Source organism: Tamandua tetradactyla, chromosome 5, assembly GCF_023851605.1.
Source record: "Tamandua tetradactyla isolate mTamTet1 chromosome 5, mTamTet1.pri, whole genome shotgun sequence".
Lineage (NCBI taxonomy): Eukaryota > Metazoa > Chordata > Mammalia > Pilosa > Myrmecophagidae > Tamandua > Tamandua tetradactyla.
Genome location: NC_135331.1, coordinates 146,307,167 through 146,368,698, shown reverse-complemented (window position 1 = coordinate 146,368,698; position 61,532 = coordinate 146,307,167). Strand labels below are relative to the sequence as shown.

The 61,532-nt window shown below is 37.3% G+C and overlaps 1 protein-coding gene across 2 annotated transcripts; it reads left to right on the top strand.

Moving 5' to 3' along the window:
* The first annotated feature begins 11,646 nt into the window (after nt 1-11,646).
* On the top strand, nt 11,647-57,228 carry UBE2J1 (ubiquitin conjugating enzyme E2 J1). 2 transcript variants are annotated; one of them, XM_077162403.1, is made up of 8 exons: nt 11,647-11,914; nt 32,385-32,458; nt 33,880-34,011; nt 38,174-38,258; nt 40,199-40,304; nt 49,792-49,921; nt 51,196-51,315; nt 56,730-57,228. In XM_077162403.1, the coding sequence occupies exons 1-8, from the start codon at nt 11,884-11,886 to the stop codon at nt 57,006-57,008; spliced, it is 957 nt and encodes a 318-aa protein (XP_077018518.1). In that variant the 5' UTR covers nt 11,647-11,883; the 3' UTR covers nt 57,009-57,228. The 2 variants fall into 2 exon arrangements, with proteins under 2 accessions (XP_077018518.1, XP_077018517.1); XM_077162402.1 differs by lacking the exon at nt 11,647-11,914 and adding an exon at nt 20,766-20,823.
* Nucleotides 57,229-61,532: the final 4,304 nt, after the last annotated feature.

Here is a 61,532-nt window from a genome sequence, read left to right as displayed (position 1 = left end):
TAGAATGAGCTGGGACTCAGCATCAGGGATTGAGAAAACCTTCTCAACCAAAAGGGGGAAGAGCAAAAAGAGACAAAGTATCAGTGGCTGAGAGATTCCAAACAGAGTTGAGAGGTTATCCTGAAGGTTATTCTTTTTTTTTTTTTATTAATTAAAAAAAAGAAGAGAAATTAACACAACATTTAGAAATCATTCCATTCTACATATGCACTCAGTAATTCTTAGTATCATCACATAGATGTATGATCATCATTTCTTAGTACATTTGCATCGATTTAGGAAAAGAACTAGCAAAACAGCAGAAAAAGATATAGAATGTTAATATAGAGAAGAAAATTAAAATAATAATAATAAAATATATATATATAAAGGAAAAAGAAAAAAAACAGAAACAAAAGATACAAACAAACAAAAAACTATAGTTCAGGTGCAGCTTCATTCAGTGTTTTAACATAGTTACATTACAATTAGGTATTATTGTGCTGTCCATTTTTGAGTTTTTGTATCTAGTCCTGTTGCACAGTCTGTATCCCTTTAGCTCCAATTACCCATTATCTTACCCTGTTTCTAACTCCTGCTGGTCTCTGTTACCAATGATATATTCCAAGTTGATTCTCGAATGTCGGTTCACATCAGTGGGACCATACAGTATTTGTCCTTTAGTTTTTGGCTAGGCTCACTCAACATAATGTTCTCTAGGTCCATCCATGTTATTACATGCTTCATAAGTTTAGTCTGTCTTAAAGCTGCATAATATTCCATCATAGGTATACACCACAGTTTGTTTAGCCACTCATCTGTTGATGGACATTTTGGCTGTTTCCATCTCTTTGCAATTGTAAATAATGCTGCTCTAAACACTGATGTGCAAATGTCCATCTGTGTCTTTGCCCTTAAGTCCTTTGAGTAGATACCTAGCAGTGGTATTGCTGGGTTGTAATCCATTCTGCCAGTCTATGTCTTTTGATTGGGGAATTCAGTCCATTAACTTTTAGTGTTATTGCTGTTTGGATAATATTTTCCTCTACCATTTTGCCTTTTGTATTATATATATCATACCTGATTTTTCTTCTTTCTACACTCTACTCCATACCTGTCTCTTTTGTCTTTTCGTATCTGACTCTAGTGCTCCCTTTAGCATTTCTTGCAGAGCTGGTCTCTTGGTCACAAATTCTCTCAGTGACTTTTTGTCTATAAATGTTTTAATTTCTCCTTCATTTTTGAAGGACAATTTTGCTGGATATAGAAGTCTTGGTTGGCAGTTTTTCTCTTTTAGTAATTTAAATATATCATCCCACTGTCTTCTAGCTTCCATGGTTTCTGCTGAGAAATCTACACATAGTCTTATTGGGTTTCCCTTGTATGTGACAAATTGTTTTTCTCTTGCTGCTTTCAAGATCCTCTCTTTCTCTTTGACCTCTGACATTCTAAGTAGTAAGTGTCTTGGAGAACGCCTATTTGGGTCTATTCTCTTTGGGGTGCGCTGCTCTTCTTGGATCTGTAATTTTAGGTCTTTCATAAGAGTTGGGAAATTTTCAGTGATAATTTCTTCCATTAGTTTTTCTCCTCTTTTTCCCTTCTCTTCTCCTTCTGGGACACCCACAACACGTATATTTGTGCGCTTCATATTGTCATTCAGTTCCCTGATCCCCTGCTCAAGTTTTTCCATTCTTTTCCCTATAGTTTCTGTTTCTTTTTGGAATTCAGATGTTCCATCCTCCAGTTCACTAATTGTAGCTTCTGTCTCTTTAGATCTACCATTGTAGGTATCCATTGTTTTTTCCATCTTTTCTACTTTGTCCTTCACTCCCATAAGTTCTGTGATTTTTTTTTTTTCAGATTTTCTATTTCTTCTTTTTGTTCAGCCCATGTCTTCTTCATGTCCTCCCTCAATTTATTGATTTGGTTTTTGAAGAGTTTTTCCATTTCTGTTCGTATATTCAGCATTAGTTGTCTCAGCTCCTGTATCTCATTTGAACTATTGGTTTGTTCCTTTGGGCCATATCTTCAATTTTCCGAGCGTGATCCGTTATTTTCTGCTGGTGTCTGGGCATTTGATCAGATTTCCCTGGGTGTGGGACCCAGCTGGTTGAAAGGTTTTTCTGTGAAATCTCTGGGCTCTGTATTTCTTTTCCTGCCCAGTAGGTGGTGCTCGTGGCGCTTGTCTGTCTGCGGGTCCCACCAGTAAAAGATGCTGTGGCTCCTTTAACTTGCCAATCCGAATCTCGCAGTCGGCCCGGGAAACCGCGCATGGAGGGGGGGTCGCTGGCCACCGCGGCTTGGGGGAGTGCCGGTCCAAATTGCCCAGCTGGCCCGAGACACCAAGTGTGGCAGGAGGACCCCGCTATCCAATGTTCCCAGTCGGACTGGGGAGCCACGTGTGTGGAAGGGACCCCAGTCGCCAGCCGCCCTGGCCCGGGAAAGCGCGCGCCCCTCGGGTATCTCACTGCAGCGGATTCTCCCTGCCCGTTCAGCCGTTCCAGAATGGGGTACACTGTCTTTTTGGTCTCTGTCATGGCTCCGGGAGCTGTTTCATATTGTTTCTGTTTCTTTAGTTGCTGTTCTGGAGGAGGAACTAAGACCCACGCGTCTTACTAAGCCGCCATCTTCTCCCCTGAAGGTTATTCTTATGCATTAAATAGATAACACCTTGTTAGTCAAGATGTAATGGAGAGGCTGGAGGGAACTGCCTGAAAATGTAGAGCTGTGTTGCGGTAGCCAGGTTTCTTGATGATGATTGAATAATGATATAGCTTTCACAATGTGACTGTGCTATTGTGAAAACCTTGTGTCTGATGATCCTTTTATCTATGGTATGGGCAGATGAGTAAAACATAGGGATTAAAAATAAAGAAATAATAGGGGGAACAAATGTTAAAATAAATTTAGTAGATTGAAATGCTAGTGATCAGTGAAAGGGAGTGATAAGGGGTATAGGAAAAAAATAGGGGAAACAAAGGCTAAAATATATTGGGTAGATGGAAATACTAGCAATCAATGAGAGGGAGGGGTAAGGGGTATGGTATGTATTAGTTTTTTTCTTTTATCTTTTTATTTCTTTTTCTGAATTGATGCAAATGTTGTAAGTGATCATGGTGATGAATATACAACTATGTGATGATATTGTGAGTTATTGATTATATATTATATGTTATATCTAAAAAAAATTTAAAAAGAAAAAACTGAGAGTTTAGGCAAATCACCTGATTTCTCTTGAGACCTCAACTGTCTTCATCTGTAAAATAGGTATAAATAGTATATGCCCCTGCCAAAGCTCTGGTGAGGAATAAATGAGTTGATGTTATGTCAAGAGCCTAAAACAGCACCATACCCCCAAAAGCACGCACTGTAAAACTACAGTCCTTGCCTTGCTCTTAAATAAAATGGCAGTGGGTGAAGGACCTACACTTCAGTGGGCTTCTGATAACCAAGAAAAAGAGGAACTACATAGGTCAAAGATTGTAGTCCCAAGATATTTTTGAAATCCTGACACTTTAAATTTCATTTTTTTCTTTTTGTAATTTTTGCTATCTCCTGAATATGTTTTCCAGAAAAAAGTCCTTAAAATGAAAAAGAGTTTTCTTTAGGACTACAAATGTTAAAGAAAAATTATTCCAGACTTGATCTAGGACAGAACTTTTTTTGTCTGGTGTAATTTACAACCTTCTTCTAGGAAGATATAAGTATTCCTGATCAAATCTGAGCACTTTTTGCATAAACTTTAATCTGAGGAAATTTAGCTCCCTTTCCACCTAGCTGACTGTCAGCCAAGGATTTAGTGGCCTTTAAATAGAATTACTCTTCTATTTGTATCTACTTTTTTCTCTGCAAATGTCTCTGCAGAGAAAAATCTTCTAATTGGTTTGCCACAGAGGCTTTTGCCCTTGCAGCAAGATTGTAATAAAACTTTGACATGTGCTCGTAACTAAATTGTCAGAACAGATTTTTCTGTGTGTATGTCTTTGTTTTCAACCAAAGGAGGAGGAGGAAAGCGGGTCTTGGGGGTGAGGACAGTGAGGAGAAGAGCCTCAGGGAGCAGACTTGGTGGTGGCGAATTGTAAAAATAAAGCAAAGCAAACATCCTGGTACCTGCTCACAGAAGAAAAGGAGAGTCCCAGAAGACAATTGTGTCCTGGGCCTGATGGATGGCCCTGAAGGCTGAATAACAGAAGGGATCCTGATGCTTCCGGAACCCTTAGTTTCCTCAACTGTCATAAGGGAATGATAATACCTACTTCATCCGCCTATTATAAGACACCTTACAAACACAGAATAAATAGACCTGGGACTTTAACAGAGCTCGTGGTAAACCTTAAACGATTTGAAGATTCAACAGAAAGAAAGAGAAAGCAAAGGATAAAAAATGAAAATTGATTGTGAAAAGAATAAATTAGGGATAAAATCAGTTTCATAAGATTGCTTAATTTTTGCACCTCTGCTAAGGTTTTGCTTATAGTTTTTGTTTGTTTGCTTATTTTGTTTTGTTTTGCATGGGCAGGCACGAGGAATCAAATCTGGGTGTCCAGGATGGCAGGTGAGAATTTTACCTGTTGAGCCACTGTTGCACCACCCTCTGCTAAGGTTTTAAATATTTAAACGAATCCCCCATATAGTTTACAAATTATTTTACCTTTCTTTAGGGTTGGTTGGACAAAGCACAGGACAAGGTCTACCCTTGGAAAGACACTATCCACACTCCCAGGACCACATGACCCACAGGAGTTGAACCAGCACACTTGGGTTGGATCTTGTTTGCATGTCTCACCCAACAGGATTATCAATTTACTTTTCAGAAAAGAAAACATCATGAAATGGTTTTGAAGATACCATCTCATTTATTTGAAATACCCACTTCCTTTTTTTCCCCCAGTTTCACTCTCTTTGCTGATACAATTTGAATAGCTAGAACTCAATGCAGTGTAGATTTAGATTCTTAATTTTACAATAATAGCTCAGTATTGTTAAAAATAAACCAGTTTTCTATCTTTATATAACAAAACAAAATTTTACAACTTGATTAACCCTTCCCTCACCTTCCATCCCTACCCCCATCTTCCCCTCCTTTTCTAAGCATGACCTCTTTTCCCGGCCTGAATTAATAAACCCAGCTTTCTGAACTCAGTCCTTTCTCTAACCCACTCATTTGACAATGAAGGATTTTAACCAAGGAATTAGGAATTAAATGATTATGATTACTGAATCATTATATAATTATTTCTTCTTACTTTCTAGTATGTTAGAATAGCCAGAAAGAAATACCTGAAATTACTGCCTCAATCTTTGATAATGACTGTATAATTATATAACCTTTATCTTGTGATTATAAAACTTGTGGCTGGCCCCACTTGTGACACCTTATCCTCTTTCTTAATTTTAAGCCCCTAATGTTTAGTAAGGCAGGAACTTGAGTCCTAGAACTAAGTCACCCCAGTTCCTAAATTATCTTGCTAGGGGAAGCTGGATCTAACCAAAATTGGCCTGCTTGACATATGCAGTTGCTTTTAAGTGATGTGACCTTATCTCATTATAATACTAAAAATCACACCCATATCATCTTATTAAGGCTGCCATTTTCTTACATATTGTGGCTGCCCAATGCCCAGATCCCCTCCTAAAAGCCCAGAGCAAATCTGCTTTAGCTGAGGACAAAGGTCAAGAAAGTCAACAATCTCCCTGGAGGGGGCAGAATGTAATTATGGATGTAAAAAACGGTTGATTTTATCTTATTCTTAAACACTAACCTTAGTAAATATCAGGTCTTAGGACACTTTAATGATTATATCAGAGATCCAGTGTCCTCATACTATATGGAATGTCTTTGTTCTGAAATCAAGTATTGTCTTGTGCATTTCTGTTCTTCGTGGAGCACTGACTTTTGGAACAGCCACCACTGGGAAAAAAAATCTCCTGTTTTATGTTTCGCTAAACCCATGTCCACTTCCATGATTGGTGGTTTATTTTTCGGCCTGGCAAATGCCCTTTGCGGTGCTCTGCCGGAGCTTGGTCAGGGCCCAAACACATATGACTAAGCATTTAACAATCTGTGCATACTCAAAAATTAGATCTCTAACTTGATACATTATATTAATTATCCTAAAGTCTGCCCATCTTTTCGGCCTAAAAAACTATCAGAGTTACTACAATTCGGAGAGGCAGGTTTTTAGGCTGATAGGCCATCTGATTTCCTGCTTCCTACTTAGCAATACTCTTTCTTTGAAACCCTGGCGTCTCAGGAATTGGTCATTGGAGGGTATTGGGTCATTTGAGGGTATTAGGCAGAGAGCACCTATCTCCCCCTTTTGATCACTATCAGGATGAAGTGTGTCTTTTGTAACTAGTGCCCTGTTGGCAATGGTGCCAGTCGAGCCCTGTTCCAGGTTCATTAGTCTGGACACCAAAAGAACTGAGAGACCAGAGGACCAGTAGGAATAAGTAGTGAAGTTTGTTAAAGAGAGAGTATACACATGAAAGAGATAACGCAGATATGTTCAAAGAGAAACAGATGTTAAGTGGAGTGGGTTAATTTATTCTATAGGAAGGTTTTACTGTGGCAGCTTTCCATAGTAACTTTTGAATACCAGGTGTCTTCTTTGCTCAGGTTCTCATTGTGACCTCTGACTATCAGGGGTTTACATGATTTATATTAACCAGGTGCTTACAGGGCTAGTATTGTTGCAGGAAGAGCTAACTATGAATGCTTGGGGCCAGCTCGTCATGTATTCAAAATTTGTCTTTGGGCATACGTTTAACAATCTTTACAACCCAGGCTTTCTGTTATAAACTAAAAGTCTGCTGTGGGATCATGATTTTACAAGCTTTTATGGTTTGGGGAGGTTTGGGGGCTTTAGGGAAAATTTTTGTTCCATGAAGTGTGCACTTGAAGCTTGCACATTGCATTAATTCCTTTGGTGCTAGATAAGAAACAAGGGATTTGCCGTTGTCCATTAACTTTTTCAGAGCTGGATGGGAAACCAGCAACCTGCAGTGTCCTACTTTATCCTGCTTTCCTTATTATTTATTCATTTTTATTGTATAGTATAACATATATACAAAGCAAAGAAATAAAAAACAATAGCTTTCAAAGCACTCATGGGCCACCATATGATCCTCTCATATTTTTCCTTCTAGCTGCTCCAAAATATAGGAGGCTAGAGGGCTTAAATATTTTTTTTTATCATTGCAATCGACTTTTTTCCTTCATTTTTTGTGAAAAATAACATATATGTAAAAAAGCTATAAATTTCAAAGCAAAGCACCACAATTAGCTGTAGAACATATTTCAGAGTTTGACATGGGTTACAATTTCACAGTTTAAGGTTTTTACTTCTAGCTCCTCAAAAATACTGGAGACTAAAATAGTTATCAATTTAATGATTCAGCATTCATATCCATTTGTTAAATCCTATCTTCTCTGTATAACTCAACCATCACCTTTGATCTTTCCATCCCTCTCTTTAGGGGTGTTTGGGTTATGGCAATTCTAAATTTTTGATACTGGAAGGGTCTGTCACTAATATGGAGTAGGGAGATGGTACCAATGTTCTGGAGAGGCTGGTTTAGGTTTTAGGACTTACCTGGACCAGGGGCCCATCTGGAGGTTGTAGGTTTCTGGCAAGTTACTCTAGTGCATGGAACCCTTGTGGAATCATATATTGCCCTAGGTGTTCTTTAGGATTGGCTGGAATGGTCCTGGTTAGGGGGTGGCAGGTTATGATAGGTAGCAAGGTCTAACTGAAGCTTGTGTAAGAGCAACCCCCAGAGTAGCCTCTCAGCTCTATTTGAACTCTCTCTACCCTTGATACTTTATTAATTACACTTGCTACTTTTGGTCAGGCTGTAACTGTTGATCCCATGGTGCTAGGTCTTGATTCATCCCTGGGAGTCATCTCCCATGTCGCCAGGGAGACTTTCACCCCTGGATGTCTTATGTAGGGGGGAAGGCAATGATTTGACTTGCAGAGTTGGGCTTAGAGAGACTCAGACCACATCTGAGCAACAAAAGAGGTCCTCCAGAAGCAACTCTTAGGCATGCCTATAGGTAGTCTAAGCTTCTCTGCTACCTACATAAGCTTCATAAGGGTTAAGCCTCCTGATCGAGGGCATGGCCCATTTATTTGGGTGTCCCTAAAGTTTGACAGTATCAGGGGACTCCCTGATGGTAAGGTTTAGTAGTTTCATATTCTTTCTCCTTTCCCTCAGGGGACTTTGCCAATACTTTTTGATTATCTGCTTAATACACTCTAGAATGTTTCCAGGCATTACAATAATCTATACAGGATTAAAGGACCTCTTTCTTATTCTGTGCTCCCTGTGTTTCAATTGTTCAAATGAGCTATACAAATAGGATGAATTAGATTATGCACTACAGAAAATTCCAATTCCAGACCAAATAAACCTTTCTTCCTATGGTCTCAGAGAGTATGTGACTCTAAAACATATACACCATTTTCCTTACCCCTATGTTCTGAATTACTTTAACCCCAACCTGTTTGGCTTCATTCTTATCTCTAAATATCAGGTTATATATATAAAACAGCCTCTCAAAATCCAGAAATAGTAATCACCACTCTGGACTTAATGTGTCTGCTCTAAAAGCTTACAATCTAGGCCGCTGTTTTCTTAAAAGCATTTTTCCAAAGGCAACCATACTATTGTTGTTCTTTTGTTTCTGGCTTATTTTGTCTCACCAAATGTCCCATATGTCCATTCATATCGTTGCAGTCCTCATGACTTTGTTCCTTTTTGTAGCAGCACAACCTTTGTTCATAAGTTTACACCATCGTTCGCAAATCTACTTCTCTATCACTGCATCCTTCAGCCACCTGCATTCATCAAGCATCATGCAGAGGGCCCAAAGTCCACAGCCCATCAGTATTGTCAATTTTAGATAATTTCATTGTTCCCACGAGAAAGAAAACCAATAAACATACCCTTGCCAAATAGGAAATCTAAACCTACTCTTAACTCTTGTCCCTCCCCCCATTATTTACCTCTGCTGTTGCTGTGGTAGTGCTGATGGTTTCCTTTTGAACATAGCTCATAGCATGCAGTAGTTTTTCCCCTTTACCCTGGACTTACACACTCTTTATACAAGAATCATATCTTTGAAGTAATTCTTGCATGAACTAATTCATAGTTCTAGTGTTAATCAGTGGAACATGTAGGGCTATACAACCCCTTTGTATCTTGTTCATCTTCAATATGGCAATATTACTTACAGACCCAGTAGGGTGTAACTTTCGCTCCTTTCTATTCCCTTACATTGGAATTCAACCTCATTAGCTAATGGTTCACCCATCTCTAGCTTCTATGTATCTCTAAGTCCCCCATATTCTGTATTATAAGCCTCTGATTATAATACCTTTATGCTCGTCATAAAAGTGGAATCATACAGTATCTATCTTTTGTGTCTGGCTAATTTCACTCAGCATTATGTCCTCAAGGCTCATCCATCTTGTCAAGTGCTTCACGATGTCATTTGGTCTTACTGCTGCATAATATTCCATCATATGTACATACCACATTTTGTTGATCCACTTGTCTGTTGATGGGCATTTGGTTTTTTCCATCTTTTGGTGATTGTGAATAATGCTGCTATGAACATTGGTGTGCAAATGTTTGTTTGTGACATTGCTTTCAGCTCTTCTGGGTATAATCCAAGTAGTGCTATTGCTGGGTCATAGAGCAACTCGATATTTAGTTTCCTAAGCAACTGCCAGTCTTCCATAGTGGCTGGTTGCACCATTATACATTCCCAGCAGCAGTGCATAAGTGTCCAGTTTCTCCACATCCTCTCCAACATTTATACTTTCCTATTTGTTTAAAAGCAGCCATTCTTACAGGTATGAGGTAGTATCTCATGGTAGTCTTGATCTGCATTTTCCTTATAGCCAATGAAAATGAGCATCTGTTCATGTGTTTTTGAGCCATCTGTATTTGCTCTTCAGAAAAATGCCTATTCATATCTTTAGCCTATTTTATAACTGGATTGTTTGTTCTTTTATTGTTGAGTTGTATGATTTCTTTGTATATACTCAAACCATTATCTGATATGTGATTTCCAAATATTTTCTCCTATTGAGTTGGCTGCCTCTTCACCTTTTTGACAAAGTCTTTTGAGGTGCAGAAGCATTTGATTTTGAGGAGTTCCCATTTATCTATTTTTTCTTTTGCTGCTTGTGCTTTGGGTCTAAGTTTAGGAGGCTACATTCTATTACTAGGTCTTGAAGATGTTTCCCTACATTTTCTTCTAGAAGCTTTATAGTGCTAGTTCTTACATTTAGGTGTTTGATCCACTTTGAGTTAATTTTTGTGTAGGCTGCAAGACAGTTATCCTCTTTCATTCTCTTGGCTGTTGATATTCAATTCCTCCATGCCCAATTATCGAAAAGACTATTTTGTCCCAGTTCAGAAGATTTTGGGGCCTTGCAAAAACTAAGTTGACCATAGATTTTTATGGTCTATTTCTGCACTCCTGATTGATTCCATTGGTCAATGCGTCTGTCTTAATGCCAGCACCATGCTGTTTTGAGCACTGTGACTGTATAATAGGTTTTAAAGTCAGGGAATGTTAATCCTCCCACTTCTTTTTTAGGATGCTCTTAAGTATCCCAGGTCTCTTTCCCTTCCAGATGAATTTGGTAGTTAGTGTTTCCAAATCCTCAAAGTAGGTTGTTGGAATTTTGATTGGTACTATATTGAATCTGTAGATCAATTTGGGAAGAACTGATATCTTAATTATACTTACCCTTCCTATTCATGAGTAGGGGACTGTCTTTCTACCTATTTGGATCTCCTTTGATTTCTTTTAGCAATGTTATGTCCCTAGTTAAGTTCATCCCTAAGTACCTGATTCTTTTAGTTGCTATTTTGAATGGAATTTTTTCCTTAACTGACTCCTCAGCTAGTCATTGTATACAGAAATGTTAATGATTTTTACATCCTGCTTTACTTTTAAGTTCAGCCTTTCATACTTTGTTTCCCCATCCCACCCCCAAGTTCAATGTAATTCCTTTAGTTTTCTTTATTGATAGGTTTTATTTTTTTAATCCCTCATAATACCAAAATAGTGTCTTGCACGTAATGACATAACCTGAAAAAAAGAAGTTCTCTTTAAAAATGCTACTCAATTACCTTATTGCCGTTTCACCCGTTTCCCACTTAACTGTTTCCACCCCAAAGAGCCACTGGGTCTACAATCAAAGCACTCTAAAATCCGCGGTCTAGCACGCGAGCAGAGGGACTGCAAAGCAGCTTTGTTGACCTAACCCTGCGCTCCTCCAAGCCCTGCAGCGGGTCAGGCGGCTTTTCCACCGCGCAGTTTCTGAGGAAAACCCGCGAGCGCCTGGGGGCCCCGGAAGGGCGGGGCGGAAGGGCGGCTTCCTGGGCCCGAGGTGTTGCCGGCTCTTTCAGATCCACTAGCGGGCTTTGCAGGACGGGCGGCAGCTGTCGAGTTACCGCTGTCCACGCTGGCAGACCCCGCGAAGTGACTGCCACGTCAGGGCAACTTCACAGAACCCGGGCGAGGGGGTGGTGGTGACGCAGACCCTGCAGCCGCGGCGGCATTGGGGCCGAGCCCAGAGGCGGAGGCTGACTTCCGCCTCCGGCGCCCAGTTCAGCTAGCTGCGGCCGGCGCCGGCGCCCGCTGGCCCGGCCCCCTGGGAGGCGGGGCAGCGGCGGAGGAGGCGGTGCCGTCGCTAAGCCTGCGCCTCGTCCGCACTCTCCCCGCCCCGCCCGCCTGCAGTCTTGGCCCGGGCTGGGCGGTGTCTGCGGATCCTCCCCGCCAGGCCCAGTTGGCTCCAGCCTCTGAGAGACGCGGACAGCGACAGCTCCGAGAGGAGGCGGCGGCGGGCCGGGAGGCCGGAACCGGTCCACTGACCGGCCATGGAGACCCGCTACAACCTGAAGAGTCCGGGTGAGCTGGACGGGAGGCGGTAGACAGGGCAGGTGGGGCAGGGAAAGGCGAAGTGACTTGGACTCGGAGGTCCGGGGCCACGGTCTCCCGCGTCCCTCGCCACTCGCGGCTTTGCTCCTGGCTTCGTGCTCTACGCGAGGCCGCCGCCTGCCGGGGATGTGCAGGCCGCGGGCCAGGGCACCCGCTGTTGTCCCTGCGGACTGGCCAGCGCCCTGCAGCATCGGAACTGTCTCATTCCTCATCGTCGTCCCATAGGGCTGGGTTATTAACGAATCCCTAAGAGCAGGTGTAGGGGTGGAGTTCTTGGGTAATAGCCCCGTTCCCTCCCTACACCCTTAACACCGTCATTATCCTTTCTCTGTCGCTGCCTCTAGACTTTTACTAGCTGCCTGACTCACATTTGAGGATTTGGTTGTTTAAAGATCCTGTTTGCAGCATTTGGGGCAGAATAGAATCATCGACATAAAGGGAAGTTTATGTGTCAAACTAGTTTACCAGAAAGCTAAAAAAACAAAATTAAAAAAACCCTAATTAAGCCGTGTACTTTGGAGCCAGTCATGGTTTTGCCAAACTGGCCTTTGTGATATATATCTGTAGTCAGTCATAGAAATTTCTCTTCCAGTATTGAATACTTCTGCTTCGGAAACAGAAGAAGCCTGAACAATCCTAGCCTCAAAGTCTTTTCTGGGACATTATAAGATGCAAGAAAAGTAACTAGCTTCCCCAGGTTAAGCAAGATTTGACTCACTGGGTTTTGTAAATGATATTTATTCTATCTGTACATGGGTAAATTTGTCAGAAGGGAGAAACCCTGAATAATAAATCCTAAAATATTAACTATGGGTTGACCAACTTTTGCTGCTTCTCATTTTCACTCCTTCCAAAAAAAAAAAAAAAAAAAAATTGCTTCCCAGTAGCATCCTTATGGGAAGAGTTAATTTGTGACAGATTATTTTTGGTTATCCTTCTAACTATGTAAAAGATGCCAGAAAAACCTGAAGAGATTCATTGAACAGAGCTTTGATAGCTTGAATGATGGCACGTTAAGAAATGTCTTTAGGTGACCAAGTCTGTAGAACTGGTCTTAGCCTTTTGGGAGTCACAGACTCTTTTAAAAATCTGGTGATTGCTATAGGCTTTCCAAGAAAGACATTTATACAATTCGGTTTCCATAGGTTCATAAACATCCCATCCAGTGTCTCTCTTAAGAACCTCTGGAAAAAAGAGGGAGAACAAAGAGAAAGAGGAAAAGAAAAGCTTAATTTTAAAGATTAGATGGTAGAGTTATTGAATTATTTAGATTTGGTAGATTTAAATAAAACCATTTTGGTAAAAAATGTATGGTAACCCCTTGGTCACGTGGTATCCTAATGTCCTTAGGATGGCTGAAGTACCTAGTAGAATGTCCAGAGAATTATGAAAATGTGAGTAGTAGTGTAGTTTGGAATGAGGAACTCATGAGTCCTGAAGAGATTGTTGTCAGAGGACACTGCTCAATTTTGATGTTATCATACCTGAAATTATGTGATTTTAAAACATTCTCCAGAATTTTGTACATCTCCAAAGTACATGACCTGTTGACAGCTGGCTGAGCTTCGGTTGACATGCTTCTAGTCATGCACCAAATCACTTCCTCTTTTTAGTTTCATTTCCTCAACGGTGATTTTGCTTATGAAGTGGCTTTACACAAGAGCTCTGCCACAATTGAGGCAGGTTAATAGAGAAGAGAGAAGTGACCCTAGGACCCACAGCAAGAAGTTCCTTTTAGCAGGTGCACATCTAGCCCTCATGCACCTAGTCCTCCCTCAGGTCGGTGCCAGAAAAGAACCAATAAAAAAACGCAGCTCATCAATCCCTTATTAGCATAACCAGAGGGATGAAGAATTTTTAAAAAATTTTATTTTATTGTGTGAATCATTTGGATAGATGGGTAAGGTGACTTAGATTTTGAGGTCTTACTGAAAATGCTGGGATTCGTAGTGAAAATGCTTCTTTCCTTTGTTTTATTCTCCTTTGATATTTTTAGAGTAATGCCTATATGAAAGGTAGTGATTAAAAACTGCCTGGTGTAAGAGAGATAACCTTTTCCCTCTATCTGATATTGTGTTGTCTTAAGAGGTATGCATGGAAAAATTAAGACACTACAGATAACTGGTTAAAGGACACTGTGCTAGCATGTGGATAGTGAATTTGATCATGTCATAGATGGGAAAACTCCCTTTCTTTAGAAATTTTCTGTAATGAACCTGTGGTTGTGATGCCAGAGAGCCCCAGCAGTTCTTGGTAAAATTGAGACCTCAACCAAGTGCTGATGCCATGAGAGTTCTTTACTCACTTGCAGAAAAGATTCAAGGACTAGTCAGTGTGTGCAGCCAAATAGTTTAATAAACTCAATTCTGGAGAGTCCCAGGAGTTCTCCACTGGATAGCAGAGAGCTGAGGTTCTTGTCTAAGCTGCAGGCAAGAATTCGAGAACTAGTCAGTGTGTACAGCCAAAGAATCCAAGGACTAGTCAGTATATACAGCCCAAAATTGTAATACATAGTGAAAGTACACCCTCAAAGGAGGAGAATTCCTCTGAGGTTGGGATCCTTGCATTATAAGAACTTGGAGTGGACCTTCACCCCTCTGGTTATGCTAATAAGGGATTGATGAGCTGCATTTTTTTATTGGTTCTTTTCTGGCACCGACCTGAGGGAGGACTAGGTGTATGAGGGCTAGATGTGCACCTGCTAAAAGGAACTTCTTGTTGTGGGTCTTAGGGTCACTTCTCTCTTCTCTATTAGCCTGCCTCAATTGTGGCAGAGCTCTTGTGTAAAGCCACTTCATAAGCCTCTGGCCCACCAATAGCTGCCTTTGGATCAAGCTCTCTGATCCCTCTTTGGGGATGCCCTGGCCAAGGTAGTAAAATTTCTTTGTACAAACTAGGGAGACCTAGGTATAAAGCAGTTTTCTCAGAAGGTACCTATGGCCATGTGCAGCAGATGATGGGAATATGAGAGACTGGCACAAAAGTATGCACCACCTCCACCGGAAACCTCGGAGTTATCTTATTCATGTCCTTGCTGCCACCTGCACCTACATGATTTGAATCTCAAGCTTTAATGTCCACCTCAGACCCTTCTCCAAAGTTATAGATATACAGAACTTACTAGTGACTCAACTTCTTCACTCAGATTTCCTATAGGTAGAAAAAATCTCTACAAGGTATAAAATCAAACTTACCAAGTTTGTACGTCACCCTAATATTTACAACACCCACACACCCATGGGAGTCATCCTTGCTTTCTTTGGTTTAATCCCTTAACTCACCCTCACCCTGAAAGACACACATATACATATATCTATCTAATCATGAGATTGGTTAAAACAAAACTAAAAAAAAAAACGGATTCAATCAGGAATAACTTCTGATAGCTGTCTATAAAGTTAGAACTAAACTACTTAGCTTGGCCTATAGGGCTGCTGATCATTTGATCCTTGTCTTCCTCTTCAGCTTCCTTTTCCTACCACACTTACCCTCCTTTGCATTTTCACTGTCTATCCATTTTGCCTGCACAATTCCTGAGATGGAGCAGCCTTTCTCACCTAAATACCCTGGCCTCTTGGAACCTCTGCTTGGAATGCCTTCTCTTTAATCCTCCTGAAATTCCTATTAATTCTTCAAGTCTTTTTTAAGTTTCAGCCTTGTGCAGTTCCCCTAGGCAGACTAAGGTACTTTCTCCACCTGTACATATTCATTGTGAACTTGAGGGCAGAAAGCAGGTCTTGATCATTTTTAAAATCTTTTGAAATCCTCAGGCATTCTTTATGTTGAATGGGTCGTTGCAGGATCTTCCTGAGAAGAAACATCAGTCCTTAAACATTTAAGTGCCTTTACTATGGGAGCAGGAAGAGGCAATTGGTGGCCATTTTCATTGGATTCACATGTTTTGTAGACATACCTCTTGCATTTCACCCATGTTTTCCAAGAGAAATAGATGGCATGGAAAACAGTGGCCTGCAAAAGCTCCCTTTATTAGTAGATGGAGCTTTGGGTCCAAATCCCAGTGTAAAGTCCAGTGTGCTGGCCCAGGCATTGAAGAATGCTAATGCCTAGGCCTGAAGTGCTTAGAGCCTTGGAACCAGTGTCACTATATGGTCTCCATGAGAAGGAAGAATAAGAGCTAGGCAGGCAAGTCCTCTTGTCCTCCTACCTTCCTTGGCAAATCTTTATGTTACTGGACAAAGGCCATGGATTCTTTTGCTTAAACGTGCTTGATACCCAATTCCTGAGACACCAGGGTTTCAAAGAGAGAAAGAGTTTATTACTAAGTGTGTAGTAGGAGAGCAGATGGCCTCGCGGCCCAAAAATCTGTCTTCCTGAACTACAGTAATTCAGGTGGTTTTATTAAAGAAAAAATGAGCAAGTTTTAGGATAATGAGCACAGTAGCTCCAGATGATATAATTAGAAGTGATCTACTTATTTAGCATGCGCAGATTGATTGCGTGCTTTTGTCACAGAATGTATGAAAGGAAATGGCGGAATGAGGTATAGGTGACTTGTAGGTTAAAATCTAAGCTACTGCACATGTCTAGTGGGCCCACTTAGGTTAAATCCTGTCTTGGTTATCAAGATAATTTTGAATTTGAGGTGGGTTAGTTCTGGGCAGACCCAAGATCCTTCATTAACAAACATTAGGGGCTATCTTTAGTGATTACAAGAGTCTAAAGTTGAAAAATTGGCTAGGTACAGATGAAACATAGTCACAAAATTTTTACAATCACAAGGGCAGAAGAAAGGCTAAACAACCATTATCAGAAATCAAGGCAGCTGGATTACAATTCAGAGATTTCAGGTATTTCCCTGTCTACTCCAATATGCCGGAAAGCAAAAAGGAATATTTATATAATGATTCAGTAATCAAAATCATCCCTTAAATCCTGATTTTTTGGTCACATTATCTCACCACAGAGAGTTCCATTGAAAAACCTTGCAAAGAGATGAGAGAGGAACTGGAGAGAAAGATTCCTCTTTATTTATGTAGAAGCAAGAGATGGAATATCAGGAGGACCAGATCATCTAGTAGTCCTAGCTTAGAAATAGTGCTTTGAAACTTGACTGTTCCATAGCAGTAATATTTCTCTGTGGGAGCCAGAAGACAAGGGCAACTACATGTGCTCAAAGCCTGAATTTGAACAGGGAAATCATCAAGAGGCTTTACTATTCCAGCTCATTTCTGATCTGAATAACTTGGGAAGAGAGGTGAAGAGGAAAGGAAAATTAATGTGAAGAAATTATTGACTCTTATTTGACAGATGTAAACATTCAGGCAGGATAAGATTAAGTGACTTAGTCAAGGACTTAGAGCTACAGTTTCAGAGCCAGAATTTTAATGCAGCTTTAATTCCAGAGTCTATGTTCTTTTCCACTGAGGCAAAATTCCAACAACTTGATTTTTGGGTGTTGATCTTGTAGCCTGCCACTTCGTTGAATTCATTTATTTGCTCTAGGAGCTATAGTTTGGATTTTTCAAGGTTTTCTATATATAGGAACATGTCATATGCAAATGGAGAAAAGTCCTTTCCAATTTGGATGCCATTTATTTCTTTTTTTCTTCCCTAATTGCTCTGGCAAGAACTTCTAGTACAATGTTGAATAACAGTGGTGACAGTGTTTGTCTTATTCCTGATCTTAGAGGGGAAGCTTTGTCTCTCACCATTAAGTAGGATGTTACCTGTGGGCTTTTCTAATATGCCCTTTATCATGTTGAGGACGTTTTCTTTGATTCCTTGTATTTTAAATGTTTTTGTCAAGCAGGGCTGCTGGGTTTTGTCAAATACTTTCTGCAGCAGATGATCATGTTGTTGTTGTTTTTCCCTTCATATTCTGTTAATATGGTACATTACATGAATTGGTTTTCTTATGTTATACCAACCTTGCATACCAGGAATAAATCTCCCTGCTCATAGTATATAATTCTTTTAATATGCTGTTGGATTCCGTTTGCTAGTATTTCTTAAGGATTTTTGTTCATAAGAGATATTGGTTGTAGTTTTCTCTTCTTGTGGTCTCTTTATTCGGCTTTAGTATGGGGGTGATGCTAGCTTCATAGAATAAGTTAGGGAGTGTTCCCACCTCTTCAATTTCTTGGAAGAGTTTGAGCAGAATTTGAGTTACGTCTTCTTGGAATGTTTCGTAGAATTTCCCTGTGAAGCCATCTGGTCCTGGGCATTTCTTTGTTGAGAGGTTTTTGATCACTGATTCAGTCTCTTCACTAATAATTGAGCAATTAGTTTGTTGAGATCGTCTATTTCTTCTTGAGTCAGTGTAGATGGTTTGTGTGTTTCTAATAATTTTTCCATTTCATCTAGGTTATCTCATTTATTGGCATACACTTGTTCATAGCATCCTTTTGTAGACCTTTTTATTTCAGCAGGGTCAGTTGTAATATCTTCCTTTTCATTTCTAATTTTAGTCATTTATGCCCTGTCTCTTTTTTTGTCAATATAGCTAAAGGTTGATCGATTATTTTGATCTTTTCAACGTATCAACTTATGGCTCTGTTGATTCTCGCTACTGTTTTGTTGTTATTGTTTGTTTGTTTTCTATTTCATTTATATACACTCTAATATTTGTTGTTTTTTTCCTTCTGCTTTCTTTAGGTTTGCTCTTTTTCTAGGTCTCTGATTTGAAGTCTTTATTCTTTTTTGTGTGTGTGTGTACTGTATTGCGGGCATCATTTCATTCTTTTGCCATGTGAGTATCCCATTATCGCAGCACTGTTTGTTGAATTTTTATTTGTTTGGTTTTTGTTTGTTTGTTTGGTTTTGGGGGGAGGAAGTGCATGGGCCAGGAATTGAACCTGGGTCTCCGGCATGGCAGGTCAGAATTCTACCAATATACTACCCTTGCAACCACTCCTTTTCTTTTTTTTGATGTAAGTGTTTAGAGCTATAATTTTCCCTCTTATTACTGCCTTCACTGCTTCCCATAAATTTTGGTATGTTGTATTTTCGTTTTCATTTGCCTCAAGATATTTTCTAATTTCACTTCTGATTTCCTCCTTAACCCATTGGTTGTCTAAGAGTATGTTGTTTAATTTCCACATATTTAGTAATTTTCTATTTCTTCATCTGTTATTGATTTCTATTCATTCTGTTGTGGTTGGAGAATATACATTGTATAATTTTAATATTTTTGAATTTCAAATATTGTCTTTAACTCCAGTAGTTCTGTTTCATTCCTTTTTAAAATTTCTCTTTTCTAAGGTTATAATATTGCTGATTCATTGTTTTCTTGATATCCTTTTGCTGTTTCTCTGTACTTTCCTTTAGAATTTTTTTCTCCTCAGTATATCTCTATTTTTTTACCTTCTTCAATGGTGTTTTCTGTATCTTAATTCTTCATCTTCCTTTGGGTGGGCCATCTTTTCCTGTTCCTTTGTTTGTCTTATATTCTTGTTGCACGTGGTACATTTTAATATTTTAAACTGTTAACTCGGAGATTTACTCCTTGAGGCCTCTGTTTCTTGGTTTATAACTAGCCAGTGATAAGACAAATTTTCCTGAGCTTCATCCCTCCTATCAGGATGGGAAATGTAGGAACATTGGGTAGCATTGTATGCCCAGGAGGTTGCTGATGACTTTATAATGGCATCAGTGTGCTAGCTTAAGTGATTTTTTTTCTCCCTTCAGTAATACTCAGGTGTTTGGGGGTCGGCATCAAATAAGATGCTTGGATTTGTTCAGTCAGAATTGAATTTTATCTGAGGGATGTAAAAGAGGGATTCCTCAGAGCAAAGGGTGTAGATAAGGGAAGTGAATATAGATACAGGTAGGGTGAAGAAAGTTGTGGGGTCAATGAATTGGAACTTTTATTTAAGTTGAAGGAGTCTTGGGCGATGGTGATTCATAGACCTTAGGTTACATTTCTGTTCAATTAATGGAAGTTAGGGGTAGCAAGTACTTAGAGGTTGAGGATATAGGGGACTTTTGGTCTGCTGTTCATGAACCCAGAGAACAAACCATGTTTTAATATAGACATTTTAACAAGGTATAGACAGACTGCTTGTGTGGGTATTCTAGCTCTGTCATTTATTTGTTCGTTGACCTTAATACAAGTTACCTAACCTCTCCATGTCTGTTTTATCATCTAGAAAATGAGGATAAAAATAGTACCTATCTTATAGGGTTGTTTTGAGGATTAAATGAGTTAATATTTGCAAAGTGCTTAGGTAATTGCTACTCCATAGGAAGTATATAATTACTTGTTAAGTAAAAATAGCATCTTTGGACTTTTGGGAAGATGGCAGAATGGAGTGGAGTGAGTTCACTCCTGCTCCATGAAACAAGATAGGAGAAAGGGGGAAAATGCCCAGGATTACAGGCCGTGGGGTGTGAGTAGTCTAGGAGAGTCTTTAGGCAGTTTTGGGGAGGATGGTCAGCGGAGAGCAAGTGAGTCGAATGACCTGGGTTCCCACCAGGTGGGCTGTGGTGCACCAGGAAGGTGCAATAGGAGGGAACTGACCTTTCTTGGCTTCAGTTTGCACAGCTGCCGGCTGGGGAAACCTCCCCATGTGATTGCAGTGGACAGTGCCCGTGAAGGAGCCTGCAGGCCTGCAACCAGTTGGGTGCAGGAAAAGCTAGCCCACAGTTGCAAATTCAGTGTCTGACAGGCCCGCCAGTGCTGTGGATCAGCTGATCATCTGACAGTCCTCCCACGCAGTCAGCGGCTAACCCTGGCTGATCAGCCCCTCTGCTAAGCACTCCAACCTCCAGTCACTCCGGCCAGGAGGGGCGGGATAATGGAGGAGGAGACTCCAGCACTCAGCCCCTCTGCTAAGCACTCCAACCTCCAGTCACTCCGGCCAGGAGGGGCGGGATAATGGAGGAGGAGACTCCAGCACTCCATTTGCTGGCCAGACGCTGTAAGTGCAGGCAAGCTAACTCCTAGGGCACAAAGTCTCTGCCAAAAGGGGCACACTATATTTCAAAGTAATAGGTAGAAGAGAATGTTAATGATTATGAAACAGGATGTGGCTTATGGCTTAAGGGCCTCTTTTTCTTTTTGAAGCCTAAGAACTCTTAAGTAAAATGGTTTTTCTTTTTATTTTTTTCTTCCTAATATTCTTTTTTATTTTACCCCCTCTTTTAAACATTCTTGACAGTGCAGTGGTGCTCAGTGGCAGAATTCTCTCCTGCCATGCTAGAAACATGAGTTTGATTCCTGAAACCTGCCCATGTTAAAAAAAAAAAAAAAAGAACCAAAAAAGTATTCTTTATATAAATGTTTATTAGTAATATAATTGTCCTTTTCATTTTTTTTTTTTTTTAGTTTTTAAAGAGATTTAATATTATTATGTTTGTGTTCATTTTCTGTTTCTTTCACATATTTTTTATTATCCTGGGTGCATGGTCTGGGTATCAAACCTGGGTCTCCTGCAAGGAAGGCGAGCATTCTACCACTGAACCATCCATGGACCCCCATGTTATTTATTTTTATTATTACGATTATTATTTTTCTGTTAAAATTTCTCTCCCTTTGGTGGGCACCAGCCTGACTTCACTTCCAGTATATCCTAAGGTGTCTCATTTTGATTCTGGTGCCTTCTCCTGTTAAGGTGTATTTTGTTGTGGTTCTTGTTTTTGTGTTTCATATTTTTATTATATTATTATTTTACTTTATTATCATCTCTTTTTCTTTTCTTGTTCTTTTCTTTCTTTCTTTTTTCTTTTTCTTTTTTTTTTGTGCATAGGCTGGGAGTTGAGCCTGGATCTCCTTCATGGTGGGCAGCCATTCTACCACTGGAGTACCTGTGCACTCTGGCCTAGCTTATAATAGACCATTAAGCTGAATTCCAGACCTTGATTTGGTGGGGAATAATTGACAAAGTGCAAAAGGAAACATTCAGCAAAACTAAGTAAATACAGGACTTTAGAAGAGTGAAGGAAACCAACTTACAAACTAACCATATCAAGATCATCAGATGCCCCGAACATAACAGAAAATCACAAACTTGAATTTTCCCACATTCTCACCATTCCCCCAAAGAGACTTTGCAAATATTTTTTTATTCACTGTTCCACACTCTGGGATTTATCAGGGCATCACTCTGGACAAACCTACAAACTCTCATGTCCTACTCAAGGTTCCATGTACTTAACGGTGTTCAATTAAACTGTCCATATAAACTATATTAGGACATGCACTAGTCAAAATATAATTTTGAACCAAATAAACATTTTTTGCTTTAGTCTCACACATAAGTTAAAGTTTTAAAATATGATACCATCTATTTTCAACACCCTGCAATATTGACATTCCTTTGTTCTTCCTCATGCAAGAACATTTTTTAATTTGTACATTTAGTCACTATCGTTGTACACTCGAAGCATTCCTAGATTATACCATCTCAGTCTTTATCATCCATCTTTCCTTCTTATTTCATTTGGGCCCCCAGCCCTCCTCCCTCTTATCATTTTCACATTCAGCTTCATTCAGTGTACTAACATTATTGTAGTACAGTTAGGTAGTATTGTGCTATCCATTTCTGAAGTTTTACAATCAGTCCTGTTGCACAGTCTGTATCCCTTCCGCTCTAATTACCCGATATCTACCCTATTTCTATTTCCTGATGGTCTCTGTTCTTAACTGAAATTCTCAAAGTTCATTCGTTTCATATCAGTGAGACCATACAGTATTTATCCTTTTGTTTCTGGCTAATCTCACTCAGCATAATGTCCTCAAGGTCCATCCATATTGTTACATAGTTCATAACTTCATTCTGTCTTACAGCTGCATAATATTCCATCGTGTATATATACCACAGCTTGTTTAGTCACTCGTCTGTTGATGGACATATTTGGGCTGTCTCCATCTCTTGACAATTGTAAATAATGCTGCTCTAAACATTGGTGTGCAAATGTTATTTGTGTCCTTGTCCTCATGTCCTCTTGAGTAGATAACCTAGCAATGGTGTTACCAAGTCATATGGCAATTCTATACTTAGCTTCCTGAGGAACCACCAAATTACCTTCCACAGCAGTTGTACCATTTGACATTCCCACCAACAGTGGATAAGCATGCCTTCTTTCTCCACATCCTCTTCAGCATTTGTCACTTTCTGTTTTATTGATAATGGCCATTCTGGTGGGTGTGAGATAATATCTCATTGTAGTTTTGATTTGCATTTCTTTAATAGCCAGGGAAGTTGAGCATCTTTTCATGTGCCTTTGGTGATTTGTATTTCCTCTTCTGAGAAGTGTCTGTTCAAATCTTTTGCCCATTTTGTAACTGGGTTGTCTGTCTTTTTGTTGTTGAGTTGAACAGTCTCTTTATGTATTCTGGATACTAGACCTTTATCTGATATATTGTTTCCAAATATTGTCTCCCATTGTGTAGGCTGTCTTTTTACTTTCTTGACAAAGTTCTTTAATGTACAAGACTGTTTAATTTTAGGAGTTCTCATTTATCTGTTTCTTTCTTCAGTGCTCGTGCTTTGGGTGTAAGATCTAGGAAACTGCCTCCTATTATAAGATTTATAAGATATTTCCCAACATTTTCTTCTGAAAGTTTTATTGTCTTAGGTCTAATGTTTAGATCTTTGATCCATTTTGAGTTAATTTTTGTATAGGGTGTGAGATATGGATCCTCTTTCATTCTTTTGTATATGGATATTCAGTTCTCTAGGCACCATTTATTAAAGAGACTGTTCTGTTCCAGGTGAGTTGGCTTGACTGACTTATCAAAGATCAATTGTCCATAGATGAAAGGGTCTATATCTGAACACTCTATTCAATTCCATTGGTTAGTATATCTGTCTTTATGCCAGTACCATGCTGTTTTGACCACTGTAGCTTCGTAATACACCTTAAAGTCAGGTAGTGTGAGACCTCCAACTTCATTTTCTTTCTCAGGATATTTTAGCTATTTAGGGGACCCTTCCCTTCCAGATAAATTTGGTTATTGGTTTTCCTATTTCTGAAAAGTAAGTTTTTGAGATTTTAATTGGTATTGCATTGAATCCATAGGTCTATGTAGGTAGAATTGACATCCTAACTGTATTTAGTCTTCCAATCCATTTATGCCCTTCCATTATTTAGGTCTTCTGTGATTTATTTTCAGAATTTCTTGTAGTTTTCTTTGTATAGGTCTTTTGCATCTTTAGTTAAATTTATTTCCAAATATTTTATTCTTTTGGTTGCAATTGTAAATGGAATTTTTTTCATGATTTTCCCCTCAGATTGTTCATTACTAGTGTATAGAAACACTACAGATTTTTGAGTGTTGATCTTGTAACCTGCTGCTTTGCTGTACTCATTTGTTAGCTCTAGTAGTTTTGCTGTGGATTTTTCAGGGTTTACATATAGTATCATATCATCTGCAAACAGTGAGAGTTTTACTTCTTCCTTTCCAATTTTGATGCATTGTATTTCCTTTTCTTGTCTAATTGTTCTGCCTAGAACTTCCAATACAATGTTGAATAACAATGGTGAAAATGGACATCCTTGTCTTGTTCCTGATCTTAGGGGGAAAGTTTTCAGTTTTTCCCCATTGAGGATGATGTTAGCTGTGGTTTTTTTCATATATTCCCTTTATCATATTCAGGAAATTCCCTTCTATTCCTATCTTTTGAAGTGTTTTCAACAAGAAAGGATGTTGAATTTTGTCAAATGCCTTTTCTGCATTAAATGAGATGATCATGTGGTTTTCTGCTTTGATTTGTTGATATGGTGTATTACATTAATTGATTTTCTTATGTTGAACCATCCTTGCATACCTGGGATGAATTCTACTTGGTCACGGCATATAATTCTTTTAATGTGCTGCTGAATTCTATTTGCAAGAATTTTGTTGTGGATTTTTTGCGTCTGTTTTCATTAGCGAGATTGGTCTGTAATTTTATTTTCTTGTCATATCTGTCTGGCTTTGGTATAAGAATATGTTGGCTTCTTAGAATGAGTTAGGTAACCTTCCCTCCTCTTCAGTTTTTTTGAAGAGTTTGAGTAGGATTGGTACTAATTCTTTCTTGAATGTTTAGTAGAATTCACATGTGAAGCCATCTGGTCCTGAACTTTTCTATTTTGGGAGCTTCTAATGACTGATTCAGTTTCTTTACTTGTGATTGGCTTGTTGAGGTTGTCTTTTTCTTCTCGAGTCAATGTTGGTTAATCATGCCTATCTAGGAAGTTGCCATTTCATCTGCATCATCTAGTTCATTAGCATAAAGTTGGATAGTATCCTCTCATTACTGCCTTTATTTCTGTAGGGTCAGTGGTTATGTCTCTTCTTCCATTTCTGATTTTATTTGCCTCCTCTCTTTTCTTCTTTTCATCAGTCTCACTAAGGGTCCATCAATCTTACTGATTTTTCTCATAGAACCAACTTCTGGTTTTATTGATTTTTCTCAATGTTTTCGTGTTCTCAGTTTCATTTATTTCTGCTCTAATCTTCGTTATTTCTTTACTTTTACTTGCTTTGGGGTTAGTTTCCTGTTCTTTCTTTAGTTCTTCCAAGTGAACAGTTAATTCCTCAATTTTTGCTCTTTCTTCTTCTTGTTTTTTTTTTGACATGGGCAGGCTCCAGGAATCAAACCTGGGTCTCTGGCATGGCAGGCGAGAACTCTGCCACTGAGCCACTGTTGCCTGCCCTCTTTCTTCTATTTTGATATAGGCATTTAGGGCAATAAATTTCCCTCTTAGCACTGCCTTTGCTGTGTCCCGTAAGTTTTGATATGTTGTGTTTTCATTTTCAATTGCCTCGAGATATTTACTGATTTCTCTTGTAACTTCTTCCTTGACCCACTGGTTGTTTAACAGTGCGTTGTTGAGCCTCCATATATTTGTGAGTTTTCTGGCCCTCTGGCCATTATTGATTTCCAACTTCATTCGTTTATGATCTGAGAAAGTGTTTTGTATGATTTCAGTCTTTTAAAATTTATTGAGACTTGCTTTGTGACCCAGCATATGGTCTATCCTTGAGAATGATCCCTGAGCACTTGAGAAAAAGGTGTATCCTGCTGTTGTGGGGTGTAATGTTCTATAAATGTCTGTTAAGTCTAGCTCATTTATTGTATTTTTCAAATTCTGTTTCTTTGTTGATCCTCTGTCTAGATGTTGTGTCCATTGATGAGAGTGGGGAATTGAGGTCTCCAAGTATTATGGTAGATGTATCTTTTTCTCTTTTCATTGTTTTCAGTATTTGCCTCATGTATTTTGGAGCAGTCTGGCTCAGTGTATAAGTATTTATGATTGTTATGTCTTCTTGTTGAATTGTTCCTTTTATTAATACATAGTGGCTGTCTTTATGTCTTTTAATTCTTTTACATTTGAAGTCTAATTTGTTGGAATTAGTATAGCTACTCCTCCTCTTTTCTGATTGTTGTTTGCATGAAATATCTTTCCCCAACCTTTCACTTCCACCCTATGTTTATCCTTGGGTCTAAATTATGTCTCCTGTAGATAGCATATAGATGTGTGCTGTTTATTAATCCATTCTGCCAGTCTATGTCTTTTAATTGGGGAGTTTAATCCATTAACATTTAGTGTTATTACTGTAAGTGCAGTACTTTCTTCTACCATTTTGCCTTTTGGACTTTATGTGTTATATCTAATTTTTCTTCTTTTTACCTTTACTGATAGTCTTCATTTCTACACTCTTCTCCACACCTCTGTCTCCTGTCTTTTCCTATCTGTCTTTAGTGCTCCTTTTAGTATTTCTTGCAGACCCGGTCTCTTGTCATAAATTTTCTCAGTGATTTTTTTTGTCTGAATATGTTTTAATTTCCCCCTCATTTTTTAAAAACTTTTTTTAATTGTATAGTATAACATATATAAAAAGCAGAGAAATAAAAAAACAATAGTTTTCAAAGCGCTCTTCAACAAATGGTTACAGAACAGATCCCAGAGTTTGTCATGGGCTACCGTACGATCTTCTCATGTTTTTCCTTCTAGCTGCTCCAGAATATAGGAGGCTAGAGAGCTTAAATACTTTATCACCGCAATCTACTTTTTTTCCTTCTTTTTTTGTGAAAAATAACATATATACAAAAAAAAGCTATACATTTCAAAGCACAGCACCACAATTAGTTGTATTTCAGGGTTTGACATGGCTTACAGTTTCACAATTTTAAGTTTTTACTTCTAGCTGCTTGAAAATACTGGAAACTAAAAGATATCAATTTAATAATTCAGCATTCATATTCATTTGTAAAGTCCTATCTTCTATGTATAATTCCACCATCACTTTTGATCTTTCCATACCTCTCTTTAGGGGTATTTGGGCATGGCAGTTCTAAATTTTTGATATTGAAAGGGTCTGTCACTAATATCGGGTTGGGAGATGGAACTATCAGATGTTCTGGAGCGACTGGGCTAGGTTTCAGGACTTATTTGGACCAGGGACCCATTTGGAGGTTGTAGGTTTCTGGCAAGTTACTCTAGTGCCTGGAACCCTTGTGGAATCTTCTGTATGGCCCTAGGTGTTCTTTAGGATTAGCTGAAATGGTCCTGGTTGGGTTTGGCAAGTTATGATAGGTAGCAAGAGCTGCCTGAAGCTTGCATAAGAGCCACCTCCAGAGGAGCCTCTTGACTCCATTTGAACGCTCTCTGCCACTGATACTTTATTAATTACACTACTTTTCCTTCTTTTGGTCAAGATGGAATTGTTGTTTCCACATTGTCAGATCTGGATTCATCCCTGGGAGTCATCTCCCATGTCTCCAGGGGGACTTTCACACCTGGATGTCATGTTCCACGTAGGGGAGAGGGCAATGATTTCACTTGCAGAGTTGGTTTAAAGAGAGTGAGACTGAAGGAATAACAGAGAGCCTCCAGAAGTAACTCTTAGGCATGCCTATAGGTAATCTAAGCGTCTCTGCTACCCACATAAGCTTCACAAGTCCCTCTCATTTTTGAAGTACAGTTTTGCTGGATATGGAGTTCTTGGTTGGCAGTTTTTCTCTTTTAGTATTTTAAATACATCATACCACTGTCTTCTCATCTCCATGGTTTCTGCTGAGAAATCTACACATAGTCTTAAATAGCTTCCCTTGTATGTGATGGATTGCTTTTCTTTTGCTGCTTTCAAAATTCTCTCTTTCTCTCTGTCATCTGACATTCTGATTAGTAAGTGTCTTGGAGTACGTCTATTTGTATATGTTCCGTTTGGGATATGCTGCACTTCTTGGATCTGTAATTTTAAGTCTTTCAAAAGAGTTGGTAAATTTTCAGTGATAATTTTCTCCAGTAGTTTTTCTCCTCCTTTTCCCTTCTCTTTGCCTTCTGGGAGACCCACAACATGTATATTCTTGTTGTCATTCAGTTCCCTGAGTCCCTGCTCATATTTTCCCATTCTTTTCCCTTTGTTTTTTTTTGCTTGTCAGATTTCAGATGTCCCGTTCTCCAGTTCACTAATCATATTTTCTGCCTCTTGAAGTCTAACATTGTAGGTTTCCATTGTTTTTTTCAGTCTCTTCTGTGCCTTTCATTTCTGTAAGTTCTGTGATTTGTTTTTTCAGACTTTCAAGTTCTTGTTTTTGTTCATCCCTTGCCTCCTTTATATCTTCCCTTAATTCATTGATTAGATTTTTGATGGGATTTTCCATGTCTGTTCAAACATTCTGAATTAATTGTTTCAACTCTTGTATCTCATTTGAATTGTTGGTTTGTTCCTCTGACTGGGCATATATTCAGTTTTCCTAGTATGATTCGTTATTTTTTGCTGGCATCTAGGCATTTAATTTCTTTAATTAGTTTATTCTGGAGATTGTTTTCAGTTTTTTTTACCTAGGATTTTCTTACTGAATGACTTTGTTGTCTGTCGGTTCTTTGACATTCAGTTCAGCATATTCTAGACCTCTAGCTTAGGTTTTAACAGATCAGTTTTTCAGTTCTTGTTTTCTTGTTTCTTGCCCTGCCTCTATGGTGTCTTTTTCACCCCCGTTCTAGTTTGCTAGGTGCCAGAATGCAATATACCAGAAACAGAACGGCATTTAAAAAGGGGGACTTAATAAGTTGCTAGTTTATAGTTCTAAGGCCGAGATAATGTCCCAATTAAAGCAAGTCTATAGCTTTGTCCAATCTAAGGCATCCATGGAAAGATATCTTGGTTCAAGAATGCCGCTGAAGTTTGGGTTTTCTCTCTCAAGTGAGAAGACACATGGCGAACACAGCATCATCTGCTATCTTTCTCTCCTGGCTTCCTGTTTCATGAAGCTCCCTGGGAGGCATTTTCCTCCTTCATTTTCAAAGGTCACTGGCTGGTGGGCTCTCTGCTTCTTGTGGCTGTGTCGTTCTGCTCTCTCAGAATCTCTTGCTTTCTCCAGAATGTTTCCTCTTTTATAGGATCCAGTAAACTAATCAAGACCCACCCAAATGGGTGGAGACACACCTCCAGCTAATCCAGTTTAACAACCACTCTGATTAAATCACACCTTCAGGGGGTGATCTAATTACAGTTTCAAACATACAATACTGAATAGAGATTAGAAGAAATGGCTGCCTTTACAAAATGGGATTAGGATTAGAACATAGCTTTTCTAGGGTACATATATCCTTTCAAACTGGCACACCCCCCTTAGGAGAGTCTGCTTAGGTATTATAGATCTCTGTCAGATTTTCCCAGACCACACTGGCCTCCTCTCCAGAGGAACAAGTCACCTGTATCAGTTTTCCCTGAGGATGAGACCCAGCAGGTTGAAAGACTTTCCTATTTAGTCTCTGGACTCTGTGTTTTTCTTATCCTGCCCAGTATGTGGTGCTTGTTTTCCTGCCGGTCCCCCCAGTATAAGGTGATGTGGTACCTTTAACTTCAGCAGACTCTCCCTGCTCTGAGTGTGGTTGAGACAGAGGAGAGGTTTAGTCTGGTTTTAATTGCTTCACTTTTCCAGACCCTGGGGTCTGAATTCCTTGAGGGAAGAATTCTACCTGAACTGGGCCACACCCCTTTCCTGGGGAAGGCACAGGCTCCTGACAAGCTCTTAGACAAGCTTAATTCTGCCCTTGCCTGGGGCAGTTGGAGCCTAAGAAGTCTTGCAGTTGTATGCAAAGAGAAGTAAAGCTGTAGAAACACAGCCACAAAAGAGAAAAGAAAAAAAATCCTCCTTTTCAGAGCAGGACCCCTGTTCCTCTGGTTTGCCCATCAAGAGCTTAAGTTGGTATGTTGCTCTGTGTATCTTTAGGTCCTATGTGCCCCCTCCTTTCCTTCAGGGCCCAGACCCTTTCAAGTATTTTGTGCTGTTCGAGCCAAAAAAACTTCTTTTTTTTCCCCCTTTTTCTGTCAGCCCTGTCCCCTCTGCACCAGGACAAAAACCAACAACCTCAGCTTTTACTTTTGAGGTTCTCCTGAGCTGGGCGCCTATTTTTAGTAGGCCAAATTTGTTAATTAACTTGACAAATTGGAGCTTTGTAGAACTCAGCCCCTTGCTGCTAGTAAAGTCCCTTTCCTTTCCCCTCTGGGAAGTAGCCTGGGGGAGAGGAACACCGACCACCATGGCTGGGGTGACTCACTGTAGGGTGAGATTGCAGCTGGTCCAGCTTGTCCACACTGGTGTACTCTGTGTGTTTGGTCACTCATGTGGCCCCAGCAATTGTTCTGTACTGTTCCTGGCTATTTACCAGCTGCTTTGGAGAACAAACTAAATCTCACACCTCACTAAATCGCCATCTTGCATGGTAATTACTTTTTATAGTAATGGACTAAACCTACCAATTAAAAGATACAGACTGACAGAATGGATTTAAAAACATATCCCATCTATATGCTGTTTACAAGAGATGCATCTTAGACTTAAGAACACAGATTGAAAGTGAAAGGATGGAAAAAGATCTAATTTGCAAGATATAACCAAAAGAAAATGGGAGTAGCTATACTAATAGCAGACAAAATAGGCTTTAAATGTAAAGACGTCATAAGAGACAAAGAAGGGCACTGCATACTAATAAAAGGAACAATTCACCAGGAAGAAATAGCAGTCATAAATGTGTATGCTCCCAATCAAGGAGCTTCAAAGTACACAATGCTCATATTGGAAAAACTGAAGGGAGCTACAGTAATATTAACAGTAATAGTGGGAGACTTCAGTATACCACTCTTTACTATAGATAGAACAACCACACAGAGGCTCAACAACAGACAAGTGGATACATAAAATGTGGTACATACATATGATGGACTATTATAAAGCATTTAGACAAAATGATATCCAAAACATATGACGATATGGATGAACTTTGAGGACATAACGCTGCATGAAATAAGTCAGACACAAAAGGACAGATACTATGTGATTCCATTATTATCACTCTGATAAAGCCGCCAGTGTTTTAGAGCAGCTAAAAGGAAAAATCTGAAATGGGAGCATGGTAGCCCATGACAAATTTTGGAGACTGTTCTGTAGCTGCTTGTTAAAGTGTGTTTTGAAAATTATTGCTTTTTTTCTTTCTTTTCTTTGTATATGTCTATTATATTTTACAATTAAAAAACAGTTTAAAAAAACTACAGGCAGTTATAGTAATATTAGATAAAGTAAATTCCTGAAATAGAAAAATTTGTAAATGCTTAGTAACATAGCTCACTACTATAGCAAAGTTGATATTTGTAATAATGTTTTACTTGATATTTTGAGAATGCACACAGTTTTGATAGTTAATCAAATGGTATTTAAGATAAGGTTTAATATTTAGAATTAAAAAATCTGATATCTGTATCTTTGGACTTTTTTCCTTCCTTTCTTTAATTTTAAATTGGTTTATGAAACATTGTACAAACAGGCTTTACAATGATTAGATGTATATGTTTTTAGTATGCCTATAGAAAAGTTAACTAAGATATCTATTTTTGGGTGGTTAAGATTTCCATATGTTAATTGTAAAAGTATTTGCATCTTCATATTTTCCCGAAATCAGGAAATTTGTAGCAATGCAGATATTTCTAAGAACTTTCTACTTGATATTTTGAGAATATACAGTCTTGACAGCTGATCAAATGGTATCTGTGTGTTTTTAATACTTAGAATTTAAGAACTTTGCTATCTGATTTTGTAGTTTTTTTTCCTTGTTGCCTTAATTTTAAATTAGTTTATGAAACTTACTGTGCAAACACAGGTTTTTACAATGATTATATGGACAATTTATTTAAATATGTCTATGATTAAGCTAACTAAGATATCCATTTTTGGTGGTTCTGAGTGTTTGTTTTCTTAGATATAAAACAAATAAAAATAGTATCTTTGAGACTTCCCTATATAGTTAAATTAATATATCAACTCACAATGTGCCATTCTTTTAATGCCTAGCTATTCTCTCCTTTCCTTTCCCCTTTTATTTATTATTTTTATACCATAATTAAACTTTTACCAAATGCTCAATTGAAATAGTCTTCTACGTGTGTTTTGTTGAAGAAAGCACTTTTTCACTGGACTTGTAAATTAGTGCTAATCACTTGGAAAGATATAATTTAAATGTTTCTATATTATGAATTTTGTTTCAGCTGTCAAACGTTTAATGAAAGAAGCAGCAGAATTGAAAGATCCAACGGATCATTACCATGCACAGCCTTTAGAGGTTAGTTTCTATCTCCATATTCTTCAGATGGTTTTTAATACTTTAATATTTAAAACAAATTCTTTAAAATTTCATTTTCATTGCTGTTCTAGTTTGCTAGCTTCCAGAATGCAACACACCAGAGATGGATTGGCTTTCAATAAAAGGGGATTTATTTTGTTAACATATAGTTCTTCAGAGGAAAGGCAGCCAACTTTCAACTGAGGTTCTTTCTTATGTGGAAAGGCACAGGGTGATCTCTGCTGGCCTTCTCGCCAGGCCTCTGGGTTCCAACAACTTTACCTGGGGTGATTCCTTTCTGCATCTCCAAAGGTCTGGGCTGAGCTGTGAGTGCTGAAATGAGGTATGCTGAACTTCTAGGACTGTGCTATGTTAAGCTCTCTCATTTAAGCACCAGCCAATTAAATCAAACATCTGTCATTGCAGCAGGCATGCCTCCTAGCCGATTACAAATGTAATCAGCAACAGATGAGATTCACACGTCATTGGCTCATGTCCACAGCAATAGATCTAGGCACCTTCACCTGGCCAAGTTGACAACTGAATCTAAGTACCACAATTGCTTTGAGTCATTACTGATATATTTGATAAAGTTCATTGATATAATTTATTCCTTTTATTTCCTGATATTTCATTAGCCATTCAGAATCAGATATTTTAGAAGAAACAGATTTCTTTCTGATCTCGTGTAATGGGTATCAGATGCTAAATTGACTTTGGGTTTTGAATATCAGGAAGAGAAACAGGAAATAACCGCAGATACTTTAGTTTGGAAGACCCAGCATCTAGAGGTCTCTGTAGTCAGCCAGAGCTTTTTCACAATGTCTTCACCTCTCTTCAGTTTTCTCACCTGTAAAAGGAAGATATTTAAATTTAATCAGTCTGGTTTACATGGTAATAATTACAATAAAATATAATTATGTGCAAACTGTAAATTACTTGGTAACTGTAAGATGATATTAATAATATATATTAATATTACCTTTTATAAATAAGCCCAAGAGTTTATTTATAAGGGATAATTTTTAAAGATTTGTAAAAATTAAAATTTGTAGTAGTAATTTGATTATATAATTGTCAGTATAATTGGTATTCTTTCAAGAATTTATTACATATTTTATTAAATCCATGATCTTATTTGTGAATATATAACCACACCTAAAAGTTTTTAAAGGATTTGTTTTAAAAAGAATTTTAACTCTTATGGCACTAAAGTGCTTTAAGAAGCACTTTAAAAAGGTAGATTAATTAGCAAACCGATTTCTGTTCTCGAGACTGATTTTGCACTTTAGAAGCTGTTCTAGCAATACTATAAAATATTTGTTTTTTTCTGGTCCAGTAATATTTTAAATACTCATATTTATAAAAATGATCAGACTTTTTAATGTTAATGTTTCCTTACTGATATTGTTTTTGTTCAGGATAATCTTTTTGAATGGCACTTTACAGTTAGAGGGCCCCCAGATTCTGATTTTGATGGAGGAGTTTACCATGGACGAATAGTACTGCCCCCAGAGTATCCCATGAAACCACCAAGCATTATTCTCTTAACGGTAAGAATTCTTGGCTTTTGGGGATGCTTGTGCTTTAACTTTAACTGGGGGCTATGGAGTATAACTATCATGCTCATTTCCACTAAGAAATAAACTGGAACATTATTATATTTTTGCCTTTGGGCTCCACACCCTGGGACTGTGATTTTTTTCCCCCAAATAATTCTAGAAAGCTGACACATCTAAGAAATACCAATGATACTAACAACTGCATAAATGTGATAGTGCGGTTGTTAGGATTCAGTGGATTGAGGTATGTAAGTGCTGGGTACAGTGTCTGGCACAGGGTAAATAATAAGATAGCTAATGTAAGTAAATAAGCTAGCTAATATTATTGTGCCTTCTATTCCATAATCTCCTTCAACTTCTTACCTTTCTTACAATTTCTTTTATCTTTAAAATGAGGATAATAATAATATCTGCCTTACTGAGTTGTTGTAGTATTGAATGAATCAGTATCCTATATACAGCTCTTAGAATAGGCCCTGACACAGAGTCCTCAATAAATGTTATCTATTATTATTACTGCTATTTATATCTGAGGCTCTCTCTCTCTATCTTCACATATTTTATCCTCTATGTGAAGGGGAATTATTGATCCGGTCTTATCTTTCCAGGGATCTTGTTAACATCAGTAATTTTCTATGTTAATTGTTAAACTTTCCCTCCCTCATTTGCTTAATTTGTGTGTTTCCTTCTCCTCTAACCTTAAAAAAGAGGAAAAACAAATGTAAAAGTCTTTCTGTATCTCTGCTACACCCTCAAGGTGTTGTTCGTTCTGCTTTCTTCCTTCCTAAACCTCACTCTAGTTTCTTGCAGCCGGGCTTCCATACACAGCCCTCTGATGAAACATGCACACTATATTGACCTTGGAGACCAATTTGCGAAGTTCACTGCTTCTCCTTGGTCTTCGTCCTGTTTAATTTAAATTAGGCCTGTGACACACATGGGGCAGCAAATAGTGAAACAAAAGTATTCATCAATAAATGACAAATTAATACTTCTTTTACCTATTTGATATAGTGGAAAGAGCGTTTGTGTTATAATCAATAGACCTGATTCTGACCAGTGAGTGTTCTTTCCACTATACCATGGCATGTTGTACAATTTCTGTGAATTTTTTCCTCTGTCAAAAGGGATGTTGTTTATAGTAAATATAATCACACTATAAAGTTTCTGGCATAGCAAAACTGCTTAACAAATACTAGGTGATATTGAGAATTGTTAACACTGGCAATAGGGCTGGGGCAGAGTCTTGGTAGTACCCATCTATATCATAAGTTAATCCTTTTAGTTGCTAGATAATGGGGAGAACCAAGCAGTCTGAGGGGAGGGGATAGTGCATGGAGGAAATGGGGGAGGGGATTGGGACAGCAGCCATTTAATAACAAGTTCAGAAATGTTTGAATATGTAACCAAAACTGTGATTGAAAAACAACCCTGTCCTCCTGATTTTCAATATGGTACTCTTTCTGGTTCTCTTCCTCTTTTGAAAAGTGTTCTATAACTTTTATTCACCAAATATTTAATAAACACATGTCATGTACCAGGCTCTGTTGGTGAGGCAAAGAATAAATAAAAGTCACTGCCTCTGTGGAGTTTGTTCTGTAACTTCATGCTTTTTCTTCCCCACCCTTCCCCTAAGTATGGATAGTCTGTAAATTCAGAACTCAGTCTTTTTTCTTACTTCTATGAAACGGTTTCATTGATCACCTCTGTGAGTAGAACTATAAGATCTATGTCTTTTGACATTAGCATACCTACATTTCTCCTGCCTGTTGGACGTCTTTTTACCTCATACCAAGACAGCAGATATATGTCTAAAACTAAGATCATTATCTGTCTCTGATCTTCCTTTTCTGTATAGGAATCTTATTAAATTGATTCATCTTTCTTAAAAATACTCATCTCAAAACTCTGAACCATTTTCTCCATGCCCTTCCTCACCAACATCAAATTATATGGTACTTAGTCTTTAGAATTTATCTTAGATTTTATCTTAGCACTATCTCTTGTGTATGTCTTCTCTTTTAGATACTTCTCACACAGTCTAGCACCTTCCTAGATGGAGAAGAATATCAATAAATCCTTTTAAGTTATTTAGATTCATTTGTACAACTCAGTTTCAAAAAGATTTACAACAACAAAAAAGATTTACAACAACTTCTAAAAACTGCTTTTTATTATATATTCAACATCCCATGAAGTATGTATTAAAAGACAAAAATCTGCACAGTAGGAGGTTACATTCTTTTAATATTATTATGGGAAAGTATAAAATATTAAACACAAAATATCATTTTTAACTTGTTTTATTGTATAGTATAACATATATACAAAACAAAGAAATAAAAAAGCAATAGTTTTCAAATCACTCTTCAACAAATGGTTATAGAACAGATCCCAGAGTTTGTCATGGGCTACCATACGATCCTCTCATATTTTTTCTTCTAGCTTCTCCAGAATATAGGAGGCTAGAGGGCTTAAATATTTTTTTATCATCACAATCGACTTTTTCCTTCTTTTTTTGTGAAAAATAGCATATATACAAAAAAGCTATAAATTTCAAATCATAGCACCACAATTAGTTGTAGAACATATTTCAGACTTTGACATGAATTACAATTTCACAGTTTTAGGTTTTTACTTCTAGCTGCTCTGAAATGCTAGAGATTAAAAGAGATATCAATTTAATGATTCAGCATTCATATTCATTTGTTCAATCCTGTCTTCTCTGTATAACTCCACCATCACCTTTGATCTTTCCATCCCTCTCTTTAGGGGTATTTGGGCTATGGCAATTCTAAATTTTTGATATTGGAAGGGTCTGTCACTAATATGGGGTAGAGAGATGGAACTATGTGATGTTCTGGAGAGGCTGGGCTAGGTTTCAGGACTTATCTGGACCAGGGACCCATCTGGAGGTTGTAGGTTTCTGGCAAGTTGCTCTAGTGCATGGAACCCGTGAAATCTTATATATTGCCCTAGGTGTTCTTTAGGATTGGCTGGAATGGTCTTGGTTGGGGGTTGACAAGTTATGATAGGTAGCAAGGTCTAACTAAAGCTTGCATAAGAGGAACCTCCAGAGTAGTCTCTTAACTCTATTTGAACTCTCTATGCCACTGATACTTTATTAATTACACATCTTTTCCCTGTTTTGGTCAGGTATAGGCTCAGGTTGGGGATGCTATGCTGATAACTTGTGAATGTGGGTGCCCAGCAGCCAGGGAGGATTTGGCTGTGTGGTTGCACCAGTCTGGGGGACATAACCCTGGTGTGCACTGCTCTAAGACACAGGACCCTTTTTAAAAGCACATGTATAGAGCTATGACAGCAGGTTGGTGTTATGCCTTCGTGGATTGGGGGCAGATATGACCCGGCTGTGCAAGTTAGCACTTACTTAGAGCTGGGAAGTGTGGCTGAGGGCCGTGCACATGCGCAGTTCTAGGACTGCTGTACACTGAGGTTCCCAGAGCTGAATGATGTGATTGGGGGGCCTGTGTACATGCGTGGGCCTAGGAGTGCTATAAACTGTTGCGCAGAGTTGGGGTGGGGGGCGGGGTTAGGCTATGCAACATTGTGGGCAGGGAGGGCAGAGGTATCCTGGGTTTGGAGGTTAGGGCCCACAGCCTTTATGCGCTGACAACAGCCTGCATGGAACAGGGAGAGGGAGCAAGTAATGCTTGGGAGGGGTGCAGGAGAGGTGGGTTGGGCTGCATTTGGGGTGAGGGTGTGGGGCAGGTACATGTACTGGAGGCTGGTGGGGTGGGGGCGCCTGGAGCATGGGAAATGGGAGCCGGTAAGGGGGTTCAAGTGTATGGGGTGTAGGGTGAGTTACTGGTCACAGGGCTGCACTGGTGAGGGTAGTGTGCCCAAGGAATGCAGTCTGGCTTACTCCCTAGTCCTCAGCTCCTGTCTGTGCACTCCTGTGGGCTCTGTGCCTCTGTTCCAGGCTCCAGCTTTTTGCCCCTCAGTTCTTCGGCCTCTGCAACCAGGGCCGCTCTGTGTGGTGCAGAAGGTTCTCTGAGGTAGCTGCCTCAGTCGCCCTCCTGTCCTACTTAACTTTTCTGTGGAGCAGGGCTAATCTTAAACTACTCTATTTGGTCATCTTCCCGGAAGTCTCTCTGTAAGTACAATTTTAAATGCATTATTTTTTCCTAAGGCTAACGGACGATTTGAAGTAGGCAAGAAAATCTGCTTGAGCATCTCAGGGCATCATCCTGAAACTTGGCAGCCTTCATGGAGTAGTGAGTATTAATTTATAGTGAAGGTAAATCTTCCATAACTTTAGTCAACTTATAATTTTGAAATACAATGTCTTTTTGAGATTGAAACTGGTTTGGATAAATTGTTAGATATTATTCAATAAGTAATTAAAATGTTTCTCCCTCTCTAGATTCTTGTCATGATTTTAATACAGCCCCCCTTAATCTTCTGTAAAAGCCTAAAAGTCTTTTTTTCCCTTTTTCCAGAGTAAGCCAAATTCCTTTTACAAAGCAGTTTAGATTGATGTTTACTATTTTTTAATTCTTTTTTTCAATTTCCAAGTACATTTTAACAAGTGACTGTAGAACAGATTTTAAAGTTTGGTATGGGTTACAGTTTGTGATACTTTGTTTTTTCTTCTAGCTGCTCCAAGCCACTGGAAACAAACCAAAATGCCAATATAATGGTTCAGCAGTCATACTCATTTGTTAAATCCTATCTTCTTTGTTATACTCCTCCTTCTCTATATTTATTGCTTCTATTTATTTGAAGCAATAAATTTCAAAGTACATTGTAGCAATTACTTATAGAACATTTTTCAGAGTTTGACATAGGTTACAATTCCACAATTTTAGGTTTTTATTTCTAGCTGCTTTAAGGTACTGGAGCTAAAAGAAATATCAATATAATGATTCAGCATTCATACTCGTTTATTAAACCCAACCTTCTCTGTATAACTCTACCATCACCTTTGATCTTTCTCCCACTCTTTAAGGGTATATGGGCTATGCCCATTCTAACTTTTTCATGTTGGAAGGGGCTGTCAATAATATGGGATAGAGGGATGGAACTATTTGACATTCTGGAAAGACTGGCCTTTCTGCATTTCAGGACTTATCTGGTCCAGCGACCCATCTGGAGGTTATAGGTTTCTGGAAGGTTACCCTAGTGCGCGGAATCTTTGTAGAATCTTATGTAATGCCCTAGGTGTTCTTTAGGATTGGCAGGAATTGTTTTGGTTAGGGTTTGGCAAGTTATGATAGGTAGCAATGTCTAACTGAAGCATGTGTTTAAGAGTGACTTCCAGTGTAGCCTCTTGACTGTATTTGAACTCTATCATTCACTGATACCTTATTTGTTACACTTTTCCCCCTTTTTATCAGGATGGCATTGTTGATCCCAAGGTGTCAGGGCCAGTCTCATCCCTGGGAGTCATCTCCCTCACTGCCAGAGAGACTTTCATCCCTGGATGTCATGTCCCACATAGGGGAGGGTGGGCGGGCAATGGTTTCACTTGCAGAGTTGGGCTTAGAGAGAGGGAGGCCAAATGTGAGCAACAAAAGAGGCCTTCCAGATGTGATTCTTTGGCATTCTCATAGGTAGGCTAAGCTTCTCCGCTATATACATAAACTTCACAAGAGCAAGCCTCAAGATCAAGGACTTGGCCTATTGTTTTGAGTGTCCCTAATGTTTGGCACAGTATCCGAGGTTTCCCCAGTGGTAAAGGTTAATAGTTTCATAATTTTTCTCCCGTTCCTCAAGGGACTTTGCCAATAGTTTTTGATTATCTGCTTAATATACGCTGGGATATACCCAGGCATTACATTAAACTATATGGATTAAAGACTCTCATTGTTATTCTAGGCCCCTGTGTTTGGATTGTTTAAATGAGCTATTCAGACAAGTTGAGTTAGATTATGAGTACAGAATATAATAAAACTTTTTTCCTTTGATCTCAAAGAATAGGTGAAGGTCTAAAATATAGGCAATACCTTTCTTACCCCTGTATTCTGAATTATCTTAATCCTGACCCAATTGACTTCATACTTATCTTTAAATATCAGGTTATATGTATATAAAACAGCTCCTCAGGATCCAGAAATAACAGTTACCAGTTGGACTAAATGTGACTGCTATGAGAGCTATAATCTAGGCCCCAGTTTTCTTATAAGTATTGATTGATGTTTACTTTTTATTTCAGTAAGAACAGCATTATTAGCCATCATTGGGTTTATGCCAACAAAAGGAGAAGGAGCCATAGGGTCTCTAGATTACACGCCTGAGGAAAGAAGAGCTCTTGCCAAAAAGTAAGTTTTGGATTTTGTTCTTGTTTAGGGTCCAAATACAGTTCTGGGTGATGGCTTTTAGGAGATAGGCTCTGTTTCTTACTTTGTGATTGACTTTGTGTGTTACCTTGGCTACAGGATCTGGTCTTGACTTTGCTATTTTAGAAATTCAGTTTAATCAATTGGACCAGTGTTTAAGAATTGATTTCATGTTGTCTAGTTTTAGAAAGTAGTTGATGATATCACCCTAGAGCAGGAGAAATATTCTCCAGGAAAACAGTACTGGCCATTTTCTTTACTTGGGCAGTATTAGAGATAGAAAAAAAAAATCAGAGCAAATATTTGTATGTTGCTTTTCACAAGGTTAAAAACTCCTTGAGGACAGGGAAGAAATCCACCTTATCCATCTTTGTATCTGCATTATTGAGCTCATAACAGGTTCTCAAAAAATGATCTGATATTCTCACAAGCAGTGGGAATAACCAAAGCAATAGACTGAGTCCCCAATCTTGGGGTTTGTTCATATGAAACTTAACCCCACAAAGGAAGGTCAAGCCTACTTAAAATTAGGCCTAAGAGTCACCCCCAAGAGAACCTCTTTTGTTGCTCAGATGTTGCCTTTCTCTCCAGCCAGCACAATAAGCAAATTTACCGCCCTCCCCCTAGCTACGTGGGACATGATTCCCAGGGGTGTGGACCTTCCTGGCAATGTGGGACAGAAATCTTAGAATGAGCTGGGACTCAGCATCAAGGGATTGAGAAAACCTTCTCAACCAAAAGGGGGAAGAGCAAAAAGAGACAAAATAAAGTATCAGTGGCTGAGAGATTCCAAACAGAATCCAGAGGTTATCCTGGAGGTTATTCTTACTCATTAAATAGATATCACCTTGTTAGTCAAAATGTAAAGGAGAGGCTGGCGGGAACTGCCTGAAAATGTAGAGCTGTGTTCCAGTAGCCATGTTTCTTGATGGTGATTGTATAATGATATAGCTTTCACAATGTGACTGTGTGATTGTGAAAACCTTGTGTCTGATGTTCCTTTTATCTACCTTGTCAACAGATGAGTAAAACGTATGGAATAAAAATAAATAATAGGGGAAACAAATGCTAAAATGAAAAAAAAGATCTGAAATCAAAGGAGTTACGTTTTCTTTATCAAGTTACTATTGCTCTATGGTATTGTCTTCTGTATTTTTCCAGGTGCATTTTCATCAATATAGTCCTGCTTAATCATTAGATTCAGAGTATCACCTCTGTAGTGCTGAGAGATAATTCTTGGTTTTGCTCATTTTCCTGTTCTGGACTTTTCTGGTGACTACCATCCCTCAAACATATTACATAATTGAAATTCTAGCATACTTACTAGTACAGCGGAGTAGGCCATTCAGAGATTTTAGTGTGAAAGTTTGAGTAGATCCCTTGGTGGTCTCGTTACAACTTTTCGTTTTAAACCTTGATTCCAAATTCTGGGAATATACCTTACTTGCAAAAAGCTATTGTGCAGAGATTATAATATACTTTGAATATGTAGCATTTGTTTTTCTTTGATTTCCTATGTTGACTTTTTGTCTTAAAACTTTTATCTAGTAATTTTATATACAAGGAAAAATATGAACTTGGTTTCTCAGACTTCTGATACCTATCAAAAGCAGGGATTTCTCTACCTGATGCACTCAAATGACCAATTTGTGAGCCACCGGCGTTTCAAAAAGAGAAAGAGTTTATTGCTAAACATAAAGTAGGAGATCAGATGGCCTGTCGGCCTAAAAGTCTGTTTCCCTGAACTGTAGTAACTCTGATAGTTTATAGTATCAAAAGAAGGGCAGGCTTTAAGATAATGAGTACGGTGGCTCAAGATGATGAAGTTAGAAGTGACCTAATTATTGAGCATGTACTGGTTGATTATACACTACCTTTGTCTAGTAAGATAGTTTAGGAATTGGGGAGGGGTGCTTCTGGGCTGACTCAGTTTCCTTCATTAATAAACATTAGGGGCTGTCTTTGTGATCATAAGACTCTAAAGTTGTAAAACAGAATAAAGGGGTATAAGCAGGGCTAGTTATAAAGTTTTTACAGTCACAAGATAAAGGGTATAGTTATATGGTCATCAAAGGGAGCTGGTCCACACACAGTTCAGCAACCTCAGGCATTCCACTTTGTTCATTTTACAATATACAAGAAAGTAAGAAAAGCATTTATATAATGATTCAGTAATCATAGTCATTTGTTAATTCTTAACTCTCGGTTACACTTCTGTGATAATTGTACTGTCTTCTCTGGTTTGGACATGTTCCTGTCTTGGTCCACATTCTGGTGGGTGTGGACCTGTTGTAGATAAGATCTCTTCAAGACACTTCTTCAGTTAAGATGTGGCCTAACTAAATTGGGTCGGACTTTAATCCAGATTACTGGAGTGTGTATTAAGCAGTGTGCTGGTTTGAAAGGATGTGTGTCCCCTAGAAAAGCCATGTTTTAATCAAAATCCCATTTTGTAAAGGCAGAATAATCCCTATTCAATACTGTATGTTTGAATCTGTAATTAAATCATCTCCCTGGAGATGTGATTTAATCAAGAGTGATTGTTAAGCTGGATTAGGTGACGACATGTCTCCACCCATTTGGGTGGGTCTTGATAAGTTTCTGGAGTCCTATAAAAGAGAAAACATTTTGGAGAATAAGAGATTTGGAGAGAGCAGAGAATGCTGCAGCACCACAAAGCAGAGAGTCCATGAGCCAGTGATGAAGAATGAAAACGCTTCCCGGGGAGCTTCATGAAACCAAAAGCCAGGAGAGAAAGCTAGCAGATGATGCCGTGTTAGCCATGTGCCCTTCCAGCTGAGAGAGAAGCCCTGACTCTGTTCGTCATGTGCCTTCTCACTTGAGAGAGAGAGACCTGGAACTTCATTGGCCTTCTTGAACCAAGGTATCTTTTCCTGGATGGATACCTTTGATTGAACATTTCTGTATGCTTGTTTTAACTGGGACATTTTCTCGGCCTTAGAACTGTAAACTAGCAACTTATTAAATTCCCCTTTTTAAAAACCATTCTGTTTCTGCTAGCTATTCCGGCAGCTAGCAAACTAGAACAAGCAGAATGAATGTCAGACAGAGAGAATGCCACAGGTAACAGCCAGAAACTGGAAGTCAACTGAACCCACAAGAGAAAGGAGAAGATAATACCATGTTCGTTGCCATGTGAAAAAAAAAACCATGGACTTCAAAGAGTCAGCCCCCAAATGCTGCTGTCTTCAGGGGAAAAGCATTGTCTTGCTTATGCCTCAACTTTTAGCTGTAAACCAATAAATTCCCATTATTTAAGCCAACCCATTGTATGGTATTTGTTTTAGCTGCTAAGAAATTAAACTAGTTTTTGGTCTCAGAAAGTGGGATGCTTGTATGACAAATACCTAAAAATGTGGAAACAGTTTTGGAATTGGGTAGCAGGTAGGGGCTAGAAGAATTGTCAGGTACTTCATAGAAAAGCCTAGATTGCTTTGAAGGTACTTTTGGTAGAAATATGGACACTAAAGGTACTTCCGATGAGGTCTTAGAATGAAATGATGGGTATGATATTGGTAATTGGAAGAAAGGCAGTCCTTGTATAGAATGGCAAAGAACTTGTCAAAATTGTGTTCTGATTTTAGATTGAAAATGGAGTTTGTAAGCAATGAACTCAGATATTTTCCAGAGGAAATTTCTAAGCTAAGTAAGGAAGCTGTTCTGCCTTTCAGCTGATAGTAAAATGTGAGAGGAAAGGAATAAACTGAAAACTGAGCTTTTAAGCACAAAGAGCCTAGAAATTGATGGTTTGGAAGATTCTGAGCCTATCCAGATAGTATGCTCTGAGACTAGGGCTAGAGCTTTTGGGAAGTAAGTTCCCAGAGGACAGGACTGCACGTGAAGGCTTAGCTGAACAATGCTTTGCTAGAAATGGTATAGTTGAATGTGGATCCAATTAGCTATTTCTGTGGAAATGAGGACTGGAAATGAAGTTATCCAAGAAGGACCTGTGGAAAGTTCTTTTGTCTGGTGTTTTGGAAGCCCTGAAACTGCACACAAAAGCCTACTAAGTTTTTGCAGAATTTGTTATGAACAGAAGTAATGCCTTTGCATTTCAGGACTTAGCTGGTCCAGGGACACATCTAGAGGTTGTAGGTTTTTGGAAAGTTACCCTAGTACATGGAACCTTTGTTGAATCTTATATACTGCCCTAGGTGTTCTTTAGGATTGGCTGGAATGGTTTTGGTTAGGATTTGTCAAATTATGATAGGTAGCAATGTCTAACTGAAGCTTGCGAAAGAGTGACCTCCAGAGTAGCCTCTCAACTCTATTTGAACTCTCTTCAGCCTATGATACCTTATTTGTTACACTTCTTTTCCCCTTTTGGTCAGGAATGCATCGTTGATCCCATGATACTAGGGCCAGATTCATCCCTGAAAGTCATCTTCCACTCTGCCAGGAAGACTTTCACCCCTGGATGTCATGTCCCACGTAGTGGGGAGAAAAATGATTTCACTTGCAGAGTTTGACTTAGAGAGAGTGAGGCCACATCTAAGCAACAAAAGATGTCTTTCAGAAGTAACTCTTAGGCATACCTATAGGTATAGGATGGCTAAACTTCTCTGCTACTTACTTAAGTGTCACAAGAGCAAGCCTCAAGATCAAGGGCTTGGCCTATTGATTTGGGTGTCCCTAATGTTTGACACAGTATCAGGGGTTTCCCCGATGGGAAAGTTTAATAGTTTCATATTTTTTCTCCCATCCCCCAAGGGACTTTGCCAATACTTTTTAATTATTTGCTTAATATATTCTAGGATGTATCCAGGCATCACATTAAGCTATGCAGTATTAAAGGCTCTCATTCATATTCTGGGCTCCCTGTGTTTCAGTTGTTTAAATGAGCCATCCAGACAGGTTGAGTTAGATTATGAGCTACAGAAAATTTAGGTTCCAGACAAAATAAACCTTTCTTCCCTTGGTTTCAAAGAGTAAGTGAGGTTCTAAAATATACACAGTGTCTTCCTTACCCCTTAAACAGCATACTCTTAAACAGTGGGTTTAAAGAGGAAGTCAAAAAAGGAAATTAGGAAAAATCTTGAGTTAAATGAAGATAAAAATACAACATAAAACTTATGGGATGCAACAAAGGCTGTGCTGAAGGGGAAATTTATACCTATGAATGCTTAAATATATACCCTTTATGCATGTTGAGGAAGTTTACTTCTACCTATAGATTTCTAAATATTTTTATTAAGAAGTGGTGCTAAATTTTGTTTAATGCATTTTCTGTATCAACTGAGATGATCATATGGGTTTTTTCCTTCACCCTATTAATGTGTTATATTATGTTAACTGATTTTCTTATGTTGAACCAATCTTGCATACCAGGGGTAATTCCCACTTGATCATTGTGTATAACTCTTTTAGTGTGCTGTTCAATTCAGTTTGCTAGTATTTTATTGAGGACTTTTGCATCTATATTCAAAAAAGATATTGGTCTGTACTTTTCTCTTTTTTTTTAAATTTTTTATTAATTAAAAAAAATTACAAGAAACAAACATTCCCAACACATACACTCAGCAATTCACAATATCATCACATAGTTGCATATTCATCATCATGATCATTTCCCAGAACATTAGCATCAATTCAGAAAAAGGAATAAAAAGACAAAAGAAAAATATAACAAGCAGAAAAAAAATTTTTACAGGCCATACCCCTTACTGATCCCTTTCATTGATCACTAGCATTTCAAACTAAATTTATTTTAACATTTGTTCCCCCTATTATTTATTTTTATTCCATATGTTCCTCTCATCTGTTGACAAGGTAGATAAAAGGAGCATCAGACACAAGGTTTTCACAATCACACGGTCACATTGTGAAAGCTATATCATTATGCAATCATCATCAAGAAACATGGCTACTGGAACACAGCTCTACATTTTCAGGCAGTTCCCTCCAGCCTCTCCATTACATCTTGGATAGCAAGGTGATATCTATGTACTTTTCTCTTTTTTTGGTATCTTTTTTTATGGTTTTAATATTTTTATTGATAAAACTTATCATACAAACACACAAACATTTTTGCCGTAAAAGCACTCCATACATGGTGTACAATCAATGGCTCACCATATCATCACAAAGTTGTATACTTATTACCTTGATCATTTTTTTTTAACATTTGCATCACTCCAGCAAAATAAAAAAGAAAAAAATAAAGCCTCCTACATCCCATACCCCTTACCCTCCTTCTCATTGACTACTGATATTTCAGTCTGCTCAATTTATTTTAATCTTTGTTCCCCTATTTTTTAAAAATTTATTTATTAATTTAAAAAAATTAGGAACAAACAAAAACATTAACATATAATTCCGTTCTACATATATATTCAGTAATTCTCAATATCATCACATAGTTGCAAATTTATCATTTCTTAGAACATTTGCATCAATTCGGAAAAAGAAATAAAAAGACAACAGAAAAAGAAATAAAACAATAATAGAAAAAAAAGATTATACATACCATACCCCTTACCCCTCACTTTCATTTATCACTAGTATTTCAAACTAAATTTATTTTAACATTTCTTCCCCCATTATTTATTTTTATTCCATATGTTCTACTCATTTCTTGACAAGGTAGGTAAAAGGAGCATCAGACACAAGGTTTTCACAATCACACAGTCCCATTGTGACAGCTATATCATTATTCAATCATCCTCAAGAAACATGGCTACTGGAACACAGCTCTACATTTTCAGGCAGTTCCTTCCAGCCTCTCCATTACATCTTGAATAACAAGATGATATCTACTTAATGTTTTTTTGGTATCTTTATCTGACTTTGGCATGTGGATGATTTAAAAAAAATTTTTTTTATTAATTTTAAATTAAAAAAATATGACACCAAAGAAACACAAGCATTCTTAATATATAATCATTCCGTTCTACATATATAATCAGCAACTCCATGTGGATGATTTTGGCCTCATAGAATTAATCAGGGAGTGTTCCCTCTTCTTCAATTGTGTCTGTCAGTTCTTACTGGAGTGTTTAGTAAGATTACCCTGTAAACCCATCTGGTCCTGGGCTTACATTTTTTGGGAGTTTTTTTATGACTGATTCAATCTCTGTACTAGTAATTGGTTTGTTGAGATCTTCTATTTCTTATCTTTCTTCTTGAATCAGTATAGGTAGATTGCAGGTTACTAAGAATTTGTCCATTTCATCTAGGTTATATAATTTGTTGGCATATGATTGTTTATAGTATCCTCTTATGGTCCTTTGTATTTCAGTTTACATTCCTGATTCTAGTAATTTGTGGCCCTCCCTTTTTTTATGTCAGTCTAGCTAAAAGTTTATCAATTTTAGTGATCTTTTCAGAGAACCAACTTTTGGTTTTGTTGGTTCTACTGGATTTTGTTTGTATTTTACTATGACAACACAGGAATTCTTAATTTAGTTTATTTTCAAAAAAGGTACTGTTAGTGGGAGAACAGAGAAATTGAACAATCATATTACAAAGGAACAGTGTTCTACAGAGATATGGACAAACCGCTTTGGGATCAAACAAATTATGGATGAATCTTAAATGATTTACATCAATTTTTGACACTGCAAAGAGCAAAGGAAGAAGTAAGAAGTTGAGTAGAGGGAACTGAATACACTGGTTATCAGCCAGATGGTATGTGCAAGGCAAAGGTGGAGTGAGGGAGTTCTTTTTAAGATATTAATTAACATGCTGAATTTCATCCATCCATAGAGGAAACAAATCAACCATCTACAGAAGAAACAAATCAACAAACTAAGCAATGCACTTAAATTCTGTTGGAGGCATCATAAAATTATCTATCCTCAAATAAGATTTATCTAAAAAATATTCCTGGAAATTTGGCTAACGAATGAATAGTTGAGATAATAAATATAGAGAATCTTTAACAATTGATTTGTTACAAAACACTAATATTTGATTCAAGATTAAATTTGAGTTTAAATGTGAACTTGAAGAAACACCCACAAACATCATAAGCTACAAATACTTTTCTAAATTCAATCTACTGTCAGGTTTCACTCCCTGAGATGTTTCTCTTGCCACTCAGTACTTGGGCATCAAAGGATGCACTTTTAAATTAGTGCACTCTCATATAGCACTGAGCGTATTCAATTATGTTTTTCTTTGCCAGATATAATAATTTCTCTTTGTATATAAGTTAAACTCTGTACAATTTATCTCTGAGCAGAGGGTAACCATATTTAATTTATAAATGAGAAAACTAAAGTTTGGAGTGGTTAGCAGACTTGCCCATGATAGAGCTGGAACTTGTCTTAAAACTTCAAAGTTAGTATGTAGTAGTTTGAATAAACATTTCAGAACTTTCAGATTGACAGTCAGAATCTACTATATATATTGCTAGTGGACGGGGATAGGGTATAGGGAATTAAGGCTTAAAATTTCTGTTTCTGTTTGGGGTGATGAAAGATTTCGTAGTGGCTGGTGGTGATGGTAGCACAGCATTGTGAACTAAATGCCACTGAATTATACCTTTGGATGTGGTTAGAAGGGGAAATTTTAAGCTGTACATGTGGACCTAGGATAAAATTACCAAAAAATTCCATGAACTGTATAACACAGTGAACCCTAAGTTAAACCATGAGCTGGTTAATAGTACAATTATAAAAATGTGCTTTCATCAAAGGTAACAAATGTCCCACATCATTGCACGGTGTTAATAATAGGATATATATGGGAACCCTGTATTTTACATATGAGTTTTCTGTAAATTCACAACTTCTCTAAAAAAAAAGTACATGGAATAAAAAAACCCTAGTTGGCCATAGGTATCATGGTCTCTTTCTGAGTTTGATTCCTTTGCTTTCTGTATCTGTCTTCTGCCAGCCCCATGCTGTTTTGACCACTTTAGCTTTGTAACAAGTTTTAAAATAGGGAAGTGTGATTCCTTGACTTTATTTATCTTTTTGAAGTTGTTTTTGGCTATTTGGGTCCTCTTATCTTTTCAAATAAATTTGATGATTGGCTTTTCTTGTCTTCAGAGAGGGGTCTTGGAGTTTTATTGGGATTGTGTTGAATCTGTGAATCCTTTTGGGAAAATTGACATGTTGACAATATTTAGTCTTCGAAAGGGCGTGAAATGCCCTTTCATTTATTTAGGTCTTCTTTAATTTCTTTTAGCAATGCTTTAAGGTTTCTGTAAATTTATTCCTAGATACTTGTTTTTTAGTTGCTATTGTACATGGAACTTTTTTCTTAATTTCCTCTTCAGATTGTTCATTACTAGTGTATAGAAAGATAATTTGTTTTTTAATGGATTTTTTTTATTAATTAAAAAAAATTAACAACAAAAAAACATATTTAATGGATTTTTTTACACAGGCTTCAAATAGGCTCTTGAGGACAGTATAATAGATATTTTACATATTCTGTCATTGTGTGACTCTAAGGATTGTGAAATAACATTCAACCATTTGTTTTATGTTCATTTAACCAGATCACAAGATTTCTGTTGTGAGGGATGTGGCTCCACCATGAAGGATGTCCTGTTGCCTTTAAAATCTGGAAGTGATTCAAGCCAGGCTGACCAAGAAGCCAAGGAACTGGCTAGGCAAATCAGTTTTAAGGTACTGTAAATTCATAAATAAAGTCTGATTATTTAGTTCTTTTGTTTATCACTGAATTCTGGATAGAAATGCAAGCCATATAGTTCTTTGCAGTAGAGTTTTGAAAAAGAATTTTTAGTACAAAAGTAATAATATATACATCCACAAAGGCGTTATAGCCCAGCGTGTGGTTAAAATCTTGGATTTTGGAATACAGTGCCTTCAGGGTTCAAATCCAGCTTTGATACTTATGAATATGATGACAGATATCCTAATCACTTTGTGCCTTTCTCTCATCTGTAAATAATAATAGTACCTGTCTTGTAGAATTGTTGTGAGGATTAAATGAGTTATTACAGGAATTGCATTTAGGATTATCTTTGGTATTTCCTAAATTCTGGCTATTATTACAGAAAATATAGATATAAAAAGAAAATGACAATCATCCATAATCTCACCCCCAGGTAATAACTACTGTTAATATTTTGACATATTTCCCTTATATCTTTTTTCTTTGCATATGTTTTATCCAAATTTAGGATTATATAGTATTTTAAGACTTTGAGTGACCGCAATCATACTTCTGGATTTTAATTAGTTTCATAAAAGATGGCAACCTATGTTAAGCAATTTGCTATCTTTTCCCTCTTCTCCATCATTGCATTCGCTCTCTGTCTTTCAGGGTTTAATTCTTGGAAGAAATTTTCTCTTCTCTTTGTTGTGCCCAGAGGAGGAGATATCAGTAATACCTGGGTACTTTCTTCCTTCTGAGAATTACTGTTGTACTTAAATAGCTTATCTGAAAATCTTGGGGCTGATGTATTTTGTTCATCAGAATTTTAAGATTTGAGGAAATATGGTACATATAGCATTTATTAACACTCCCACTGGGATCTCCGTAATCAAACACATGAATATTTCCTCAGCAAAACTGGAATATTTATGCTAAAATGGGATAAAGACCATTAATAGTTACATAGCAGTTCATGTTAGGCTTTGCCTGATAATTAAAAAAAAAACTTTAAGTTTTAGAGCTTTTTGGATTTTGAAATTGTAAATTGTGAACCAAGTGTTGTGTTTTTCCCTAACCAAGTTAATTGCTCCTTGAAAACAAGGAATGTCTGTTTCTCTTCCAATATAACCCAGCACAATGTTATACATACTCAATAGTTAACTGATTAATAGTAAATATTAAACTAGCAATTAAAATTTTTCCAAGAAGAAATTTAGTGGATTGTGGGTTATTCTGTATATTTCCTCTTGTAACACTGCCTTTGGATGTACCTTTTTTATAGGCAGAAGTTAATTCATCTGGAAAGACTATCGCTGAGTCAGACTTAAACCACTCTTTTTCACTAAATGATTTCCAAGATGATATACCTACAGCATTCCAGGGTGCTACAGCCAGTACGTCGGTATGGCTCTAGTCTTTTATATATGTGTGTGTGTATCAGCATATCTCCCCCCCCCTCTTTATATATATGAGTGTATGTATATATCTGTATCATTATCATTATTTAACATAGAAAGAGACGATCTGCACAGTGAATATCTGAGATACTTGTTCTCCTAACAGTTTGGATTCTAGCCCAGCTGTCCGTCTAATGAATTAAATTATCTTGAGCAAGTTGTTCATTACTTTCTGGGCCTTAGTTTTCTTTTCTTTTAAATGGGGCTGGACTGAATAATTTTTAAGTTCTACTGTCTCTCTAGAAGTCTATGATTTCTCTTAAAAGTTAGTTTCATAATCTGAATAAAAAAGTATACATGTTAACTTCTCTCCAAATGGATAGACATGCTCTGTATTTGGGAGATTTGTTAAGTTGCTTTAAGGCATTGAGTCAAGAAAGTCCTTAAGCCAAAGATTTGCTTTAGACCTGTTCTGTCTAGTATAGTAGCCACTAGCTCCTTGTGCCTATCTGAATTTAAATTTAACCACAATTAAATAAAACAAAAAATTCACTTCCTTAGTCTTACTAGCCGCACATTTCAAGTATTCTGTAGCCACATGTGGCTAGTAGCTGCCATATTAGAGAGCATAGATATATCCAGCATTACCATGTTTGCATAAAGTTCTGTTGAAAAGCACTGCCTTACAAATAGTAAATATCCAATAAATAATTGCTGAATGAAAGAATAAATGAATACTAAAGGTGGTCTTAGTTGCCGCCTAACCTTTTTCCTTTTGTTTAAATTGATGGTCCTGGGTCATCAGAGAGACTGGTTAAGAAAATGTGAGTGGATCAGTGCTAAAGAATTGGGATTGTGGGAAAAGCATGACTTTCCTTTCAATACATAAAAGACGAACTATCTTTTGGGGTGTTTTTGGTAACAGATTGGTTGTTTCAGTAGCCACATCTTTTTTACCCCCCCTCACATTTATGGAAGACTAAAGGTTCAGCAAAATTGAAATAGAAATGGGCAAATGCACAGATTTTCCCTTTTTACCCAGGAATAACTTCCTATAAATTGGGTCCTGAACAGAGTCTTGAATCATTCTCTCCCACTCAGAGAGTAAGCTGAGAAGAGAAAAGGAGGTTGGAGAAGGATAAGGAAGAGAGTGCTCTGAAGCACTAGGGGGCCTGTGGAGAGGAGATGTAAGTGGGAAGTGAATTGCTCCATAGCGGATCATGGGAACACAGGCTCAGACACAGCAGAAATTCTCAACAAAAGACTACGTTATTACTTACATGGCACAAAGGGTCTAAAAGAGCAGGATAAGAGATCCCATCATGGCTAGTCCCCTGGGAGGCCACTTGCACATGTCAGGATCAGTGGATGGCAGCTCCATAGGCCCCACTTTACCCTAGAGAGGAGGGTTGCCTATGCTGCCCTAGTTTGGAGTATTTATACAACGTTAGGGAGAGAGGGCCTGCCACTGAGTAAAAAGCATGTATCAAGTAACTATTGTGCAGAGTTCCTGCCCTGCCAAGCCAGTAGAATTGTTTGCTCCTGGTTTCGGGTTCAAGGTCCAGTCAGGCTAACACTTAATATGTACCCCTCCCCACCTCCAGTGGAAACATTGAAATATCTGCACACAACAGAAAAGAGAGAAGGTGGGTGAGGATTGAGAAATGCCGCTTGTTCATGACTTCCCCAGCAACAAGAAAAAGTGCGTGCTGAGTTTAAATAATTTTTTCATGGTCTGAACTTCATTTCATGAATTACAGAGGAATATAGTAAATTATGTTCAAAGTCAATGTATGTTTTAGTTTAGAATTAAAAATTTTCCAGGTTAATTTTTGCCTTTAGTATTTTAATTTTTTTTTTTTTTTCTCATGGGCAGGCACTGGGAATCGAACCTGGGTCTCTGGGCATGGCAGGGAAGAACTCTGCCTGCTGAGCCACTGTGGCCCTCTCTCTAATTGGTTTTTATTTCATAAATTGTTGTTGTTTTAATAGAACCATTCTGTTAGAAAGAGGAGGGTGGTAATCTTTTCTTACCTTTTAGGACAGTTTTTTATTTGTGAGGTACTTAAAGCTGTCTTGGCAAATCTGTCAAGTCTCCTCTGTTAAGTATTCCAAGTATATTTATTCCAATTGTAACTTATTTTGTATTATATTATTTATTGACTATATAGCTTCCAGGAACATAAGTTCTTTGAGGGGTCAGGGCTCTTTTTCTATTTCTCCACTCTAGCCCCAGTTCCTGGCATAATCCTTGTATATAGTAGGTAGCCAAAAAGTATTTGTTGATTGAATGAAGGAATCTTAGGGTTAGCATTTAAAAAAAAAATAGAAATATAGATAAAGAAATCAAGAAGTTTAAATTACAAGACTACAAACAATAATGTCATTATTACAATAGAATTTTCCATTCTGATTTTAAAGTACCTAAAACTTAGAATTCTTTTTCATAGAATATAGGTCAGTAATTGAGACCAGTTTTTGGTTAAAATACTGACAATTAATAAATTGTCTACAATTGTAGGCCAAACTTTTAGTTACATTCACATATAAATTATCTCCAAGAGTGATTATGCAATTTGACCACTATGGAAACTGGTTTTGGCTCGGGGTGGCTGTTCACATTCAAGACATTGAGCTATCAAATCCTAGATAAGCTATGTTTTTGGTTTAGCTTTTTTTTTCTTTTATAGCTTAATGAAGGGAGAGATTGTCAAAAGTCTAAATACAGCAGATAACATCAGGCCATCTGTTACTTTTTGGTACAGATCTTCTAGCAATGTAGAAATGTAAAAAATACTGATGTTAATTTTGTGTTTTTCCAGTCTATCAATTTTTTTCCTTTTCTCAGGGATTGGGGTTCTGAATAAGCCGTTACTTTTTTTGTGGGGGGGAGGGGTTCATGATTCAGGAACTGAACCTGGGTCTCCTCATGGAAGGTGAGCATTCTACCACTGAACCACCCGTGCACCTAAGCCATTTCATTTTGTATTAAAAAGCAAAGCCAAAATTCACTTAAAGATACTGACGATTCTAGGTTATTATAGAAAATTGATATGTGATACTAAGGAATTGATGACTGTGATTGTTGTAAATAGGAAAGTTTAGATTTTTAAATTTTTAATATAAATGCACTAGACTTTATCATCCTTTCAAAGACATCAGGAACACAGGAACCTAATTAAAACATTATAGCTATTAAATATTTCCATTAAGTACATGCAGTGAAATGTTTCCTCAAATCAGTGTTTTAAGGGATTGTTTCTTAGAATATGTTAAACAGATGAATAAAGGTCCAAATGGTTGTCCTTCTGAAGACAGCCATGACTGACATTTGTAACTTAAATCTAGGTACCACCAAAGGCTTATATTAATAGTAAGAACCCTAATAATTACATTTAATAAGCAACTATGTGTTAAAAGCACTTTGTATCATTATTCCATTTAATCTTTAAAACAACTGAATTGATATTATCCTTGTTTAGATGAAGAGAGCTCAGTCTTTAGAGAGACTCAGTAACTTGCTTAGTTACTTAACACACATCTACTAAGTGGCAAAGCCAGGCTGGTAATGATGAGGCTATCTGTTTTGGCCAGGTTTATGGACAGGATAATGTTCTTCCCCCAAACCAATGGGAAAAATAACAAGTATAAAATAAAAGCTTTGGGTTTGTCATTCTCTGATGCTAGTTTCTGGATTAATGGCACCATTGTTTTGTTTTGTTTTTCCTTAAGAAATCATTTCCCTTTAAGTCTCTAGTACTTTTGCTTTATCAAACACATTTATCTTCAGAGGAATGGGGAATTTCAAAGGAATGTTGCTATATTGACTGCCATAACTCAGTTCAGTTCAGTGAGTCTTTTATTGTATGATACCTCTGAGGATTTATGACCTCATAAAATGCTGCAGCTACATATGTTTTGCTTTCTTCAATGAGCAGATTTCTCCTGGGAGTCCTGGAGTAGGGAAGTCCAACTTCATGCAACTCTAATTCAGTATCAGCACTAAGTTTTATTTTTAACTCAAAAGTCAGTATTTCCTACTTCTGTGTTGTGAATCACTACATCTGAGTGCTTCCAAAGGAATCATTTTGAGAAATTCAGATTATGAAAGCCTTTTAATCTTCAGATGATTATCAGATTTAAAATGGAATTTTTTCTGCAAGTAACATAGATCTGCTGTTTTTCCCCCTAGCACTTATAGTTTGTGTTGCCGGCACAAAGCCCATCCTCTCATCTATTTAAAAAAGTATTTGAATTCTACCATTCAATTTTATTTTCTTCTAAATAATGAAATTTACCTAACAGAAAGTATTTTAAATATTTTATACTTAATTTTTAAAAATTATTCTGAATAAACATGCATTCTCATTTTTTATTTGAGAAAATGTATATTGACAATAATATATAATCAGTATAGGAGTTGCTGTCAATAAAGAATTTAAAGGCTGATAGGCTATTAAAGGTAGATGTCTGTATAAATATAGTAGAATTCATATTTTTTTAGAGCTTCCTTGAGTCTGCCATCACCATTTTTTTCTCATCTATAAACCATATTTAAGACCTTGAATTATTTGGTTTTACATCATAGGTAAACTTTGGCTGGCCAGTCATTGACTAGCAATAGGAGACACCTGTTATCCAGTACTTTGTGGGGCGCATGGGGAGCAACCAGTATGCCAAATTAGAGGATAATTTGAGTCACCCACATCTACCTCCAAAGTCTTGTCAGCACATAGACAGGGAATGCATGAGATATCCAACACAATAAATGATACTATTGGACTTGTGTTCAATGTAATTAATACTCATTGTGGGAAAGGTTCAGCCTGGTTTGAAAACCACAACTTATTTCTACAAAAATATTGCTGTGGAGAATGTACAGTTTGAAATTATTATCTATGCTCTATGATTGTTGGTGGAAGCATGTTGATGTAGAAGTTTAATGTCAGAAGAAACCTAATTCACTAAGGCACACTATTGAAAGTTGCCATTTTTTACCATTTAGAATGGCACATTTTCTTTCTCCTGAAAGAAAGGAAATGCCCAGATGCACAGCAGGTACTGCTGGAGGGGCAGTCAAGGGAAGTATAGAAAACCATTTATGGGAATATGGGCAAGCTCTGCCCTTGTCTTATTTGTTGCTGCTAAATTTCTTCTATACCTGGTGAGTACCCAGAGTAAGTTGTGTTCTTAGCTCATTCAGGAGGGTGATTTATTAGCCTCAGCCTTGGAATAATTCTTGGTAATTTTGCCCTCAGATGAGGAGAGCTGAGTCTTTAGAGAGGTTCAGTAACTTGCTTAGTTATTTAACATGCATGTACTAAGTGCCCAGAGATTCTACGTATTCTTGTATAGGTAACAAGTGTATATGTACAAATTTCTTTAGTGATTTCAAACATTCTTTTTAAATATTTCCTAGTATGGAGTCCAGAACCCCTCAGCAGTATCCCTTCAGCAACCTACCCAGCCTGTAGCTAAGAGTACCTCCATGAGCCCTCGACAGCGCCGGGCCCAGCAGCAGAGTCAAAGAAGATCATCTACTTCACCAGATGTCATCCAGGGCCAGCAGCCAAGAGACAACCACACTGATCATGGTGGATCAGCTATATTGATTGTCATCCTGACTTTGGCATTGGCTGCTCTTATATTCCGACGAATATACTTGGCCAATGAGTACATATTTGACTTTGAGTTATAACATTATTTCGAGTCTTAAGAGCTGTGACTCCAGTGCTTCATTAAACATTCTGCATTGGGTATAATCTAAGAATTGTTTACAAAAAGATTATTTTGTATTTGCCCTTCATTCCTTTTTTTGATCCTTAAATTCAGTATAAATATAGGTAGCCATTCGTACTGGACCCAACAGTGTGTATGCTTAGTTTAAGGGAATAGAAGTAAAAAGCCCCTACTCAAGAGTTGACCTGCTTTACAGGAAAATAACTTATTATTTGTTTCTTATGCCTCAGCTTCTTTTTATGTAAATTTGCAATACTTTTCCGTACAGCTCTTTAAAATCTTTTATAAAAAAATGGTGTTTTAAGTTTCAATGAGTATTATTACTAGTTAATACCATTTATTGAGTACTCTGTTTCTACTTATGTAGAATAATACAGAGATAGGAGAGTTGAAAAGGAAAAGCAAAACTCAAGTAACTTCCTTAAAATGTCATTCATGGAGGACATGCTGGAATTGTCCGTTCTTTGACTTTATTATTGTGTCCTAAACATTCTTCAGTGAAAGTAATTTTGTCAGTCACACATTTATGAGGAAATGAGGCCACATCTTTGTTATTGGCTATTACTTGAAGAGGGAATAACACTTTGTAATTACTTTGATATACTGTTGCCCTCCACCCTCAAAGTGCACACACAACTGAAAAAGAAAGAAGGAAAAGAATCTTCCATGGATCTTTGTTTTAAAGAAGGAAGGGTCCAAGCCAGGAAATTGCTTGAAAGTTAAGTGGGATGATCTTAAAATTTGAATGTTTTTCTCTGCTTTGAATTGTTTATCTTGTGATGTGTATCATATGCCTAGTTTTGTAATCATTTTAAATTTTGATTATTCCAGGAATATGCATAATGTTGAAATATTTCGTATACTATATTAATATAAAAACTCAGGGCCCAAGTAACAGTGATAAAACTAAAAAAAACTTTATTTAGAATTACCCATCTAATCAAAGACCAATAAATAATTTTAAGTGCAAAATCATTGTATAATTTACTGTTAGCTAACTCCACAGACTCTAGGAGGTAACTTTATCATCATAATACCTGGTGAGAACATATAGTCACAGAAGAATATCGCCTTCAGCATGTTCAACAGCAGCATTGAGGATACTCTTGAGGGTATTGCTAATGAAGATTTAATTTTTAGATACGAGCAATCCCCAATTCTCAAAAAACAAGCAATCCCCAATTTTCAAATAGGTAATGCACTAAAAGTACATTTGTCAGTTAATTTTTTTTTACAACTCAAACAATATTGTAAATGGTTTTAGATTCTAGACCAGTCTATAAACGTTAACCCATAATGTATCTTGAATAATTTGAGGGGAGGGTATTCATAAAGTCTTTGTGTAGTTTTAAATAACTAAAATTATAGGCAAGATGGAAATAATTTGTAAAATGGCTTTAAAGCCAAATTTAATGTTTACTACTGTTATAGGACTTTGGTCCTATTAGCCATCAGACACAGTTTCTCTTTTCATCTATCTGATTGCCAGTTTTCCTTTGTCTGCATCTAAAATAAAAACATATTGTGTACTATTAGATAATACATAGTTATCTTAAACTTTGATAAATTAGCATTTTAAAGATGTTAACAGATTGCTTCTATTATATCAACAACTAAAATTAGTAAAGTCTAAAATGCTCAAGGACCTTATGAACACCTTATATGCCAGGAAAATTACAGATTACTGTTTTATAATTTTATTGCCATGAGAAAATGCATTTTGAAGCCATGGTTTGGAACACAAGATATTAAAAATATTGGTCCAGTGGTCTCCTAGAAAGAGGTCGCTGACCCAACTGGAAAGACCAGATAGTTTTATTATCATCTAAGAAGGAAGAAATCCCCAGACCCCTAGCCTTTGCTAAAATTAATCTTGTGCTTGAAACAGTGTTACTTCTCCAAGACAATGCCTCTGTTTCCTCTCAAACTTGTGCCAGCTTCTGATTCTATGTAATTTTAAGTTGCATGTTTCCATGGAGTGTATCTGTACTTTAAAATTCATTAAGCTAAGGAAATTTTGCATTTATACAGAGCCTTCCCTAAATGATTTGACTCTTCCTTTACCTTTCAGCTTAAAAGGCCATTTTCTTGTTTGTGTCAAGATTTTTAAAAAATAGCTGATACATATACTTGAAAGTAGTATATTTTGCTCCTTCCCTTTCACCTCACATATACTCCCTTAAAATTCTTTGTAATCAGATCCCCATTGTAGAGTTAATGAGCAAAATTAATCTTTGGGGTCATTCTCACTCAAATCTCACCTAAAGGGACTCCCAGAAAACTATTATTTTTAACCCCCCATTTTAATCCCTTAATTCCAACAGAAGGCCAAGAGTGGATATATGATCTGGTAGGTAAAAGTTTAGGATTCCCTCTTCTCCCCAATCCTCAAATTAGGTGACTAATAGCTTTTTCTTTGACCAGTATGACACATAACTATATAGCAAGGTAGTTAAAATAGCATGTTTGAAAAAAAAGACATAAATGTCTGTTTCAACTGTAACTGTTTAAGCCAATGAACCTTTCAAGTTTTACATAATGTAGGGCTTCTTTGTAGCACTTTACATTTCATGCTGCTTATTGTTTTATTCTACTGAAATAAATTAATTTCATGAGGATACTCAACTAATTTTTAGAAAAATTTTAAAAATTATTTATTGTTTTTGACTATGGAAATATTAAATTTCCTATTTCAGGAGAATAAGAAATCTCTTTATTATTTTTGGCTATGAATAAACTTTCTGGTATCTTCAAAACCCCCAATTTTTATAAACCAGAATCAATAAATAAGTAAACCTCATACACTTGGACTTTTTTGGGCAGAAACAGGCTAAAGTACTGAAAAGCCTATTTGTTTTCTTACAAGTCAGTATATGTAAGGTGAATGTAATGAACCTGATTTTTAACCAAGAATAATGTGTACATTGACATATATACTCTTAAGGCCTTCATCAGAGGCTGTATTTGCTCAAAACCTGTTTGAAATGCCTCTTCAACAGTTGCCTTCAAAGCCAGTTTGAGCTGCTCAATAAAACCAGTGAATTTATTCATATCTTATTTTGACCGAAGGTTGTATTCTTTATGTCATCCAGTCTTATCTCCTATCCACTTTACCTCAAATATGTCTCTCACCTTTCCACTTCTCTTTGTGCTCACTGCAACTATCCTAAATTGACATTTTCACCTCTGACTTAGTGCAACAACCTAACACATCTCCAGCCTTGCCCATTCCTCTCATTATAGTCAGTCTTCTCTAATACACAAAACTCTTGGTGACCAGAGCCCCATCTAGCTTTCTGGCCTAAACTGACCTCACCAAATGCTGGCTCGTGCCACTGGATTCCTGTATCCTGAGAGAAATGAGTAAATGCTAAAGTTATATTATCCACTGGTATAATTTTGCATCCTTACACCATATATAAAAATAAACTTCAAATGGATCAAAAACCTAAATGTAAGAGCCAAAACCATAAAATTCTTAGAAGAAAATATAGTAAATTTGTGTGACCTTGCTTAGACAGTGGTTTCTTAAATATGACATCCAAAGCACAAGAACTAAAGAGGAAACAGATAAATCGTAATTCAGAAAAATAAAAAGTTTGTTCCTCAAAGGACACCATCAAGAAAGTAAAAAGAAAGTGACACAGAATGGGAGAAAATATTTGCAAATCATGTATCTGATATGATATTTCAGGACTTATATTCAACATATATAACAAACTTTACATCTCAATAATAAAAAGACAAAAACCTGATTAAAAGATGTCAAAGGATTAGAATAGACATTTCTCCAAAGAAGGCATACAAATGGACAGTAAGTACATGAAAAAATACTCAACATCATTGACCATCTGAAAATGCAAATCAAAACCATAATGTGATACCACTTCTACCACTAGAATGGCTAAAATACAAAAACAGACAATAACAAGTGTTGGTGAGAATGTCAAGAAATTGGAAATGTCATACGTTGATGGTGGGAATATAAAATGGTACAGCTACTTGGAACAAGCTTAGCAACTAATCAAAAAGTTCAAGTTCCTATACGACCCATAGTTCCACTCCCAGGTATATTATAAAGAGAAATGAAAACATTTCCACACAAAAATTTGTACACAAATGTTCATAGCAGCCTAATTTTTTTTTATTGGTTTTTTTTTTAAACTTTTTTTATTAAAAAAATTAACAAAACATTAAGATTTCATTCCATTCTACATATACAATCAGTAATTCTTAATATCATCACATAGTTGCATATTCATCATTTCTTAGTACATTTGCATCAGTTTAGAAAAAGAAAAAGACAACAGAAAAAGAAATAAAATGATAATAGAGAAAAAAAAGATTATATATACCATACCCCTTACCCCTTGCTTTCATATACCACTAGCATTTCAAACTGAATTTATTTTAACATTTGTTCCCCCTATTATTTATTTTTATTCCATATGTTCTACTCTTCTGTTGATACAGTAGCTAAAAG

Coding starts and splice junctions, on each gene's coding strand:
- UBE2J1 (XM_077162402.1), top strand. CDS start 20,781: ATGGAGGAGGAGACTCCAGCACTCCATTTGCTGGCCAGACGCT. Junction 20,824..32,384: donor CCATTTGCTGGCCAGACGCT/GTAAGTGCAGGC, acceptor ATTTTGTTTCAG/CTGTCAAACGTTTAATGAAA. Junction 38,259..40,198: donor TTGGCAGCCTTCATGGAGTA/GTGAGTATTAAT, acceptor TTTTTATTTCAG/TAAGAACAGCATTATTAGCC.